Source organism: Takifugu rubripes, chromosome 11 (genome assembly GCF_901000725.2).
Source record: "Takifugu rubripes chromosome 11, fTakRub1.2, whole genome shotgun sequence".
NCBI classification, from domain to species: Eukaryota; Metazoa; Chordata; class Actinopteri; order Tetraodontiformes; family Tetraodontidae; genus Takifugu; species Takifugu rubripes.
Window position 1 is genome coordinate 6,331,017 of NC_042295.1, and position 72,089 is coordinate 6,403,105.

General features: G+C 44.2%; 1 protein-coding gene and 1 long non-coding RNA gene across 5 annotated transcripts; one reads left to right on the forward strand and one right to left on the reverse strand.

Moving 5' to 3' along the window:
• Positions 1 to 3,958: 3,958 nt before the first annotated feature.
• pdgfd (platelet derived growth factor d) lies at positions 3,959 to 28,020 on the reverse strand. Of its 4 annotated transcripts, none has more exons than XM_029844411.1 (7): positions 27,663 to 28,020; positions 16,833 to 17,022; positions 15,952 to 16,129; positions 9,576 to 9,611; positions 8,849 to 9,059; positions 6,279 to 6,496; positions 3,959 to 5,411 (listed from the first exon to the last, which is right to left on the reverse strand). In XM_029844411.1, exons 1-7 carry the CDS (start codon positions 27,781 to 27,783, stop codon positions 5,277 to 5,279), a joined length of 1,089 nt encoding a protein of 362 aa, XP_029700271.1. In that variant the 5' UTR covers positions 27,784 to 28,020; the 3' UTR covers positions 3,959 to 5,276. The 4 variants fall into 4 exon arrangements, with proteins under 4 accessions (XP_029700271.1, XP_011606582.1, XP_029700273.1 ...); XM_011608280.2 differs by having other exon boundaries at positions 16,833 to 17,043; XM_029844413.1 differs by lacking the exon at positions 27,663 to 28,020 and adding an exon at positions 18,569 to 18,615.
• Positions 28,021 to 42,780: 14,760 nt separating this feature from the next.
• Positions 42,781 to 45,364, forward strand: LOC115251443 (uncharacterized). Its single transcript, XR_003890001.1, has 2 exons — positions 42,781 to 42,836; positions 44,938 to 45,364. It is a non-coding gene; the product is annotated as an uncharacterized lncRNA (long non-coding RNA).
• The last annotated feature ends 26,725 nt before the right edge of the window (positions 45,365 to 72,089 follow it).

The following is a 72,089-nucleotide window of genomic DNA, read 5'->3' on the forward strand; positions in this document are numbered from 1 at the left end:
CTCCACTTGGGGCAGGATCTCCTCCTTGACCTGGAGAAGGCACCCCACCTCTTTCCGGTTGAGAACCATGGCCTCGGATTTGGAGGTGCTGATTTTCATCCCAGCCACTTCAAATGCGGCGGCGAACCGATCCAGTGATAGTTGGAGGTCACGGGCCGATGATGCCAACAGGACCACATCATCTGCAAAAAGCAGAGACCCAATCCTGAGGTCACCAAACCGGACCCCCTCAACACCATGACTGCACCTAGAAATTCTGTCCATAAAAATTATGAACAGAATCGGTGACAAAGGGCAGCCCTGGCGGAGACCAACCCTCACCGGAAACGAGTTCAACTTACTGCCAGCAATGCGGACCAAACTCTGTCACCGATCATACAGGGAGCGGATGGCCCGTATCAACACCCCATACTCTCGGGAGAACCCCCACAGGATCCCCCGAGGGACACGGTCGAATGCCTTCTCCAAGTCCACAAAACACATGTGGACTGGTTGGGCAAACTCCCATGCACCCTCGAAGACCCTGCTGAGGGTGCAGAGCTGGTCCACTGTTCCATGCCCAGGACGAAAACCACATTGCTCCTCCTGAATCCGAGGTTCGACTATCCGACGGACCGTCCTCTCCAGTACCCCTGAATAGACCTTACCAGGGAGGCTGAGGAGTGTGATCCCCCTATAGTTGGAACACACCCTCCAGTACCCCTTCTTAAAAAGAGGGACTACCACCCCGGTCTGCGAAACCAGCGGCACCGCCCCCGATGTCCACGCGATGTTGCAGAGCCGAGTCAACCACGACAGCCCTACAACATCCAGAGCCTTAAGGAACTCTGGGTGGATCTCATCCACCCCCGGGGCTTTGCCACCAAGGAGTTTTTTGACTACCTCAGCAACTTCAGCCCCGGAGATATGAGAGCCTATCCCCAGGTCCCCAGGCCCTACTTCCTCACTGGAAGGCGTGTTGGTGGGATTGAGGAGGTCCTCGAAGTATTCCTTCCACCGATCCACAACATCCCGAGTTGAGGTCAGCAGCACACCATCACCACTATACACAGCCTGATGGTGGTCCAGAACCTTTTCAAGTCCGTCCGAAAGTCGTTCTCCATGGCCTCACCGAACTCTTCCCATGCCCGGGTTTTTGCCTCGGCAACAGCCGTAGCTGCACTCCGCTTGGCCTGCCGGTACCTATCTGCTGCCTCAGGAGTCCCACAGGCCAGTACGGCCTGATACGACTCCTTCTTCAGCCTGACGGCATCCCTCACCACTGGTGTCCACCAGCAGGTTCGGGCATTGCCGCCACGACAGGCACCAACCACCTTGCGGCCACAGCACCAGTCAGCCGCCTCAACAATGGAGGCACAGAACATGGTCCACTCGGACTCAATGTCCCCCACCTCCCCCTCGACATGGTCAAAGCTCTCCTGGAGGTGTGAGTTGAAGCTCCTTCTGACAGGAGACTCTGCCAGGCGTTCCCAGCAGACCCTCACAATACGTTTTTGTTTTAATGGAACAATTGTTTCAATTTAAAAAGCAGCTGATTTTCTTTTAGCAGATTAAAACACAACAATAGACCAGAGGAGAATAGTGGTGGTCCTGCAGAAACTCCAGGTCATGGATGTTCAGGCACCATTATCTGAGATGAATGTCCCACACAAGTTCATGAGCATCAAAAGGTTCCCATTTAGTCTGAACAGCAGCTCTGAAGTCTGACTGAACTCTTTTGGTTCATGTACATTAATAATTATTCAGATGCCATAAAATGTCCTTCGTTACAAGAAAAATGGGAGATGAGCAGGCCAAAAGCTAACCCTAACCCTGGGAAGATGTTAGCAGGGGTTGCTAACTACCCTCTGCTGTCTGAATGACACTAGATTTGGCTGAAGGCTGATGAACTTGCCTGGAGCAAGCTGGAGACTCTTGTGTAGTTTGTAGAAGCTGGAGGCCAATTAATGAGTAAAGGTTGATAGAGCTTGGACACCGTCCATCTGGGAAATGTCTAGTGTCCTATTGTCCCTGCCAGAAACAACTATAATGAAATCTAATAAATCTCTCTAGCAGACTGTTTAACTCTGCACACTACACTATACCTCTAGAAACCACAGTATACATCTACAACCTACATGGGGGCATGGGTCACTGAAAATATCTGTTCATTTGCCTTTTTGTTTTTGTTTTATCTGTAATGCTTCCTGTTTTATTGTGAAAGTGTTTCTCACTGGTTTCAGGCCATTTCGCTTCCTGCGGTTTTCTCCCCAGTCAACAGTCGTATTGTGAAGCAAGTTTGAAGTCTGTTTGAAGTTTTATGGATTTGTAGTTTTGTGGCCTTGTGGTTTTGTGCATTTATATTTTTGTGGCGATGTAGTTTTATGGCTTTGTAACAGGCGGTCCTCAGGTGGAAAATGAGGCAGCCTAAGAAACATCCTAATGAGCAAGAGATTTGGTCAAGAAAATAATCCAACCTCCATTAAAAAGACCAACTCTATAGCAGCCCACATTCTCAACTGGCACTTAAAGACGATCATTTATTTAAAGACACTTTAGATCTGTGAATGTTGTTTTTATTGGACTATTTTAGATGTAGTTGGCCCTTTTTCTCCACATGCCTGCAGATTTCTCACATATGGACTCTCCATTATTCAGAGGTAACATTTAATATTCATACCTACTGGAAAGCTACTGTATAATGTAGTTTGGATGAGAGCTGGGGAGGACAGATGGGAGCAGAGGTCATGAAAGATGTATGTGTGTTCCTGTGTATGTGCCGTAGGATGAGTCTCTGTGTCAGTTGATCCATCAAATTAGGAGTTAAAGCTGCCTGCTGCCAACCAACAAACAGGTGGATTCAATAAATAAAATCTGCCAGAAATGTAAAAAAGAAGGGAGCTCATTCCTGTCTGCTCAGTGGGGATCTAAGCGTTCTCTCTCTCTCTCTCTAGCCCCCCAAGTGTCTACATGATGTAGCTGCAAAGTTTTCAATAGATACGAGATGCAGCTACAAGAGGCGATACGGAGATATTTGAATCTGAGATCAAGAAATTTTCCTCTCATCACAAACTGTGGAAAAGGTTTTGTCAGCTAACAGTGATAATAATCACAATGATTGGCTTAGAAAGAACTGACAAATATATTATGTTACACTTCTCAGTAGTTTTTTAATACTGCTGCTTCTGCAGCTACTACTAATACTAGTAGTGGTGTTACTAGTATTAGTAGAGGCACTAGAGTTACTAGTACTACTGATATTAATACGATTAACATATGCTTTCTTAATTTTAGAGTCTACCCACTTTTGCCAGTTATTTGGCCCTACCAGAACTCTGCATTGTGTTCTCAACTACACCGTAAAACAAGCGCTTCAGCGTAAACTCACTGATAGTGATAAAGGTCTGCTGCAGTGACAGAGCTGGTAAGCAAACAGATGCATCACTCCAACTAAGATTGAGCCATTTCAGCAATATTTTCTGAACTTTCCTGTTACATTAGTCTTCTGTTACCATGGTGACAGCAGTCTACTTATTGTTGAATAACATCTATTTCACCACTATTACAGTTTCAGCTGTCAAAAGGAAAGTACTTACTTTTTTAGTAAATCTCCATTTACTGAACTGAACTATTTATGACAGGATGTTAAGCTGGACCATACCTTCAGAACACACACAACACACACCACTAGTGGTGGTTTTTCCACTGTGAGGACTGAGTCTGTTCTGGGAAGCTTGTGTGGTACCATGTCCTAGACTCTGATAGCTGCTACCTGCTGACGTTCCTCATGATTTATATCTCCTGATGTGGTTGCTGCTGGCACCTTTATGCATTCACAGCCTCACCACACAGAGTCTGTTTAATATTAACCTATGTGTTAATGACATCATATCTCCTGTTGGGAGGACATTTGGTTCTAACACATCTGTTTTAGTTCATTCAAGTTTTAAGTCACCTTCTGGTTTATTAGCTTCGACTGAATTGAAACAACTGAGCTGTGCTGATGTTCTCAACCACAGAGGACTGACACTATGTCTGACACTATGTGTGCCTCAGTTACCTCAGTCTGGGCTCTCCTTTTAGTGCTGTATGATCTATTTTCTATAGAGAATGTAAAGTGAAAAGGAGAAAAATGGAAAAAACACACAATGATCTGGATAATAAAGGAGATGCACATATATGCAGTATATATGAAGAGATAAAGATACAGTTTTAATTGTCTTTCTTAAATAAGCAAAGATGAGGCGTTAGCAGAGACAGTAGTCTTCCCTGTCAGAACATATGGAAATGCTTTGGTACTGAAGCTACAACACTGCTGGGGTCAGCATCAGGGGCCAATGTTCAAAGTCTATAAAAATGACTAATTGTCTGATTCTTCATTTCAGAAACAAATGAATTTCCAGAAATGACATTTCCAAGTACAGAAAATCAATACAATGCAAGAGTGAGATGTAACAGGATGTAACAGCTTTGCTTCTGAGCGTAGTGCAAACACAACATCAATATAACCGTCTCCCATTTTTGTAAAAGATCAAATCACAAATGTGGAATATCGTGTATATGACTTTTTAATGCAAGTTTATCAGCTGAGAACCCCCTACATCCATCTTCCTGACTGGTTCTCTTGTCATTCAAGATCACAATGGTTTTTCCATGTTAGCAGCATTCCCATAACATTCCAAAGTACAGAATTCCACTCTGATGGAATGTAAAGACTGTAAAGCTGCACAGATGCAGACAGCTGTGTTTTTAGAGCTAATGATGCAGAACAGAAGATGTGTGCATTGGGATGATGAACAGAAGAGTGATAAAGGAACGAAAACAACGTGGGTGTGCATGTGTGTGTGGATGAATGTGTTTTTATCATTTATATCTGGAGCATTTTACTGATAATAATAAGATAATAGCAATTTTAGCCTCATAAATAAAAAGCTCAACAACTGCCAATCTGTCAGTTTTCACAGGTGATCATAAATTGAAACACATTCACAATAAATATGACTTTATGAAGCAACATGAATCTGTCATTCATCAAACTCTTTTAATGTAAGTGTGCCTGGGTTGTGTTTCTCTTTGGGTGTCGTTCAACCAGTGTTATATTCCAGAAGTGAATCTGTCACATCAGTGCAGGAAAATATTTGGATATACTCTGGGGACATACTCTGCCAAATGAAACAAAATACATGATGTTATGTAGAACCTGAGCTGCTGTGTGTCAGCGCAGGAATGGTTTCTGCAGAAGGTTTAGGAGACAGAGTCTATTCAAACAGTTCCACACATGCAACAGCATGGCAGCTTCAGCGGGGGGGCTGGGAGGCACACTCACATTCACACCTGTCGTGATGTGTGAGGAAGATCTCAGCTATGACCCAGCGCACGGGCGTCCTCTGATGACGCTGATACAGGTTGGTCTCTGGGGTATATTTCAGCACCTAAGGTGGAGGACAGGGAGGACAGGGACAATAGGTACGACAGGGAGGACAGATGTACCAGGGAGGACAAGTACGACAGTTACAACAGGGAGGACAGGAAGAAAACATCATGAAGATTAATCATTACAGGTGCTTAGAGATTAAAGGCTGCTGCTGGAGTCTGGATATGGTGGCCTGGTTCCACACAAGGGGTGTGTTCCAACTACACACTTCTCACCCTCCTTAGAACGGTCCAGGCCCAGGTAGGCGAAAGAAGAGTCAGACTGAATAACAGTTCAGACAATGCAAACACAGGTTGTGAAATGGGTTTCCTCTATAGGGTGGCTAGGCTCAGGCTTTGGGAGCGCCTTCACCTTGATAGGAGCCAGGTGAGGTACTTCAGGCATGTGATTCAGATGCCTCCAGAAATCCTGGGAAGGTGTTTTGGACATGTCCATTGGGAGGAGACACACTAGAGAGGTCAAGTCTGTCAGCTAGCCTAGGAAAGCCCTGGGATTCCCCCAGTGAAACTGGTGGGAATGGCTGAGGCTGCTGTCCCCAACCCTGACCCGACCATAAGCAGCTGGAAGAGTGTCAACTACATTTTACATCCCATAATTCCTTTATTGTATATATTTCACCTTTTAAAAATGAACTAAAGACAAATACAAGTAAATAAATGATCAAAATCTTTAATAATCATCCCTGAAAAATTTGAGCCTGTTGCTTTTAGTCAGAACAAGTTCTTGGTGGTTTGCCATATCCTATAACATAATGAATACTTTCAATACTTGTATTAATGAATCAATATTTTTGTCAAGGATTGCGTCATGCCATTGTGGATAACATGCTCTTCCTGGCACTTACAGACCTCACATTCAGACCTACTTCATGTAGTTTGAGTGTTGTCTTGGCAGCCCGACAGTTGCAACCATTGTTCCAGTTGTCAGTCCCACAGCCACAGTTGCCACCACATCGTTGAACAAGCAAACAGCGGGGAAAGAATATGGCGTTAGTGGTCCTTAGCTCTTCACGCAGGTTTACGGAGTAGTTACGAGGAGTGCAGCTGTACTGCTTGACATCATCATAGTGACGGTTAAGATCAACTGGAACAAGAGGGAGAGAAACAGGTATGAGATATAAACCATAATGTTCTTCCCCAAGGTGAAATGTAATTTTTGAATTGTTCCTTTTAAAGGACATTTACCTTTTCCTTGGATTTCATATATAGTCAGATGCATCTTATCTCCATTAAAACTGTCCTTTTTGTTATAGGGAAACTAGGAGTGCGTTATTTCAATTTATCATGTACTAAGATTATGTTCTTTTTGAAGGGCATATGGCTCTTTAAGTTGGCTGCAGAAGGAAAACTTTGGATGAGGCTAAATCTGACTCGATAGACCTGGATTGGCCTGATTGATCACAGTATACTGTATAGCACTTTCATCCGATTTGTTTTGTCATGAGGAGCATTTCATTACATTTCAAGGAAAAAACTTTCACTATGTGAACATCTGCTCTTCAAAAGAAGGAAGATCGCCTCTAAAAGAAAAAAGGCAAGTCTAAGAAGATCAAATAGAAGAAAAAGAGAATTGTCTTAGATTGATATGTGATTGTAAAGCTTTGTTGATAATACAGAGATTATGCACAAAGTTCATTTCATTCATATCTATTAGTCTATCCAAGACAAAGCTGCCCACTGTGTTTGAGAACAGAGAAAACAGTGGAATTAATGCAATCCTGACATTAGTGATAATCAAAACACTCAAATAAAGATATCTGCAGTGACAGGACATGTTAGGGTTTTTCTTCAAGATGTTTCACCTCCTCTACAGAAGGCTCCTTCAGTTCTAACCTTGCTGAAGGCAGAGCTTGAAAATATAGCCCTTGTGTAACTTTAACATGCTAATGATCTGGGCGGAGTGTCGTTAAGCATTTTCATTGCTAACTTTGTTATCTACTCTTAAAAATAAACATTCCATGTTTGAGGGTTATTGGGATCTAACTTCTAACTAAATAATCCTTAGCTGGTCACACAAGGTCATCAGCTCTTATTGTTACTACTACCAGCTCTCACTGTTTTGAGTGAGATGTTTCACATCTGCATTTGATCGTAGGGAGGTCAGCTTTAGCATTGCTGTCATGTCAGTCTTTATCCACTACATCAAACAAGATGTTTTATATGTCAGACAGACAAAATGAACCCCTTGCTGGGTGATTCTGCCCTGGTCAGCACAAGCTTGTGCACCCCCCCCCCCCTCCTACTATCATTACTATCACCTCATAACAACTGCACCATCTGCAGTGAAACGATGTGAATGCAGCAGTGTTGTGAGAGGACATGAGCATTATTAAGCTCATGGATCGGGGGTACCACAGGGTACAGTTCTCTCTCCCTTCCTCTTCACTCTCTACACATCTGACTTCAGCTACAACTCAGACAGCTGCCACCTCCAGAAGTTCTCCGATGATACAGCCATCGTAGGACGTGTGTCTGAGGTCCTTTGGAGTGGCAGGACACAGCTTAGGACTTTTTATGACTGTGGTGGAATCAGTGATCTTTTACGCTGTGGTCTGCTGGAGCTGTGGAAGCTCAGAAAGGGACAGGAAGAGACTCAACAAACTGGTCAGAAGGGCTGGCTCACTCCTGGACTGCTCTCTGGACTCCATTGAGGAGGTGGGTGAGAGGAGGATGTTAGCCAAGTTGACATCAATTATGGACACCCCCTCTCACCCCTGCACGAGATTGTGGGGGCCTTAAGCAGCTCCTTCATCAGCAGACTGTTACACCCACGGTGTAAAAAGGAACGGTACTGCGGGTCATTCTTCCCAACTGCTGCCAGATTGCACAACATTCATAACTCTTAATGTATAATATTCTTAATAGTATAATATTCCCTTCTGTATATAATTTCCCCTCTGTATATAATTTATAATGTACATAGTAAGGTACCGTACATAACATAATAGTTTTTCTTTTAGTGTTGTACACCACTGGCTACTTTTGTAACATGCAAATTTCTCTGATGTGGGATCAATAAAGTTTTACCTTATCTTATCTTAGGTTCGCCTGACAAAAGTTTGTACATATAGTGAAGGGTAGAATGTGTGACTGAAGAACATTGACCAAGTGGGAGAGGTTGCTCTCTGCTGCTATAGGTCACTTTACCGTAATTTGTAATCATTTGTTTTGGAAAATGACACCATTAAAATGTGGTTTTGTGATATTAGTCCTACTAAAATCCCACCTTGCAGCTTTTTACACAGCTGATGTCATCATTTTGTAGAAGTTTTGGTCTAAAACATTTTAAGTATGTGCGTCCATGTAGCAATTGTCATGTATTGATCATTTACAGGTAAAAACCTGCTGGACCAACGCATCCTCATCACTAATATTATTTTATCTTGATGACTCTACTGCATAGTTGAGGAGCACATATGCTTTGTAAAAGCTCTACCTTTGGTATATCTTCCTGCCAGATGATAGGCCATGGATCTATAATGTAAGTGCTTTTGAGTGTAGATGCTGTCCAGGTCATGCTTCCAGGTATTTGGGTTTAGGTATCTGAAGAGCTGCTCCACACTTTCAAAAGCAGCAATGGTACGATCCAACTCCTCCAGCGACAACGGAACCTCTGTGTCTGGAAAGTACATCTGTCCACCATCATCCTGGAGGGATAATATTATTGATTCTGAAGTGAGACCAGACAGGAATCACCGATAGTCAAGGCACTCTGCCAAAAGTGGCTTTAATCCCTTAATAGTTGATTACGTTGATATACGTAAACATAAAAAATGGTATTCACATGTATGTCAGAGGTACACAAGTCAAAGTGCAGACGGTCTATAACTCTGAGGGGTTATGTTGTTTTATTAATGTATCAAAAAGAAAATAATTCATAATTTTGATCTTTAACCAACAGCAAACATTTCACATTAACAGCAATAACAAGTCGTCCTCACGAGTCTCTCAATGATCAATATTTGAACAGGATTTAGTGTGATATTTGAATAATTTCTCTCTGGTCCATAACAAGATCGTTATGGTACCTTAGCTACGCTCATTCATAGCATTCATAAAACTCATTCATAGCACTCTCTGATACTACGTATTATTATCACAATTCGTGCTGTTGTTTTTAACACACGAGTGCGTGTTTGTGAGTGTGTGTGCACAGGACTTACCTCCATGGCCAAGGGGGACTGCAAAGGGTCATCATACTACAAGAATGGGGCAATAATTATCAATCATCAGTAGTTAATCATCTTATTTTTGTAACTTATTGTTAAGTTATTGAAGTACCCACAGACAACAAAAATGCACATTCTACCCCTTTTCGAAGGGGTTTCCTCTTCCTACACACATTTTCCTGACTTGTGGTACACATGACACATCATTATTTAAAGGATTTTCATTAACTAACCTGGCATGTGGTTTTCAGATGTCTGCTGTAATACAGATTAACAACCAAACCTTCCTGTAAACCAGAGTATTTACAGATTATATGGTACATTACCAAATTACCAGAGACATCAGTGTTGGCCTGACATGAGTGTGGTCAGCAGGTCTGTGGGGTCTGTTATCACTCCAAGACTGTATGCAGGCCCCCAGAGACAAGCTTGTAGTTTTGTTTTTTTAAATTAGTTTATAATTTCAACAAAAGTGAAAATAGATCAGAGGGACACTTAGTTTTGGTTTACTGCTCAAGCAAAGCTATAGTTTACTAGTAAAATTAATTATAGCTGAAGAGTAAAGGGTGTATAGTGTTCCTGAGATACCACGCAGGTAGTGAACCAGACAAATTCAACATAACCAACTGAGTTAAAAAAAAAAAAAAGATACACAGGAAAATGAAACAGTCAAAGTGTAGGGGGGTTCCTACTCAAATTTGCCTCTTTGTGGGTTCTTTTCATTGAGATTTTCTTGGTGGTGGAATTTGTTTCTTTGTTTCTTCAACATCCAACATCCAGTCTTCAACATCCAGTATTTAGGTACCAGCTTCCACTGCATGGCACTGGCCTCTAGTTGTGACACTAATGTTTAAAGAAAAAAACCCAAATAGCTTGGTGCTACTTTCTTCAGACTCTTTAAGGATCATAATTAATCAGTTCTGTGAACAAACAGTTCCAGTAAGCTATCAGATTCAAAAAAAGGAGAAAAAAAACCCAGATTTTTTTAAATAGTCATTTTTGCCTAGAAAAAGAAAAGCCAAAGACAACTGGGGAAAAGATGGAGTTAAAAGCACTAACTACTGGTGTAAACTACTGACACCAAATATTGACTGTTTTCCGGTGGTATTTGCAGTTAGGTTTTGACACCAATTCTTATTTACAGTATCAATCCAGTAGTCGGTCTAGGTCCATTACAGTCTAGGTCCAGTCGTGGCCTAGGTCCAGTAGTGGTCTAGATCTCTTAGCGGTCTAGGTCCCATGGCGGTCTAGGTCCAGTAGCAGTCTAGGTCCCATAGCGGTCTAGTTCCTACTCCTCCTACCCATCTTAACTATCATATTCCTCGTGTTACTGGTCGAGGAGGGGGAGTGGCAGCAATCTATCACTCCAAGTTATTAATTAATCCTAGACCAAAATATGGCTCCAGTTCATTTGAAAGCCTGACTCTTGGCATCACCCATCTGAACTGGAGGACAGAAAAGCCACTTCTGTTTGTAGTTGTATATCGGCCCCCTGCTGGGCCACATTCAGAGTTCCTGTCTGAGTTCTCTGATTTCTTATCTGACCTGGTCCTTAAAACGGACAAAGTCATTATCATTGGAGACTTTAATATCCATGTAGACGTTGTAAATGTCAGCTTTAGAAATGGCTTCATCTCATTACTTGAGTCAGTTGGTTTCCTCCAGCAGATAAACCAACGAACTCATAACTATAACCACACCCTAGATCTAGTTCTGATTTATGGTGTTGAGGCAGAACATGTGTCAGTGTTCCCTCAGAACCCACTCCTGTCAAACCATTCTTTGATCACTTTCACATTTATGATTAAGGATTCTTCTATGCTCAGAGCACAGTCTTACTATAGCAGATGTCTTTCAGATAATGCTGTAGCTAAATTTAAGGAAGTGATCCCTGTGCTAATCCCAGGACCACTGTGTGTTACCCCAGGGATTAATAATTATAATCTTAGCCCTGCAGAGGTTGACTCTATTGCTGAAGGTGCAGCAACCTCACTAAGAATCACGCTTGATTCTGTTGCCCCCCTGAAAAAGAAAATAGTAAATCAGAGGAGGTGTGCCCCCTGGTATAATTCACATATCAGGACCCTCAAGCAGAAAGTGCGAAGACTGGAAAGGAAGTGGCATTCTTGTAAAATAGACAGCTATCATCTAGCCTGGAAAGACTGTCTATTAGTTTATAAAAAGGCCCTCTGTAAGGCTAGAACAGCTTATTTTTCTTCTTTAATTGAGGAAAATAAGAGCAACCCCAGGTTTCTTTTCAGCACTGTGGCCAAATTAACCAAGAGTCACAGTGTTTTAGATCCACGTATCCCTTCTTCCCTTAGTGGTGAAGACTTCATGAGCTTCTTCACTGATAAAGTTCTAGCTGTCAGAGAGAAAGCTAACCAGGCCATCCCTACAACTGGACCATCACCAGATGTACTGACTGTGGGAACATACAGGTTATCCAACGAGCCCTTAAACTCCTTCACCCCTATATATTTTTCTGAGGCGTCTTCGCTAATTCAGAAATCCAAGACCACCACGTGTCTTTTAGATCCCATCCCAACACACCTGTTGAAGGATGTTTTACCATTGATAGGCAGTTCTATCCTGGACCAGATCAATGGTTCTTTAGTGTCAGGTTATGTACCCCGGTCCTACAAGGTGGCAGTGATTAAGCCGTTGCTTAAAAAACCATCACTGGATCCTGATGTCTTAGCAAATTATAGGCCAATATCCAACCTTCCTTTTATCTCTAAAGTTCTAGAGAAGGTGGTGGTGACTCAGTTACTGGAGCACCTGCAGAGGAACAGCCTGTTTGAGATGTTTCAGTCAGGCTTTAGAGCTCACCACAGCACAGAAACAGCACTTCTTAAAGTCACTAATGATCTTCTCATAGCTTCCGATCATGGACTGGTCTCTATGCTGGTTCTGCTGGACCTCAGTGCTGCTTTTGATACAGTTGATCACAGCATCCTGTTACATAGACTGGAACATGTGATTGGGATTAAAGGGACAGCACTAGACTGGTTTAGATCATATTTATCTGATAGATACCAGTTTGCTTATGTCCATGGTGTTCCCTCCTCATACAGTAGGGTTAGCCATGGAGTTCCTCAAGGTTCTGTACTCAGACCAATCCTCTTCACATTGTACATGCTTCCCTTAGGGAACATTATTCGGCAGCATGGGATAAATTTTCATTGTTATGCTGATGACACTCAGCTCTATTTATCCATGAAACCCGAGGAGACAGAGAAGTTAGTGAAGCTCCAGACCTGTCTTAAAGACATAAAGTCCTGGATGTCTTCAAATTTCCTCCTCCTTAACCGAGGAAAAACTGAGGTCATGGTGTTTGGTCCTGAACCTCTCAGGGATAGATTAGATCACATAATCACTCTAGATGGTATCTCATTAACATCTAGTCTCTCTGTGAGGAATCTAGGAGTAACTTTTGATCAAAATCTCTCCTTCAACTCACACATTAAATTAGTCTCCATCGCTACTTTTAAGATCAGACTTAAAACCTACCTCTTTGAAAAAGCTTATTGTTGTTAATTCTGTAGTCCCAGTTACTATCATAGATAGACAAATTATCATACTTAGGGGGTCGTCTAATCATTAGGTCACATCTTAGCTGTGCTGCTATAGGCCAAGGCTGCCGGGGTCCGGAAACATGATCACCTGACAGGCCTCTGTCACCCCACTGGATCATGGTTTCCTCTCCTCTCCTTTCCTCCTCCTCATCAAGCAGACTAGTTATGATGATTCCTGTGTAGTTTTTCTGCTTCTCCCCCCCCTCCCCTCTCTATTTATTTACAGGTATCGCCACCTTCAGAGCTGCATGATGACCTCCGGCCCCGCTGACCTATTGTATAGTGTATTTTTGTGTGTGTTTCTGTGCTCTGTGCCTCTCCTCTCCTCTCCTCTCCTCTCCCACTCCTTCTCCTCCCCTCTCCTCTCTCTTTACCCAGCCGGCCATCAGCAGGAGCCCCTACATGAGCCTGGTCCTGCTCAAGGTTTCTTCCTGTTAAAGGGGAGTTTTTCCTTGCCACTGTTGCTTGTCTGGGGTTAGGCCCTGGGATTCTGGAAGCGCCTTGAAACAATTTTGATTGTATAAGACGCTATATACATAAAGATTGATTTGATTTGATTTGATTTGATTCCAGTAGCAGTCGAAGTCCAGTTGTGGCCTGGGTCCAGTAGCAGTCTACGCCCTATAGCAGTCTAGGTCCAGTTGCGGCATTGGCCCAGTAGCATTAGAGGTTCCATAGTGGTCAAGGTCCAGTAGCAGTCTAAGACCAGTTGTGGCCTAGCAGTCAAGCAGAAGGAAGACCGGGGCTATGGTCTTTTTTAATATGGAGGTTAAAAAAGGCCATATTATACCACTGCCAAATGGTCCAGCTGACAACTGTATGGAGGATGGTGAAGACAACAAGAGCAGTTCCCCGCAGATTTTCTCTCCACACGACCACCTATCTTACTTACAGCCACAGGAAATTCAGCTAGTAAATCAAATAGAGTCTTGTAAGAGAGTAGCCTTTGCTTGTGCTTTTAATCTGTTGGATATCAACCATATAAAGCCAAAATATGTCTGGTTTGGCATTTCAGATAAAGCTAAATTTTCTCTATACTATAGTTGACTATAGTTTAATGACATTGGTGGAAGCATCCTTATTGCCTGATTTTATTTGAGGATCTTTCTCTTAAGCTAATAAATTTCTTTCTTTTCTCTCACTAGTTATTTTAGAATTTTATGTCTAGCTAATTCATGTAGTGTAGCCCAAGTTTAGTTTTGTCTATTGTAAAAAAAAATCCTTTTCAGTGTTTTGTCCTTACTTTCATGTTTTTCCCTCCCTCCCTCTGTCCGTCCACCTGTATCTAAAAGCTGAGGTCTTCTGATCACAGTGCCTGCACTTCCATGTGTTTGCTTAGACTTCAGGATATCGAGACAGTTAATTAATTTGTTAATTAAATTAGATTGATGGCCTGTGCAAACTGCCTAGCAGATATTACTTCATATTGTACTTCCTGTTAAAGGGGAGTTTTTCCTTGCCACTGTTGCTTGTCTGGGGTTAGGCCCTGGGATTCTGGAAAGCACCTTGAAACAATTTTGATTGTAAAAGACGCTATATAAATAAAGATTGATTTGATTTGATTTGAGAAGCAACGGAGGAGGTTAATGTCAGGGAAGGGGTGAGGGGTTGGGTCTGCAGATGCTATATAAATAAAGATTGATTGATTGAACAGGTGAATAGTGTACTACACCTCCAGTCTGGAGGAAGTGGGTAGCTGAAAGGAATTATGCTAAATTCTTTAAGTCTTCATTTCTTTCTCGGCATTTATCATTTTATAATTACAGTACTCAGCAACTGTTAGGAAAAAATCAAAGGAGTTGGGTATTTACACAGCTTTGAAATTTGCATTTGTTCAGTTGTGCTTCCCTCATGATAACAGTTAACAAACCATGGCCCTTGGAGACTAATTAAAGTCGGATATCTTGGCGAACATTAACTAAGTGATCAAATCTTCGGGGGTTTTCATTATTTTACACGGTGGTCCCTTTCCTATTTCACAATTGTGATGTGTTTTTGCTGTGGGAATTCCTGAGGGCAGGAACTTACTGGGAAATGTTTCACTTATGTGGCCTCCTTGATGGTTGTGTCTCCAGTGTGGGGTAGGATCCAAATTAGCCTGAAGTAAATATTTGATAAAATGCAACATGACTGTTAAGACTAGCATAGCAAAACATCAGAGCCGCATCCAATGTGGGCGTATGTATGAAAATGGTCAAGTTCTGATTTGAAAAAAATCTGGAGCATTGCGACTATAAAGCTGGGCCTAGTGTAGAGTCAAACTGTCTCCATCTAGTCTGGGCTGAGTTACTAAGTTGATAACAGGGTGGTCTACTATTTTTTAAAATACTCAGGAGGAGTCCAGTTGCATTTTCTCAAGCCCATAATTTAGTGTTTTCAGAAGAGTTGTAATAATGACAAAAATGTCTATGAAAAGTAAAAGGACATCTGTATAATCTGCCTCATCAGTACTGTCCTTGCTTCCATTTGTTTCAAAAGTTGTAATGAATGGAGGAGTACAAGATTAAAATCTTAAAGGAGAACTCATTCCTAACTATTCTTTCTTTTTAATCCTTTATTACACAGGGGTCTCCACAATATACCTCTATTGTCAATATAATTTTGTTTTGTCACAATTGCAAAAGAAGTTCTTGCATCGTTGGTTAAACTTTGGCCTCATTCTAAGTCAAAGAACACTTCCCTCTCCTCGCTCTCTGAAAGGGGTTGGAGATTGTTCAGGCCTTTCGGTGCTGTGCTTCAAAACTTGATGCCCCCTAAAAAGAGTAAATATCATAATAAAGTGTGTGGCTCACCAGCATTGAGAAGTAGATTTTGAATCCTGGCTTTTCAACAAAGTAATCATCTGAATTGAAGGTGACTCTGAGCATGTTGGCTTTGGAGTTGAGACTAGGTGGTGCTTTCTGGCCACACCAACGACCCCAAATTATAGTGCTGGTTTCTGATAGGTCCTCCACTTCAACAAAATCATACCTAGAGCAAGACAGACACAGAGGTAGGTAAATTGTGAATTAGGACTTAGGACTGCTGAATACAACAACTATTGTAAATCTTCACTGCCAGATTATTTCAACTATTTATAGGCTGGTAGTCACTGGGTTATGATCTGGCAACTGCAGCCCATTTAACTCAGGACTCACAGAAAAACAAAAGCCAAGCTGACGAGTCTGATTTATAGATGTGTACACAGATGCAGCTTGCATCCACCCATAGTGGAGAAATGGCCATCAAGAGGGCCAAGTGAGAGGAATGGTTCCTATAAAGTTCCTGTCCCCAGTATTTCCCACAAAGTCCCACAGAGGACACGCATCTATTGTCCCAGCTCTGAGTGCATCACCAGGTCCTCAGCTGGAGCCTGAGTCTGCTTCTCTTATGAACTTGCTAATTTCCCTGGTGGACACCCCCTAAAGGGATCAATAAAGTACTCTTGAACAATGTCCTCCCTCGTTTCTGTTCAAAATACATCACCCCCTAGTGGTTCAAGGGCTAGAGCCCCATGCCACAAATATCCTATCGTATTGAAACCCTGGAGAGATTCCATCTGGGGCAACTGAGGTCCATGTTCCAGTCATTCATAGGCCCTTTCAAGTTTACCATGCTCTGTAAAAATACCCCTGCGGTAGATCAACCCATAATATCTATTCTTCAGCCACATCTCAGAGTACCTTTACTTTACCTGCACACTCCATTGTCAGCTTCTTCCAAGCCAAACTGCCCATCAAACTCCAGGTGTATGCGTGTACCAGGTGGTGACAGTAGTTTCCAAGACAGCAGCAGATTGCGAGGGTATGCATTGGGATAGCGGGGGCTATGGATGACTCCACCTGCTGCTGTTACTGTGATGTTATCCTCTTTCTGGTACATGTCTGTGATGAGGCGATTTCTCTCTGTTAGTGGTTGCAACTAATCAATTAGTTAGTCCACTTTACATAAACATAGGCAACACAGCTTTTACAATCAGAAAAACTATGAATCCAACAATATGATCTGAGTGCATTCACATCAGATAAATCATAGACATACAGACATACATACATATGAAAATGTTCCATTTCCATGTCATTCTCTCAAACTGACCCTTCAGTCTCACAAAGGCTCAGTCAGCAGGATGTATTTAGAGGTTGTTTTTTCCCCCCGTGTTTCTTTTCTTGTCAGAAATCAAATACGTCCCTTTAATTTGATTATCAGATTATTTTCTGGTAACAGAGAATTAATATTTCAGTAAGAATGGAAGCCATTTCATCAACCTTGCTTTCACACTGAAAAAGTCTGATAAGGAAAGCCTCTGTTGAGCAAATCAGTTCAAATAAGAATATTTAAAAACACTATTATAGGAAACACAATGTGTTTTATATTATCTTCATACCAGTTAATGTTAAATAATTGTTATTGCACCCTACTTTATTCTTAAACCAGCTATTCTTTAGATGATAATGGCAGTATTTCTAAGTTGCTCAGAATGGATGGACTTGAATTCCACAGCAGACCACAGAGTCTTTATCAAAAACTAAAGCAGAACAGTGATCTGTGGTTTCATGATTACATGCCAGCAAATTGTGGACACCGAACCTGGAACTGAAGCTTACCCAAATCTTTAGTGGCGGTGTATGTATGTATGTATGTATGTATGTATGTATGTATGTATGTATGTATGTATGTATGTATGTATGTATGTATGTATGTATGTATGTATGTATGTATGTATGTATGTATGTATGTGTGTGTGTGTGTGTGTGTGTGTATGTGTGTGTAGAGAGAGGTTTAGTCAAAGCAGCTGGCTTTTATTAAAATATTATAATGAAAACTGTTTTAATAAAGCAGATGCTGGAGTGAAGAGGTGAGCTAGGTTAAAGAAGAGTAGTTCACAAAGGTTACTTAGAATGGAAGCTCACCTATATGTGCAGGTGAGGAGGATCAGCGCTCTTTATATTAACAATAGTTTGGACGGACTGTCTAATTCAGTTTTTCTTCACCGTTGAATCTTTTGAAGTTTAAATTTTTGAGCATTTTGCATTTATTTAATGAGCACAAGGGTGTTTAAAGCGCAGCTGAGTTATTAATTTTGAAGCATTGACAAATATTATGGTACAAGCAGTATTTAGAGTAATAAGACACTTTGGAATGTTGAAAATTGGAAGCTCTCTTTACATCACCAGACTGTGTCTTGTTTTTCTGTCTGGTGAGTTTGCCAATTAGATAAAGAGATTTTCTTGGACAGAAGGTGTCACACTCTGCTCCAGCCCATGGACTCAGTACTTTACCACACCCTCTGATCACCACACCCACTCTCAGTCACTGATCACACACCTGCTCTCACTCATCAATCAGCTCACCTACCAGTATATATTCTCCAGCCTCACACTCACTCAGTGCCAGATTGTTCACTGCAATGCAAGACTTTCCAGCATTTACCTGCCTGTCTTCCAGGTATCGACCCTGCCTGTGTATGACCTGCCTGTTCTGCCTGACCCCCGGTAAAATCCCTCTGTCGTCTGTTTTGACCACGAGCTCAGCCAGTCTCCCTCTGGACTGTTTGCCTGATTCTGCCTGCCTCCCGGTTACTGAACTTTTGCCTGCCTCGACCAAGTCCACTGCCCCACCCGTGAACTGTTTTTGTGTGCCAGATTGCAGTTAATAAACCTATTAACTCCTCATCAGTTCATTGCCTGTTTTGTACTGCACTTGGGTCCATACCATACCCGTCACAGAAGGTTTAAGAATCCAGTCAGCATATTCATATCATTTATGAAACTTGTGTACCTTTTTTAAATATTAACTATTAATTTCATCTGCAGATTTGTATTTTTACATTCCATTTGACAGTTGTGTCTGTCAATCTGTCTCAGGTAACCCTATTGAGACTTGGATCAAGTCAGACTTGTCCAATGTACAGTGGAATCCTGACTAATGTGCATTTCATGTCTCTCTAGCACTTCAGGATGGAAGTGAGGCAAAACTATGTGTGTTAAGGTTTAGAATCAAATTCATTCATCTGGTCTAACCACCCTGAACATATTCAAAATGGTTAGAAGAGCATATCAGAAGTCACCAAAGAGTCAACAGTTTTCTAACAGGTCCTCATAAATGACAGTGTCCTTCAAACATTCCTGGATTTGTCTATATCCAAGGCCCATAAACTGCAGCTCTGCAGCCCTTTACATTGGTGAGTGTATATGGGACAACTCTTTCCTAAATGTTGCAGAAAACCAGATGACACAAGTGGCAACATTGGAAAGACACAAGTAAATAAGTGTGTGCAAGTGTGTTCTTGCTACATGAGAAGCAAAATCTTAATCCCTAAGTGAGGGAATTTTTGGGAGGTGAAGACATTTTGACAACTTCAAAGGATTGTTTAAGGGGTAAGACATGGTTTTTAGCTTGAGACTTAGGGTTAGTTTCTATAGGGTTGTTAGGAGCTAGGGAATGCCTTAGGTCTATGACAGTACTCACAAAGATGAACAATTTACAAGGTACAAGGATGTGTGTGTGTGTGTATGTGCGCTTACTGGCGCTGTGGGCATGACTAAAAAAAGGATACTTTTTAAAACAGATTTGTCATGAGCGTGGCAAAAATTGAGCTAGTACAGGCTTATTACAGCGCGCGCACACACAGACACACATATGCACAAGCATATGCACATATCTTGAAGGTGAACACTGCATCTGGTGGGGGATGTCAGCGTTGGTCAGCATCTGCTTCTGACCTGCATTTCTCTCTCCCCCTCTCTCTTTATCTCTCCCTCTCTTCTCATCCCTCCATCCTGCAGCATCTTCTCTACCGGTTTTTTATTCTCTTTTGAACTACAGCACACCCAGCCATTTGTCTCTGAAATACTAACCCTTGGCTAAAGACAAATTTACTTTTTAACTCAGTCCCACACATATTGATATAATGTGGGCCTGACTATAGAATGCATACATTTTTCATGCTTAAAATGCAAAGACATTTGTCCTTCCACCGTAATATTCATGTGTTCTAAATGACAGGAGTAATTGCTTTTACGCCTAAAGTTAAGTCAAAAGCAAACATAAATGCACAGACAGCATATACATGATGAATAAGCATCCTAATTACTCCTGTCCTTTCAGCAGGTCTGTCACAGACTTGGTTTGTTCTACATAGAAAATACTATCACGCTCATAAGTGTAAGCACCCTAAAGTCTTACACCCAAGATTAAAAAACATGGGATTTACAGCTGATATCTGATCGCAGTATGATGCGGAATACTGCTTGTCTCACGTCCATCCCATTACTGCGCCGTCCTCCTCGGCAATGACATATTCATATCTGAGCTTGCAGATATGATAAAGATGCAGAAGAATGCAGAAGAACTGTGAATTGCTGTGTCAGCTTTGACGACAAGTCAATTGAGTCACGGTTGCTCCTGCAGCCACAATACACGAATGCAGAGACAGCACATATGCACTTGGGAGACTGTACTAAAATATACATATTCCTTCATATTCTATGACTGAAACGTGAAAACCTGAGCACAAATTATAAAAATGAATTCAGAAGAAAGACAGTGATGTTTACCTTGAGTGCTTGGGACTGACTTCCATTAAAAAAAATGAATTTATTCAACAGGCACTACACTGGTTTCCAAATCTGCTCAAATCAGACCCAACCATCTGGACATACACTTTGGACTCCACACAAATCAGAGTAAAAAAATCAGCTCAAGAATTACTTCTGCTAATGTCCCACAGCTGTCACACCAATGTGCTGAGCAGTTATTTGGAGTAGCAGGAATCTGTGGTCTGTTCCACTACTAAGGCATCACTCCCGTACAGTTTGAAAAAACTCACCATGTCGCTCTAGCAGCATCTTGTCTCTTTTGTTAAAGTGGCAAAGGCTCTGCCCTCGGAGACCTTAAAGGATAATAAGATTGACCTGATCCTTGAAATGCTTCTCCTGTTATGGTAGAATATATTGAGGAAATGTGTATTCAAACTTTCGGTTTCTAGTGACCCTGAGGTCTAAATATTGATGTTATATTCAATAAGGTGGGGAAATAGCAGATCTTGGTATAGCTTATAAAAATAATAACAGTAAGATGATAAAGAAGCTGGGTTGACATTGGCTAGTTTAAAGGCAAGGATAAGTCGTGTTGACACATATGGGTTTGAGAGGATAAAGGCGCTGCTGTGAAAGCTGCTACAGCGATATCTGCCCGAGTATTATCTGCAGCTAACTCAGGCTTTACTATATTTACGGTATTTGTGTCATCCATGATGTAGAGTCTTGTGAGACAGCCACGTTTGACACTGGCTCCCTGTCTTCCAAATGTCTCCTCGGATGTAGTTGACATTATTCCCATGACATGCTTCTACATATCATAATCTGTGATAATGTGTGTGTGTGTGTGTGTATGTGTTAGGGTGGAGGGGGGTGATTCTAAGGACTGTTGAGAGAGGAAGAGGGCTCCTGCTGACGGCTACTGCAGCCTAAACAACAGAGCAGAGGAGGATATAAATTAGCCCAACAGTCGCTCACATACAGATGCTCCATTGTTGATCATCCGTGACTAACTTAAAATAATGTAATATTTGTAAGATAGGTCAGTGAAGGTCAAACTTAATTCATTTTTTAAAAGGTTCATATTGCAGACAAATTCAAATAAATATGTGCTGTAAAGTAAAGTAGTTTAAGTGAAAGGATATTTTCTTTGCCCCCCTCTGCACACAGCAGCTGTTGGATCAGTGCCGCCGGCCTGATCCCAAAGGGCTGTGTTGGTTCCTCTGAGTGTTGCTCAGCAGATGCTGATGTTTTGACAGCGATTCCTGCGCTGACTTTGCCAGACATTAGCAGTTTCCTGTGTGTGTGTGTGTGTGTGTGTGTGTGTGTGTGTGTGTGTGTGTGTGTGTGTGTGTGTGTGTGTGTACGCATGCATGTGCCAGGAAACGTGTCTGTGTGTGGTCGGAGCTCCTGTTTAAGCTCATGTCACTACGCCTCTGACCTTCTGGCTACTGGGATCATTTCTTCAGCTGCCTTCAGCTGCAAGCTCCACAATAGCACAGAAACCGTCCCTCTGTCTCTCCTCATGTTTGGTCTTTTAACTTTTCCTTCTGCTTGTCTTCCTCTCCTACCCCACTAATAGGGATTTCCTCTTTGTTTCCTATTTTTATCCCACTTTATCTGTGTTTGCAATGTGTCCCTATATTCCCAACTGCTCAGATACCAAGTTAAGTCAGCAAATGATGGCATAAAGGAGGGGGGCAATCAATGATGACAAGGAGAGACAGAGGGAACTGCTGAGGTACACAAATGGATGAATCTATGAGAGGGAGGGAATTATGGGCAAAACTGCTGACAGTTGGTGAGGAAAAGATAAGCGTCTGGCGGGGGGGAGGGATTCTTTCCTGTCAGACAAAGATTCAGCTCTCATGGTGCACTGAAGGATTTCTCCCAAAGATGTTACTTTCATCCCCCTATCAGGGATAATTCTTGATGAGAATTGACTTTATCTTGTTGTTATGTGTTTTGGCATATGTTCCTGTCTTCTCTTAGAAGTTAGGCATGGTAGATTCATTAGCAAATGTAATCAAGATCAGAGACATGTCTTTCACAGGATTGTTTGTTGTTCCATTGTAATCTCAGGAGCCAGTCAGGCAGGGGGTGTTAAACACCCATTATAAACGGGACATCAGGGTGGGGTTGATGATCTTATTTACATGATGAATGGGAACTTTGATCTGGCCACCTGGGAAGATAATGGGATGGGACTGGAAGAAGAGGACGAGGTCATCCCAGCAGAGGAACTGGATTGGATTGTATGAACATTGAGAATTTGCATGTGTGTTTCTATAAAACACTGGGCCAAGGGATAGTTAGGTTGTCAGACTTCATGCCCTGGCAATGGACTCTGTTATTGTAGGGTTATGAACTGGCCCGGAGCTCTGTAATATTTGTACCTCGAATTGGTTCTATTGTTAAATACATTTTGAAATTGGTATTTTTCTTCTTTAAGTCTTCATTCAAAGAACACGCGGATTAGCAGCTACACACGAGAGGTATTGCGATCCAACATTCTCCTGGGCTGAATGCAACTACAGCTCCATCTACTGCTGGTGACATTTGTCAGTTTCTTACCTCTAAGCAGCCCCAGTGGCAGAAACTGCCTGACGGGACAGCAGTCCTTTTACGCCAGTGTCTTTTTGGCTATCTTGTACTGAACGTTCAATACGTGTCATTTCTGGAGGAAAGCGATACTATCTACAGTTTGGAACCAGGCCGCAAACCAGAACCTAAGTAACAAATCAATGTTTCCCTCATCTCATATTCTCAGATAAAATGTTCTTTTCTCAGCATTACAACTTTAAACGTTGTGTTTAACAAATTTCATCTATTTCAATATCTTGAAATAACAGAAGGTTTTGCTTTAAAGCAACTAGAGACATGTTTGATTGTAACACAAGCTAGATAAAGTTGAGTAGAACTGAATGGTGTGAAATTATCATGTCTGATGATTGCCTGCTGGCTCATTCCACATGAATGTCCATGGTTATGTTAGTGATGTGTGGATCGGCCAAATGGGTCCTTCTCTGGATCAATCGCGGTCAAGTCCTCTTTACCACTTGCATTCCAAGATTTGAATAGTTGTGCCAGACTTTTATCTTTGATATGCTTTCCCCTGTGAGCCTGATCACTCCCCGAGGTCCTCCAGCAGGACCCTCCTTAGGTGTCCTAATAGTTGCCTGGTGATGATAGGAGACAGGGGCTGTTTCCGAAACCACCCCCTATACCCTACATAGTGCACTCAATAGTGTGGACGCCATTTTGAAATAGTGTCCGAAATGTTAGTGAGCATCGCTGTACCCTATGTAGTGCACTCAATGTATCCCACAATGCACTGCGAAAAGTAGTGTACAACAGATGTACCCTAACTCAGAAAATATATCCCATCAGCCTTTATGGTATCACGTGACAATCTATCAATGGCGGGTAAACAAGGAGAGATGACTTACAAATGTATGTATTGTCCGCTGTTTGTTTCACATTTGATACTAAAGCCTCAAATTCTTTCACTTTAGCCGTAAATGACGCCGTTGTCTGAATACTAACTTTAAATTGAGTGTGCTACGTAGGTCACTCAATCCATGTCCCCCATGTAGTGAGTAGTGAATAGGGAACGAGTGTGTGGTTTCGGAAACAGCCAGGGCCTTTGCTTTTTGGCCCCTAGACTGTGGAACTTCCTGCCTGGAAACCTCAGGAAAAAACTCACTTTTCTCATCTCACATTTATCACATTCCCTGATGTCTTTTATTGTTGGTTGCATTTTATTCTTCTTGCATTTTATTGCCTTGTTTTGTTTTTATTTTTAATAGAAATGGGCGAGTCCCCATATCAGGTATTACACACACGCACGCACGCACGCACGCACGCACGCACGCACGCACGCACGCACGCACGCACGCACGCACGCACGCATGCACACGCTCCTGTTCAGACAAACATGGCTACTCCTGGTTTGGGAATTCTACCAAGTGAACAAAGACAACCGGACCATTGTAGAAAGCAAACTTTTCAGTTTAACTCATCTTTATTTATACAACACCTGTTACAATCAAAAATTGTCTGTAGGACTTTACATGAAACAAGTGCCCGACTCCCAAACAAGCAACATACAGCAAAAGGAAAGTTGCAAGAGGTACTTTGTTTTGGGCTTTCTGATTATATGTGCCATTTCTGCTGATATGTGCCATTTTATGCAATTTGTATGATCAGACATAATGTCATAATTCACCCATCCAATCAATGACATGATTGTCGCACTGAAACTTTCTGTAGATGCTATTGCATCCAAAACAGACAGTTTGTGTTTATCTGTCCAATTTACTCCAACAAAGTTTTACTGCACTGACATGTTGGTTTGCTCGTGACGATGTTGCTAACTAACATTAAAGTTTCAAAAAACTTCATTGTCGATCACATAGTGACAGGGTGAAAACATAAATTCTATAAAGACATAACTCCCCAAACACACACAAACAAACACACACGCATACACACATTTAAACCACTGAGACTATTTAAAACACTTCTTTGTTACTGCATCATTCTTTACAGACGATTCAGCACTCTTATCTGGTTGCTAAAGAAGTTAAAATCCTAGCACAATCACTGAAGTACTGTGGCCTGTGGCTGGACTAGTCAATTCATAACAGATGTTCCCTGATCTCAATGGGTCTAATTCATGAAACGTTAGTAAATTTGCAAACAGATTTACACATAAAAGTGTACTCCACTAAAAAACTACTCTGGATTCAGGAACAGGTGAAACTGTGAGGGGTAAAGTCAGATCTGATCGTAAACACTAGTGTAGATCATGAATGCCAAATGACCGTAAATTGACAGCGCGCACCTGGTAATGAGCTATTTGCATAAATCCCGACCCATGAATTGGCAATGACCACCATAAAAGGAGGTGTTTATTGATGCATACAGGTTACCAGTCAATCATGGCACAAGCAAAATGAGAAAGAGAACAAAAGTTTTCAAACTTTCTGAAGAAGAGATAGAGATTAATTTGAGTGAAGTTGAATTTAAAAAAACCCCACACATTTTACTGTCAGCAATTAGCAGTGGTGTGACAAGGACAGGCAAATCAAAAAACAAGGAGGTAAGAGATGCAGTTAATGTCGTCTCTGCCATCCCCAGAACCATGCCTGGGGTCAAAAGAAAATCGTTTGATATAAAAAACAAAAAAACATATTTGTGCACACAGAAAAAATATATCTGACACAGAAGGAGGAGGCTCACTGTCCAAATTGTCAAATACAGAAATAGCAGGAATTATTGAGGAGACCGTTTTGTCAGTAATCATCCCTGACGGAGACAGCGACCCCATATGGTACGGTAATAAATGTTGTGTCACAATAGTCGACATTCTGATAAATCACAGATACCTTACTGATTAATTTGGTCTAGGTTGTACAGTCCCAAACAATTTGGGCAATTTTCTCACCAGATTGAAGTAGAAATGTGAAACCAGCAATGTTATACAGTAGTGTGCATAATTGATATAGCCTAATATAGGCTATCCGTGATAGCTGTCGGAATGTAGAGCTATATAATAATAATAAAAGGGTGTTCTTGCAAATGCTGTATGCAAGATCACCCTTTTATTATATTATTATATTTGTCTTATCTAAGTGATCTTGGGGAATCTGTTGGTTTTTTGTTTTGTTTTGAAGCAATCATTACTGGAGCAGAAGATCAAGATGCTTCATTTCCACTTCTATGGACATGTGTGAGCCTCCCACACTAGAAAACCATATTTGTCTGTGGTCTGCATGATAATAGAGAAGAGTTCATGCCTTTTCTCCTTCTTTTAATGTTCTGAGCATTGCTTAGATAGTGAGGTAAAATACTCTCTTCAACTTCTACTCTGCTCTCTTCATTAAAACTGTCTTTTTGGCTTGATATTACCTCACTATCTGTTCTTCTGATACATTTCTTGCTTGGCATATCACTATCTGCACACCCTTTTCCCTTATGTCCTGCCAGCTGCTTCATAAATGTCCACTTCCTTCAACCTGACCAATTCTCTGAAGTCCACCACCTCACTTGTTTCCTCTCTGTGATTATCTTCTTACAAACTGTCTGGAGAGCCACCACCCCTTTTAGCTCGGAGGGAAGGCAATAACCCTAACCCCGCCTAATCCTGACCCTAGCAGGGCAGGAAGGGATAAACCCTAACCCTCCCAACCCTGACCATAGCAGGGCAGGAAGGGACTAACCCTAACCTCCTTAACCCTGACCCTAGCTGGGCAGGAAGGGATCAACCTTTGGTTACTTTTCATCTGTGTGAGTGAGTGAGTGAGTGAGTGAGTGAGTGAGTGAGTGAGTGAGTGAGTGAGTGAGTGAGTGAGTGAGTGAGTGAGTGAGTGAGTGAGTGAGTGAGTGAGTGAGTGAGTGAGTGAGTGAGTGAGTGAGTGAGTGAGTGAGTGAGTGAGTGAGAATCGCTTCTTCAATTAGTCAATAAATGGCATCAGAGTTCCCTAATCATAGTCTGAGGGAACAAGATAATACATGTGAAACGTTTTTCACGAGAGAAATGTTGCTCTGATCCAGCTTACATCTAGCTGTAAACATTATCAAAGCTTTTTATGCTGCCATGTTACCGGAACCTTATGCCACTGAGAAATATGCTACTTAATGGAGTCCTGGTATTTTTATATATTACCACCCAAGCAGGCAACAAACAGGCCTCCCACATCCAGGTAGGAGTCTAATTCAGTGATCGTTTATGTTTCATTGCTAAGGGACATAACAAGGGAAATAACAGCAAAACACCTCTCAAAGTTAAGACATCAAAGTGACTTTTTAAACTTCCTCCTGAGCTGATTATTCAGACTCAGAAAGGACAATTATAAACTGAACGTTTTAGTCAGATCAGGTCATTATTCCCGTCATCTAAAACGTAAATGCATCCTAATTGTCACATTAAGGAACATTCAGAGTGCAACAAGCGTCAGCGGGGATCACCGTCAGGATCTTACCGTCTCTTCTGATAGTTCCTCTTATTACTTTGGCGTTCGAGACTTGTGCGCCCCCGACTCCCGTCCAAAAAGTCTCCAACACCAGTACCACACACATGTGGAAGACCAGGGGGCCGCTCATAGTGATGACAAACGTCCGCCCCACTTGACTCACAGTTAAAACGATGTCGCCAGTCCGAACTGACTCAGGGGAGTCTTTTGCCTCCGCCTTTCCAAGCCAAGAGACTTTGGTGTCGCTCCAGAGGCAAAGGTGACGCTGATATAGTTGTGTTCACGGTCAGACATGAGCTCACAGGCGCCCAGCTTCTGGTCTTCTGCCCGCTCACAGAGAAATATTTGGCATACCGCACTTTCTATCTGTTGGCGTCTGAACAGTACGCGTCCAAGATGTGCGTGCGTCTGAGTCATTTCTTTAAATCTAAATTAAACCAATCCTCTGATAACAAATGAAACTCCATGCAGATGCACCATAAGCAATGATTGAATATTTAATAGTCTTTTCAGCATTGTGAGACAGCAAAAGATATGGGAAGAAAAACTTTTAGACTTTTAAATGATTGTAAAGGTTAGAAATGTCACAAACTCCACCTCAGTTCAAACTGTTTAAAGTTGGAAAAATATCCTCTTCCTTGGAAAAGTTTATGACAATAACATTTATTCTTGATTGGTAGTTTATCCTCTCTAATCCTTATTGATCATCTGGTCAGTGGTGATTACTAGCAACTAAAATGGGGAATGTTTCTAAAACCCAAGTTATTCCTACTTTATAGATAACATTGTACATGAAATGATCACTATTAAAAGGTGATTTTACACACACATATTTGCTACATAGATGTTCTATGTAGCAAATAGCATGTTAGCAGTAATAAAGGGACAAATGTTACCAATTGTCTATGTATATAATGTATATGGGTCGGATAAAGGATGATGAATGAATAAACCAGTGTAAATGACTTTCAGGAATTAAGCTAATGCCTCCATTCAAGCACCAACATTATTTAACTGGAGGATGTGAACTGGGAGACATAGAGCATGTTGCTGACTGATGAACTCTCAGCCCACCTTAGTCTCATTAACTAAAGACCTCAGATTCCGGAATCCATTTTGTCCCTGCAGGGAAAAGCACCATTTGACACTCATCCCTTCACATTCAAGTTTCAACCTGGACTTGATAAAATGATGAAAAGAAAATGAGATTAAATGCAGAGGAATTTTTTTTTAATATTAAAAAGAGAATGGGACTTATAATATGCCCTCTGATCCAAGCAAAGTGTGAAGAAAATGTGATAAAACCTTGGTGCGGTACTAAAACAGGGTCCAACTTCTCCTCTCTGAGACATAGAGTATTAAAACCAAGAGGGAAAATGTGGCTGATTTTTTCCCTCTGATTTTTACTCTTTAATCTATTTTTGCTTCTGTTTACTCTGTTTCTTCTTTGACTCCCTTTTCATTTTTCAGTCTCTGGATTTATTGCCAGATGCAGGACTCTAACTTGGTGGGATGAGATGGACCCAGGAGTTCTTTTTGGGTTTCCTGTTAAAATCTCTCTCCCTCTCTCTGATCTGCTTCTCATCCTCACACCTCAGGTCATCCATGTCACCTCCCATCTGCTCGACTGTCTACCAGGCTGGTCATGAGCCTTCAGTAAGAGTTGAAATGAGAACCAGCTCAAGTGAAACCATTTCTGATTGTTGTGATTGGATAGAAAAGCATCAGTGTGGAACATTTTAAGGTGTGGATGGGACAGCTGAAGGTCCCAGCGGGTGCAGCTCCTGTCATCAGAACACATCACCTGGTTGCTCCTGGACTTTTACTGCCACACTTTAGACCACCACAGAGTAAAATGCTGAATGCTGAATCCAACTATCCTGTCCGGTGTCAACAGTCGGTGGTGAATCAGTGGACTCTCTGACTCCATGTTAACAACTGAGCATCACTCTTGATTGACTGCTGGCATTGACCAAGATCCTGCCTTCATTGATCAATGAACTCCTCAAGCTGAAATCATTGGATTCAACCTGCTCACATAATCCAGCGGCGTTGCACAGGTGACTAGATGTCTTTATACCATACACAATAGTCTAGAAGTGTTTTGCTGCTGTTTCTCTTTAAAAATTTCTAAAAACGAGGGTGAATAATCAAAGCAGGAAATGCTTCATTATCCGTTACGGAGCACATGTGCCCTTATTCTGTGTAGAGGTCACTAATGCCTCTGAAGTCTCAGGAAGATAAACACACAGCAGACAGGGCACCTGTATAAGATCGATAAGAGATTACTGACAGAATGGGCCCAAACCTACAAGGCATATTACTGCATGTTGATTATGTTCATATTTTAAAGGCCGCCTCACCACCCTCATTAGATTCATGTCAGTATTTAGCATCATTTCCATCCACCCAGCAGTGGAAACGGATATTTGAACATGTACAGATAAATATGTTGACTGTCCATGTTTGCCCTATACTTTAAACAAGCCAAAACCATTTACTTAAATGAAGTAATTCATGTGTTATAGAAATGAAACAAAGTGTTGGCGAGGAAGAAAGGGATCAGTTTTCTCCCCGTGCTGTTACCTTCAGAGGAATGAGATGGAAGTTTTACTTGCTGCAAGGGCAACCCACACATCTGCAGTGTGAGCTACATAGTGTAAGCCTTGACAAGGTTTATTTTTATATTAGCACACGAACATGTAAGATTACAATAAGCGTAAGCGTTACATGATAAAGCGTACGCGTCACATGATAAAACAAAACATGATATATACAAAAGGAACATATAAGAAAATGGGGGATGGAGTGTCACAGGATGGTCAGGTTGTCCCCTGCTATCCCGAGGTATCCCCAGTTAAAGCAGGTCACAGGGTTCTGCACAGGAGTGATAATAAGCGGTTACAGCATTGCTATATGAACAGTTTGAACCTAACACAAAGTGAACTTTTGTTTCCAGAAAGGGGACTTTTATTCAAGTTTCCATCTGTTCTATTATTAATAATTAATATGGACAGTTCACATGAATCAGTGATTAAACTCTTGTGTACCAACTTCAATTGATCAAAGTGCTGTTTTAGTCTGTTGATTCCCCCCCCCACCCCCCAGTCAAATCAAATCAAATCACTCTTTATTTATATAGCGTCTTTTACAATCAAAATTGAATCCCAGGGCCTAACCCCCAACAAGCAACAGTGGCAAGGAAAAACTCCCCTTTAACAGGAAGAAACCTTGAGCAGGACCAGGCTCATGTAGGGGGACCCTCCTGCTGATGGCCGGCTGGGTAGAGAGAGAGGAGAGGGGGGAGGACAGGTAGATGATAGAATGGAGGGGAGAGGAGAGGAGAGGAGAGGAGAGGAGAGGAGAGGAGAGGAGAGGAGAGGAGAGGCACAGAGCACAGAAACACATACAAAAATACACTATTTATGCAAGCCGCTGGCCGGGTGGGTCAGCGGGGCCGGAGGTCATCACGCAGCTCCGAAGGCGGTGATACCTGTAAATGAATACAGAATGGGGGGAGAAGCAGAAAAACTACACAAGAATCAGCATAACTAGTCTACTTGATGAGGAAGAGGAGAGGAGAGGAGAGGAGAGGAGAGGAGAGGAGAGGAGAGGAGAGGAGAGGAGAGGAGAGGAGAGGAGAGGAGAGGAGAGGAAACCATGACCCAGTGGGGTGACAGAGGCCTGTCAGGTGATCATGTTTCTGGACCCCGGCAGCCTTGGCCTATAACAGCATAGCTAAGATGTTAACCTAATGATTAGACGACCCCCTAAGTATGATAGTTTGTCTGTCTATGACAGTAACTGCAGAATTAGTAACAATAAGCTTTTTCAAAGAGGTAGGTTTTAAGCCTAATGTTAAAAGTAGAGATGGAGTCAGCCTCCCGTACCTGGACAGGGAGCTGGTTCCATAGCGGTGGGCCTGGTAGCTAAATGCTCGGCCCCCCATTCTACTCCTAGAAACTCTGGGAACCACAAGTAAACTGGCATTCTGAGAGCGGAGCAGTCTATTGGGCTTGTAAGGTAGGATGGAGCTAGGCCTCTGAGGACCTTGTAGGTCAAAAGAAGGGTTTTAAAAAATATTCTAAATTTAACAGGCAGCCAATGAAGAGACCCCAGTACAGGAGTTACAGTAGTATGAGAAAGTTTGGGCACCCCCTCTGAGGTTGTGTAATAATGGACTCTGACTTCACACAAAATTATCTTGGTGGCATGTCCTTCATTTGCCCATAAGAGCCAAGTGTTAGCTTGATTTCCAAACACAGATTTTAAGTATTCATAGTATGCAATTGTATGAAATTAAATCAAATGTAAAAAATAGGCTGTGCCAAAATGTGGGCACCCTTGTCATTTTGTTGCTTTGATGGCCTGTAACTAATCATCACAAGATAACTGGACACACAAAGTTGGTTTGGTGAGCTCGTTAAACCTTGAACCTAATTGACAGGTGCATAAAATAATGACAAAAGGTTTTTAAGGTGGCCAAATGCCAGTTCTCATTCTGTTTGACGCTTCTGTGAAGAGCTGCAACACGGGAGCCTCAAAACAACTTTCTGGTGACCTCAAAACCAAGATTATCCAGCATTATGGTTTAGGGGAAGGTTACAAAAAGCTGTCCAAAAGATTTCAGCTGTCAGTTTTCACCGTCAGGAACATTGTGAGGAAATGGAAGGCCACGGGCACAGTTCTTGTTAAGCCCAGAAGTGGTAGGCCAAGAAAAATTGCAGAGAGGCAAAGACGAAGGATGGTCAGAATGGTTAAAAACAACCCACAGACCACCTCCAAAGACTTGCAAAGATATCTTGCTGCAGAAGGTGTCGCTGTGCATCGGTCAACAATACAGCACAATTTGCACAAGGAAAGGCTGTACGAAAGAGTGATGGGGAAGAAGCCTTTTCTTCACAGTCGCCACAAACTGAGTCACCTGAGGTATGCGAAAGAACATTTGGACAAGCCAGTATCATTTTGGAATAAGATACTGTGGACTGATGAAACAAAAATTGGATTGTTTGGTCACAACAAGAGGCGATATGCATGGCGGCAAAAGAACACAGAATTCAAAGAAAAACACCCGCTTCCCACAGTAAAATTCGGTGGAGGATCCATCATGCTGTGGGGCTGTGTGGCCAGTGCTGGTACTGGGAATCTTGTTAAAATTGAGGGTCGCATGGATTCCATTCAGTGTCCAGCAGAACCAGCATAGAGACCAGTCCATGATCTGAAGCTATAAGAAAATCATTAGTAACTTTAAGAAGTGCTGTTTCTGTACTGTGATGAGCTCTAAAGCCTGACTGAAACATCTCAAACAGGCTGTTTCTCTGCAGGTGCTCCACCACCTTCCGTCACCACCACCTTCTCAAGAATTTTAGAGATAAAAGGAAGGTTGGATATCGGCCTGTAATTTGCTAAGACATCAGGATCCAGTGATGGTTTTTTAAGCAACGGCTTAATCACTGCCACCTTGTAGGACCGGAGTACATAACCTGTCGCTAAAGAACAATTGATCTGGTCCAGGATAGAGCTGCCTATCAATGGTAAAACATCCTTCAACAGGTGTGTTGGGATGGGATCTAAGAGACACGTGGTGGACTTGGATTTCTGAATTAGCGATGACGCCTCAGAAAAATATAGAGGAGTGAAGGAGCTCGTTGGAGAACCTGTATGTTCCCACAGTCAGCACATCTGGTGATGGTCCAGTTGTTGGGATGGCCTGGTTAGCTTTTTCTCTGATAGCTAGAACTTTATCAGTGAAGAAGCTCATGAAGTCTTAGTCTTAGTCACCACTAAGGGAAGAAGGGATACGTAGATCTAAAACACTGTGACTCTTGGTTAACTTGGCCACAGTGCTGAAAAGAAGAGAAATAAGATGTTCTAGCCTTACGGAGGGCCTTTTTGTAAACTAATAGACAGTTTCAGGCTACATGATAGCTGCGCTTTCTGCTTGAGGGTCCTGATATGTGAATTATACCAGGGGGCACACCTTCTCTGATTTACTATTTTCTTTTTCAGGGGCGCAACAGAATCAAGTGGAGGAGAGCCTCACTATATTGGGGACATCTGCTATAGTAAGACTGTGCTCTGAGGATAGAAGAATCCTTAATCATAAATGTAAAAGTGATCAAAGAATTATCTGACAGGCGTGGGTTCTGAGGGAACACTGACACATGTTCTACCTCAACACCATAAATCAGAACTAGATCTACAGTAAGGTGTGGTTGAAGCTATGAGTTGGTTGGTTTATCTGCTGGAGGAAACCAACTGACTCAAGTAATGAAATGAAGCCACTTCTAAAGCTGTCATTTACAACGTCTACATGGATATTAAAGTCTCCAATGATAATGACTTTGTCCGTTCTCAGTGCTTAATGTTTCATGTTCTCAAATGTTTAGAAGGTATATATGTATGTTCTATAAAATCACAGCTTTTGTGTCTGTGTGTGTGTATGTGTGTGTGTGTGTGTGTGTGTGTCACACCAGTAGAAATTTGTCCTTTTACTCAGTCCGCAGGGACACACACAAATGAACACACACACCACCATCTTTTGCCCTCCCTCCCTCATGAATCAGAGAGTATGAACCCATACATTCTTGCGTTTATCAGCAGCTCTCAGGGCACCTCACACTTGACTCTCTGGCTTTTTCTTGATTTTGTCCATTGTGTCTTTTTTGTTTTCCATATTTCAGGGCATCTAGCAGAGATTAGCAACATAAAATCATGTTTAATAAATAATAGTCTCCAAGGAAAAACTGAATCACAAAAAAAGTTTTAACATTTTTTGCATTTTTAGGCCACCTATATCTAAAGACACCATCTAACATTTACATAATATCAATACACTTATTGCCTTAAAAGTATTAAAAGAACAAAATCAAAAGAAATGGAAATGGAAACTTTTCATTTGTGTAAAGACAACGGAAAGGGAACCATGTTCAGGTTGGATAGTCTAGTGTTGGTCATATAAAACAGATGCTGTCAAAATAAAGTTGAATTTAATCCCTATGTAGGGAAACAGAAGGAGAGTAAAGGCCAGTGTAACAAAGGGGCACTCTGAGTAGGCTGACAAAAATACAAAATGACCAGGAAAAAGTGCTTGAATGTTCATGGTGAAGAGAAAAAAATAAAAACAGCTGCAGAGGCAGCAAACTGGATCTCAGGGAGAAAAGAAAGAAAGTGATGAGTTCAACGACCCTCAGCAGGAGGATGCGTAGCTCTGCTGCTTGCTCAGACCTTAAAATGGAATCATCTGGAGGAAATCCAGTCCTTTATAGGGATCTGGTCAGGCTGCTTTCAGCAGTCACCTGCCCAGGTAAGATAACCCTAACCCAGAGAACAAAAGAGAACAAGGACATGGCACTGGACCCGCAGGAGATCCAGCATGTTAAAGGAATATAAAAGGATTAATAGATTTCTACATTCAGAACCTGCTATTTTAAATAACATTTCATCTTAACATATTGTATCATCAGATGATTTTTTTAGTACCATAATAAAAAGCCAACAATGGCATGTTCTAGCAAAGGGAATTATCTTTACAATTCAGCATTTCTGCCGAGAATTAGTGAGAAGGTTACATTGAAAACAGGCTGCTTTTTCTTTGGCACCCGACGAGCACGGACCGTTAATATAGTGAAGCTCTGCTGGTGTGTTTAAAAATAAACACACAGTCAGTGTGTGTGTGTGTGTGTGTGTGTGTGTGTGTGGGGGGGGGGTGTATTACAAGAGGTGGAATGAATAAACATGACTTGGTTTCTTAGCCAGCAGGCAGCTACTGAGGTTAGCAGCATTAACAGCTGCTCTTTGCGAGCAGCCAAACTCGCAAAATTGGTCCTGAAAATTGCAGACATGCTTTTATTCTGCACAGGTGAAGGACGTGAGGCAGCAGCTGAGGGGTGTGTGCAGGGGACATAGGCCAGGGCGCGGAGGCTAGATTATGCATGTTGAAATTCAGCATCATTTGAGTAAAGACCAGCTCAAAACACATTTCTGTTAAATCAGAGCTACCTGATGGTGCAAATGCTTTATTTACAAGTTCAGATGACTCATAACCCTCTTTAGTAGTGTTGTCTGGATTTCACACCCCATCCATCTCCAAGGAAAAATTAAATTCACCCCCCTTTCCCAAATCCTTTTACTTACTTCCCAACTAATTAAGCCGTCCCACAGTGCAAGTTAGTCAAGTGTTCATTTAAATAGAAACATACACAGCATATGTTAGCCTCCTAGCTGTTAGCATCTAGTGGCTCCTGGAAGGATGCTGATACTGTGTGTGCATGTGTTTGTTCATGAAGCATAGCATCTGAAATTCATATAAGAGCAGCAGTAGACAAGCCTTGTTTGTTATAGCTTTGTGCATACTCATGGAGAGCCAGATCATTATCCCAGCAGCAATGGTTCAGTTCACATTGGAGTAATTCTTTTCTTTACATCTCCTCACTAGCTTGAAGTCTCTATGTGTGATTGTACATCTGCTACATATAGAAATCTATACACATTTTATTTAATATTGCTTGGCAGTATGTTGGCTTATAGCTTATCTTTGTTGCCAAACAAATGTACTACACACGTGCGCGCGCACACACAAACGCACACCACCCATGCACGCATGCATAGGCATGCACACACACACACACACACACTTCAAATACAACAAGCCTGTCTCTTTCCATGTTGTCTGTGAATGCCAGTTTCAAAATGTCAACAATTCCTCAGGAAGATTTTCATTATCTTGGAATATGAAATCAGACATTTTTTTACAGTGTCAGACAGAGATCTTAGCTAATATTCACATTCTGAAGCTGATAGGAGCGTTTTTATAAAAAAAAAAAAAAAAAAAGGACAGCCTAAACCAAATGTTTCGGTCTGACCTTGAGGAGTCCCCCATTGGTCGCTTGAGGTACATGATCATTTCACAACACTTTTCTAGTCATTTTTGAAGACCACATTCACCCTTTTTATATTCAAACTCACACCACTGGTGCCATGAGAGATATAATAAATCATGCACTTATAAACACTGAGGATGTATATTCAGGAGTTGGTGGGAGTTGGGGTTGACTGGAACTGAACCAACAGCCCTGTTACCTGAGCTACAGTTAGAGAGGGTGGGGTTTCAATGGCTTTTAATGTTGTGAGCCTGATGTCCAAGATTGAAATCAGGTCTGGCAACAGGAATATGCAGACCAGTAAACATCAGCAACGCTTTTGTCACCCAGGAGACAGTGCAGGCATTGTCATAGACAGGACGGAAACCAGGACTAACTGCTACATTATATGGTTGGGTTACCTGCTGGTGGAAATCTGTTCAATTCTTAAGGATGTGTTCACTGCACCACTGCCAAGCTGGTCATGCTGGAGATCCACAGCAAATGTGGAGGAGCTGGAATAGATGAGACTGCTGTGGGTGCTCAGATGCTGCTTCAGGCGACCACAATGTGGCAGACAAGAATCATAGGCAAATAGGCAAAGAGGGAACGAGGGACATGCTTTACAGAAACCACCTGCAAAATCATTCCTAAAGGAGGGTTTGTCATGATAAGTGCCTTCAATAACAGAAGGTAAAAGTATTAGTGCCTTCTAACAGCTTAGGAAGTCTTTCCTATATCTAGTTATTAACTCTGACAACTGTTTGACAACGTTTCTTCTTTTTACTCAGAGGGCTTTTTGTAATTTGAAGCATTTAAAAGTCATTAAGATCTTTGTAATTTTGTAATATCACAAACTTACCTTTAAGAATGAATAAATTGAATCCAAAATATTTAAATACAGCATTCCAGGAAAGGGCTCGATAAATGGCTACAAGAAGTGTTTCTCTGATGCTGTTTCAGCAGGCCTGGGGGGTTAGGCTGTCCTAACATCAGCCCCAGTTAAATTGAACATTTTTGTAAATAAAACAAGGATTTTTTTTTTTTTTGTTCTTGACCTACAACTGAATTACTCTCTCTTTTCCATAAATAAATAAAATTCATTTGGGAATTTATTTTTGAAAAAAAAAACAAAAAAACCTGAATATTTAATGTGCTGTACTTTCCTCTACATTATGAGCAGGACGTGGACATTCGAAGCGTTCCTGCAGCAAGTCAACAATGACAATATACACAACTTATCTGGCAGCCTTTCCAACAGAAAGACATTGGGCCCGATTCACCAATATGTTCTTACGAATCTTCTTAGATTCTTTCTTAAGTTGTCCTTAAGAAGTTTTTTAAGAAAACCCTACGTCGGATTCATCAACGCGTTCGTAAGCCCCAGAATTGTTCGCAGCTGTGTTCTTAGATTGATGAATGCCATCTGTTCGTAAGTTGAAAGCGCGTGCCAGGTGAGTCTAATTAACATACGATTAGCATAAGTCACCGCCCACTAATGCCCATAAAAGGAACTGCAGCAGGACCCTGTAGACGGAGCAAAAAGCAGCGAAATGCCCAAAGCGAAATGCCCAAAGCTTGCCTCTCCACGCCTGATTTCTGACGCCGTGTTGAACAATCAAGAAAGGATGGCTAACACGCTTGATAAAATTGCCTCAGCCCGGATGACTATAGCCAACACGCTTAAAGAAATCAACGAGAATGTAAAAAAAGAAGAATGTAAAAAAAAAATAAACGTGTAAAAGCTGTGCTAGGATTGTGACAATAATGCATTTTATTCACAAACGGGCAATTAATCGCGCTCGAACGTGAACCGCGTGCCTGCAGTCTGGCCCCATCATTGCGTCAGGACGCACATCCTCACGGGGTTGTGGCTCTGTGTCCAAACACATCCAGCGCCCCTTTAACATGCCGATGGTGCGTTCAATGGTGGAGCGACTGCGCGCATGCATCTGATTGAATAAAACTCCTGTGGAGTCTGAGGGTTGGTCAGTGGTGTCAACAACCAGGGCATATCCTCGATCCCCTAATAAAATAAATCAAGATAAAATCAAATAAAAAGACAGTTTTGGCATGGTTTCCAATTTGGTTGATTAATGTTAAGTCATTGGCACATTTACGTAATTTTAAAATTCTCCGTAAATCACCAAAAATAGGAAATAAACAAATAAATAAATAAATATGACAGAATTATCATTGTAATATTGAATTTTATTGAACTGCACAAGAGAAGAAAACACAACCATGCCAACATGTCGGCACTGAAATGTGCGCAAGAGTACTCCTGGGTGTTCGTAGGATTTGTTCTTACCTACGAATAAATCCAGGATAAGAAGAAATTGGTGAATGCCACAATCTTCGTCAACTGTTCGTAAGTGGGACTTAAGAACAAATTTGTTCGTAAGAACGCTTCGTGAATCTGGCCCATTGTTCAGATGTTCCTAATCAACTGTCTCCTCATTCAAAGGCCAGAGAACAGTGCTGCTGCTCGCTACCAGGAGAAAAGGTTGACACGGAGGTGATTAGAGGACAGTTGATTCATGGGGTTTGCAGAGAGATGGTAGATGAATGACAGCGTCACAGCAGGAGGATGAACTTGTCCCACCAAACCAGTTGTAAGAACAAACTAGATGAGCAACCTTTGCTGCTCTTTAGTGCCTCCTAGCGGAAGATGAGGGAGACAACAGCTTTTATGAATGTTGAACATTAATAACCAAGGCTGGAGGATCTTGTAACTGATGGAAAGGAACAACCAAGTTCCCACCGGGACTCTGCTTTGCTGCTGTTCTGTTTTGGCCAGAAAATGAGCTGAGAGGAAGGCCATAGAATCCTTGTGAGGGTTTTTTGCAGAATGTCAGGGGGAGACAACTGAGGCTCATCATGAAAATAAAGAAAGACATTTATAATCTGGCTTATTGTTTCTGGTGAGAAACATTTTTTTTAATGATTGAAATAATTTTGATAAATTTTACAGTTAAAACACCTGACTTGTTCATTAAATAGAGTGGAGAGAGAAGCAGCACTGACTCGTTCAGCCTCACCTCAGAATGACTCTCAAACTGGGTTGTGGTTGGTTTTCAACCTGTTTTTGCACAGCGCTCTATACTTTTATTGGTCCTGACACACCCTTTACCTTTCTAAAGAGGGCTCAATGGAAAAAGACCATATCATGGTAGGTTTTTCCTGAGATTTACCCACTATAGACTGGGTCTTTAGTCATTAAGGGAAAACAGGCTCAGAATTATCTAAAAAAGAAAGTCCCATGCTTGGATTAACAGAACTTTTTTTTTCTGTAGGGTGCATTTTCCCCCAGATTTAACCAGTTCAGATTGTACCCTGGTGTCCAGGGAGCCAGAGACATGTCCTCTGTGTTGGGTTCTGGGAGGTTGGTTACGGTTTTCTTCCTGCAGGGGGTATGATGGAGCTTCTCCCCTGCCGCAGCTGGAGCCGCAGGCAGACACACCTGTGGCCTATCAGTAATCTAGTCCCCTATTTAAAGCCTGTACTCCTGGTTGCCAGTGTTGGAGTGTTTGGTCCCTTACACGAAACCCTGACTCTTTGTGATTTTGCCTTTTGTGATTTTGCTTTTTGTGATTTTGCCTACTGTGATTGGACTATCCTGGTGAGTTTCCCCCCGTGGACCCCCGCTGGATTCTTCTGAGGTCTCGATGCCTCTTGTGGATCGTTTGTTTGCCTGTTGCCTCAGAGTTTTTTGGACACCACCCTCCACTGTGTGCTGCCTGCTTTTGGGTCCTGGTACAACTGCTCCTAACACTCTGTTGTTACTTATATTTTCACAGCTTTTAATTTCATGGTCCTAAATATTCCAAATATTAAATGAATAAATGAAGTTCCTCCTTTCCAAATATTATTTCCCTTCGGTTTATTTTATTTTTAATGGATTTTATTAAGCAGGGGTCTTAAACAGGGAAAGACCTCTCCTTTCCTTTCCTCATCTCCTCTCCTCTCCTACCTATTCTCTCCTCTACCTGTCCTCCCCACTCTCCTCTCTCTACCCAGCCGGCCATCAGCAGGAGGGTCCCCCTACATAAGCCTGGTCCTGCTCAAGGTTTCTTCCTGTCAAAGGGGAGTTTTTCCTTGCCACTGTTGCTTGTCTGGGGTTAGGCCCTGAGATTCTGGAAAGTGCCTTGAAACAATTTGATTGTAAAAGACGCTATATATTCAATTCAATTCAATCTTTATTTATATGGCACTTTTCATACGCTAGGTAGCACAAAGTGCCTCACAAAGGATAAAAACAGCAAAGAGAACAAGAGAATCAAGAAAAGGACACACACACACACACATGCATACAACACACTTAAACACACACCCACACACATAAACAAGCTGAGGCAAGCTGAGACATGGCTGGGCACCGAGACCTGAGGCGAAGGAGACGCCACCTTTGGAGGCCCACCAGGCCGAGGGAGGTTATGGTCCGTGACCACAGGTGGTACCGCCACAAAGACCACCCCGACCCGGACAGACCGGAGGCTCCACACCAAAGCACAGAGCCCCCTAACCACCAAGGCCAGAGTCGACAATGGGACAGCACCCCCAGCGGTAGACCGGAAACATCTCCCAGCCTGGCAGGCCCCCATGAGGAAACACCATGAGGAAACACTGGAGCTAAAAACTGAAGGACTGAAACAGTAAATGGGATAAAAACTGAGGAACTAAGAATTGAAGGAGTAAAACAGTACTAAGACTAAAACAGACTGAAACAGTAAATGCGATAAAAGGTGTAAAGACTAAAAACTGAGAATAAGAATTGAGGGAGTAAAACAGTACTAAGACTAAAACAGACTAAAACAGTAAATGGGTTAAAAGGTGTAAAGACTAAAAACTGAGAAACTAAGAACTGAGGGAGTAAAACAATAAAAAGATATAAAGATTGATTTGATTTGATTTGAAGATTTGACACCTACAAGGTCCTTCCGCTGATCCACATGGCTGCAGCTTAGTACATGTGCTCTCTCTATCCACCTACAGGCAGTCCCCACCTTGTGTGCACTAACCTGTTTGAAGTTATTCACATGTAGCTCTGGGACATTAAATTTGAAAAATGAATGAAAAAAAAAGAAGAAAAAAATCTTCTTTTTCTTCTCCTCATCACTGCTGGGAGCATTATGCACTGTACATGACAACAGTCACCAGCCATTATCCTGGTCCTGTCCTGCACCCATGCACCATCTTCTCTTCCATCATTCATCAATCCATCCATCCACACACAGCTGCTGGCAGCATCCTGCCAGTCAGGGTCGGTGAGTAGATGACTGTGTCAGTACACAGTCATCTACTCACCGACCCTCATGCCATCTAGCTTGATCTTCTTAAACAGTCCCTCCAGGGACACACATTAAAATAGTCTCTATAAGTGCCTCGCAAGGATCAGGAAATTATTGATGCAGCATGATGTGTAAATGTTAGTAAATGCATTTGTTACTTCCAGGCTGGACTATTGTAATTCTTTATTATTAGGATGTCCTAACATTTTTTGTTGAGAAAACTCCAGGTGATCCAAAATGCTGCAGCTCGAGGCTGCTGTGGAACCTGTACAGGTACGGGAGGCTGACTCCATCCCTACTTTTAAGATTGTAATTAAACAGTAATTCTGTAGTTCCAGTTCTAGTTACCGTATGTTCACGACTATAAGGCGCACCTAAAACACTGAGATTTTCTCAAAAATCGGCAGTGCGCCTTTGGTGGGTGCACTATGGTAAACGCTCCGCCAATCGATTAGCGGCACACCTCCGCGTAAGGATCCCCTAAAATGGCACCGGTCAAGTGAGACGCGTATGAATGAGGCTTACTTTAAACTGCAGGCCATCGAATATGCGGCTGAAAATGGCAATCGAGCAATCTTGGTGTTTTCGCTTTATGAGGAGGCGGCATCTCTCCATACGCGCGAGGACAACTGTTGTGCAGCGGCTGCCCGTGGACTACCAGGAGAGGGTGGCCATCTTCCGCACCTACTGCCGCAACAAGATAACCACGCCCAGCCACATCACCAACATGGATGAGATCCCTCTGACTTTTAACATCCCTTTGACCTACAAAGTGGAGAAAAAGGGACCAGCATGGTGGCGATATGCACAACGGGGCACGAGAAGTTGTTGTTCACTGTGGCCCTCGGCTGCCACGGAAACAGACAGAGCGCTGGATGACGGAAGGCGAACACTCCTTCACAAAGACTATGAGGCAGCGGCGGGCAGGTTATGCCACCATATGTGGGTGGATTGTAGATGCATGGGCTATGATACCGCCTTCATGTATTGTAGGAGCTTTCACAAAATCAATGCTGAACTGGAACCGGTCGGTGAGTCCGATTCAGATTGAATTGAATTGAATCAGGTTTATTGCCACAACACTAGAATAAGATAAATAAAATAAAATAAGACATATATACAGTATATACATAAATGGTAAGAAATAGTGCAGGTCAATGCAGGAGTAATGTGATGTTCATGGGTCCGACTGGCTGCTGTACATGGTGCTTAAGTGATAAGTCACTTGGTGTTCAGCAGCCTGATGGCAGAGGGGAAGAAGCTGTGATGATTAAGAAGAGGAATTCAGGATGTTGGACATTGAAATAGTGCAGCTGTTTAATTCAGATACAGAAGATGAAAACTTTGATGGTTTTGTGGCGGAAGAATGAGTATTTTGTTCAATAAATGTGTCGATACTCACTGTTTTACTTCCGTTGTCATTTTTTAATGTATGTTTCAGCATGCGCCTAATAGTACGGTGCACCTTATGTATGTTTTAAATACAGAAATAGCACCCATAACTGAGACTGCGCCTTGCCACTACAGTGTTCCTTGCCACTGTTGTTTGTTGGGGGTCAGGTCCTGGGATTCTGTGAAGCACCTCGAAATAACTTTGATTGTTACAGATGCTATTGTCACAGCCCCTTTTCCCCAGTTCCCTCCTGTCCCAGTACTTTTCCACTGCCCTGCTCACACCACACCCTCTGATCACACACCTGATCTCAGTCACTGATCACACACCTGCTCTCAGTCACTGATCACACACCTGCCCTCACTCATCAATCAGCTCACCTACCAGTATATATTCTCCAGCCTCACACTCACTCAGTGCCAGATTGTTCTTCTGCTTTCATGTGAGACTTTCCAGCGTTGTTTCCCTGCCGGATTACCCGTTACCGATCCTGCCTGTCTTCGTTCTGCCTGCCTTGCCTGTTCCCCGGACAACCTACCTGCTTTCTGCCCCTGACTACGACTTCTACCTCAGCGTCTCTGGTTCCTGTCTGCTCACCTGGTTTTGACTTCTCCGCCCGGCCCGGACTTCGCTGCTGCTCGTCCCACTCCCCGAGCCTGCAACCCATAGACTTTGTGTGGGCCCAGAGCCTGAAGAACGGACTATTTCCTGTGTTTCCTTGTCTGCCTGAGTTCCTGTTTGCCCGTGTGTTAATAAAAGGCATTACTACGGTCCAGCTTTCCAGAGTGCTGCATTTGGGTCCAAACTGCACCCGTCACAGCTATAGAAATAAAGTTTGATTGATTGAAGGTGTAGGTGGGTCAAGGGAACAGCTCTGCCTGATCATCACTTGGTGTCATTTCTGCTTGTATTTGAGATCTTCAAGTTCTCGTTTATGTCGGATTTGCCAATCAGTCAATGGAAAGTCAGGTGACTGTAACCTGCGGGCAGATGGGGATTTTGATTGGGTAGGGTGACCCCCCCCCCCCCCCCCCCCCTCATCAAAACAAACCAAATCAATCTTTATTTATATAGCGTCTTTTACAATCAAAAATTGTTTCAAGGCGCTTTCCAGAATCCCAGGGCCTAACCCCCAGACAAGTAACAGTGGCAAGGTTAGAAACCTCCAGGACGCAGGGCAGACCATGGGGTACCTCCAAGGGCATGTCATGTTTGCCAAACAGTCAATGGGAGCTAAGGTGGCCATGACCTGCTGAGGCCACAATACTGGCGTGGCACCACGTTTAGGATCCGGTTTGCAGACGCCGTGATCAATCAGAATGGAGCCCCAAGTGAAAAGTTCGCTCAGAGGTGTGGATCTTCCAGACAAACCCTTTTCATTTTGTCAGTTTTGTAGGTGTTTTGTCAGCCTCCCTGTCCCAGCCTCATTGTTGCCATTCTTCTCCTCATGTATTTAAATCTGCTTCTTTCTTCCTGCCAGCTGGTCTTTTGTGAAAGATTCTAGCTTCACCCCTTGAGTTTTGTTCTTTGTATTTGATATATGGCATTTGTTTGTCTGATTGGACTGGATGATTTAGTTAAATAAAACAATAAACCTATCCTGTTATTTGTTTTGTATCCCACACTGGAGTCCAGCCAAGTGTGACAGTTGTTTCTGAGAAATGTTCTTTTGATACGTGCTTTGTTCCTTGTTTCAACTGTTTCTCGTCTGATCTTCTTAACCGCTTTATCCCTTTCAGGGTCACAGGGAGGGTACACACTGGGCGAAGGCAGGTCCACCGCTGAATGACTCTCCATCTTAAACTGTTTGTGTGGAGAAAAGCCTCTCTTTCTTCAAATACTACAACTTTGATGGATTGTACGTACGATTGATTCAAAATCTCTGTCAATGTATTTTAACAAATTTGTGATTCATCCAGCTTTGATAGACCAGTATTTCTTAAACTCTGTGCCTTTGTTGGCACCATGAGCAGGAAAACAACTGGTTTAGCTTAGCTGCTCATGCTTTCATTGACTATATGTCAGTCACTCAGTCAGGATTTGCTGGGGTTTTTTTTCTAAATTTGTCAAACAACAAAAACAAAGACAATTTTTAAAAAATGAATCAAAGTTCTAATAAAACTGCAGCTTTCATGATGTTAATTTGAAGAAGCATTGTCTCAAGGAGCATGTGTGTCGAGTTTATTTGTAGTGTTTAAGCAAAAATAAATAAAAATGCACAAATTGTGCAAAGAAAAATCAGAAGAAACGCGGAACATGAACGTTCTCCAAGAGAGCCTCTACAGACAAAGCTGAAGAACTTCTTAGCTTTAAAATTCACGTTCATGCATATGAGGAAAAATGTGTTGTGAAGAGTGCTGACCCAAAACAGAGCTGACATGAGTGCTGGCCCAGTAGAGAGCATATGTCAAAGCACATATCATCTCCCATGAACTCGGGCCTTTGAGGTTCCCTCTGTGATGCTCTCTGAAATTTGCCTTGCGGCTGTTCTACTGAACAGCTGCTCTCTTCTCAAAGGCTCCATCTCATCAACCGCTGCCATAACTCAAGAAAGATATTTTGAAGTGTTTTTCTTGTCTGTCTCTCCGTCCGTCCTATTCATCCATTGTACACATGTACTTTGCAGTACGGCCTTTGGCTGGAAAAGGATTCCAAGGTCTCCACCCATGATTCGGAAGCCCTTCAGTCTACTACACACTCATTATTTTGATTTTCTTATATATGCTCACATTTAGCATATGACTTCCCTGGACTAAAATGCTTCATCCTATATATTTGGACAAGCTGTTGCTTATGACCATGATTGTTGGTGGCTCCAGATTTGTGCAAATTCTTCCTTCATATGAAGGATACGATAAAAGGCACATTTTTAAAGCTACCAATATGGTTTAAGCTTTATGCTGATATGGCCCTAAAATCATTTTTTGCTAACAAATTGCAAAAACAGTATTAGCAATACTCTAGATTTTGGATTTTCATGCTTTCTGAAAAAAATCTAACGTCTATCTAAAGAAGGTCTTCCATGTCTTTGTAGGCTAAGTCTACATTTTACGCTTGGCTGTTAGCATCTGTGGTCACTTCCTGTAATCTTTCTTCTTTCTTCTGTAGAGATTCTGCTGCACACCCAACTCCTCAAGGCATCTACCTGGCTTGTCTGGGAGAAAAGAGAGAACAATGAGACATTTTCCTTTCTCTCCTGAGTGAACAGCTTATTAAACATTGAATGAGTTCATGGAGCGATTAAAGAAGCTGGAAAGCTGGTCGCTGCAAATGCATGTAATAACATGCTCTTTTGAAACAGAATAGCTCAATTTTCCTGTCTCTGCCTTCATTTTTCATCATAGTACACTGTCTTCTCATCTGCCCCCTTAAATCTATTTTACCTGTCCATCTTCCTCCCTAATCACTCTTTGTATTCCTGAAAAACTCCCCACAGCCTTCCCCTAGATAGACTTTAGATTTTTAATGAGTCTATATTTAGCTTTGCAGGAAAGGAGGAATATTTCATTCAAACCTCAGCTGCATTTTTCCTGTCACCTTGGTCATCCTCCATCTGCCACATTAGATTTCCTATCTCTGCCTTGTAGCACTCTTGCACTCTGACTATTTTTACTGCTACGAGATACATTATGACATATTAAATGCATTAGCAGAGGGACTTTCCTTTTAGAAAACTCTCAACCTGCTTAAAACCACCCTTGAAAAGCTCAAAGTGACCTCATTTCATGACAGGAATAACCAATGCGGATCATTTTTATTCTTTTAATCAAACCACAATGTCAAAATCATCGTGGGGGCACTAACAAATTTGATTTGGTCATTTTCTGGCAAACTAATAAGACTGTCATTGACAACAAGCACAATTGTGGAGGATGTCATCGTGATACTGGACATATCAAATCAATCTTTATTTATATAGCGTCTTATACAATCAAAATTTCCAGGATCCCAGGGCCTGACCCCAGACAAGCAACAGTGGCAAGGAAAAAGTCCCCTTTAACAGGAAGAAACCTTGAGCAGGACCAGGCTCATGTAGGGGGACCCTCCTGCTGATGGCTGGCTGGGTAAAGAGAGAGGAGAAGGGGGAGGACAGGTAGAGGATAGAATAGATAGGAGAGGAGAGGAGAGGAGAGGAGAGGGGTAGAGGAGAGGAGAAGTAGAGTGAAGGGGAGGTAGAGGAGAGGAGAAGGAGGAGGAGGGGAAAGAAGAGAGGAAGGGAGAGGAGAGGGAGAGGAGAGGAGAGGGGTAGAGGAGAGGAGAAGTAGAGTGAAGGGGAGGTAGAGGAGAGCAGAAGGAGGAGGAGGGGAAAGAAGAGAGGAAGGGAGAGGAGAAGGAGAGGAGAGGAGAGGCACAGAGCACAGAAACACACACAAAAAATGTGATACAATCACTTCAGCGGGGCCGGAGGTCATTATGCAGCTCCGAGGGCGGTGATACCTGTAAATAAATAGGGGGGGGGGGGAGCAGAAAAACTACACAAGAACTAGTCTGCTTGATGAGGAGAGGAAAGGAGAGGAGAGGAAACCATGACCCAGTGGAGTGACAGAGGCCTGTCAGGTGATCATGTTTCTGGACCCCGGCAGCCTTGGCCTATAACAGCATAACTAAGATGTGACCTAATGATTAGATGACCCCCTAAGTATGATAATTTGTCTGTCTATGATAGTCACTGGAACTACTGAATTAGTAACAATAAGCTTTTTCAAAGAGGTAGGTTTTGAGTCTGATCTTAAAAGTAGCGATGGAGTCAGCCTCCCGTACCTGGACAGGGAGCTGGTTCCATAGCAGGGGGGCCTGGTAGCTAAATGCTCGGCCCCCCATTCTACTCCTAGAAACTCTGGGAACCACAAGTAGACCAGCATTCTGAGAGCGGAGCGGTCTATTGGGCTGATAAGGTATCACTAGCTCCTCCAGGTAGGATGGAGCTAGGCCTCTGAGGACCTTGTAGGTCAAAAGAAGGGTTTTAAAAATTATTCTAAATTTAACGGGCAGCCAATGAAGCGACGCCAGTACAGGAGTTATGTGATCTCTTTTGTCAATACCTGTCAGAACTCTGGCTGGAGCATTTTGGATCAACTGGAGGCTTCTTAAAGAGTTGTTTGGACACCCTGATAATAAAGAGTTACAGTAGTCCAGCCTGGAAGTAACAAATGCATGGACTAACTTCAGCATCATGCCGCGTCAGCAGCTTCCTGATCTTTGTGATGTTCCTCAAGTGAAAAAAGGCACTTCTAGAGACTAATTTAATGTGTGAGTTGAAGGAGAGATTTTGATCAAAAGTTACTCCTAGATGCCTCACAGAGAGACTAGATGTTAATGAGATACCATCTAGAGTGATCATGTGATCTAATCTATCCCTGAGAGGTTCAGGACCAAACACCATGACCTCCGTATTTCCTGGGTTAAAGAGGAGGAAATTTGAAGACATCCAGGACTTTATGTCTTTAAGACAGGTCTGGAGCTTCACTAACTTCTCTGTCTCCTCGGGTTTCATGGATAAATAGAGCTGAGTGTCATCAGCATATCAATGAAAATGTATCCCATGCTGCCGAATAATGTTCCCTAAGGGAAGCATGTACAATGTGAAGAGGATTGGTCCGAGTACAGAACCTTGAGGAAATCCATGGCTAACCCTACTGTATGAGGAGGGAACACCATGGACATAAGCAAACTGGTATCTATCAGATAAATATGATCTAAACCAGTCTAGTGCTGTCCCTTTAATCCCAATCACATGTTCCAGTCTATGTAACAGGATGCTGTGATCAACTGTATCAAAAGCAGCACTGAGGTCCAGCAGAACCAGCATAGAGACCAGTCCATGATCAGAAGATCATTAGTGACTTTAAGAAGTGCTGTTTCTGTGCTGTGGTGAGCTCTAAAGCCTGACTGAAACATCTCAAACAGGCTGTTCCTCTCCAGGTGCTCCAGTAACTGAGTCACCACCACCTTCTCTAGAATTTAGAGATAAAAGGAAGGTTGGATATTGGCCTATAATTTGCTAAGACATCAGGATCCAGTGATGGTTTTTTAAGCAACGGTTTAATCACCGCCACCTTCTAGGACCGGGGTACATAACCTGACACTAAAGAACCATTGATCTGGTCCAGGATAGAACTGCCTATCAGTGGTAGAACATCCTTCAACAGGTGTGTTGGGATGGGATCTAAAAGACACGTGGTGGTCTTGGATTTCTGAATTAGCGATGACGCCTCAGAAAAATATATAGGGCTGAAGGAGTTTAAGGGCTCGTTGGAGAACCTGTATGTTCCCAGTCAGCACATCTGGTGATGGTCCAGTTGTAGGGATAGCCTGGTTAGCTTTCTCTCTGATAGCTAGAACTTTATCAGTGAAGAAGCTCATGAAGTCTTCACCACTAAGGGAAGAAGGGATACGTGGATCTAAAACACTGTGACTCTTAGTTAATTTGGCCACAGTGCTGAAAAGAAACCTGGGGTTGCTCTTATTTTCCTCAATCAAAGAAGAAAAATAAGCTGTTCTAGCCTTGCGAAGGGCCTTTTTGTAACCTAATAGACAGTCTTTCCAGGCTACATGATAGCTGTCTATTTTACAAGAATGCCACTTCCTTTCCAGTCTTCGCACTTTCTGCTTGAGGGTCCTGATATGTGAATTATACCAGGGGGCACACCTCCTCTGATTTACGATTTTCTTTTTCAGGGGGGCAACAGAATCAAGTGTGATTCTCAGTGAGGTTGCTGCACCTTCAGCAACAGAGTCAACCTCAGCAGGGCTAAGATTATAGTGATTGATCCCTGGGGAAACGCACAGTGGTCCTGGGATTAGCATATGGATCACTTCCTTAAACTTAGCTACAGCATTATCTGAAAGACATCTGCTATAGTAAGACTTTGTTCTGAGCATAGAAGAATCCTTAATCATAAATGTAAAAGTGATCAAAGAATGGTCTGACAGGACTGGGTTCTGAGGGAACACTGACACATGTTCTGCCTCAACACCATAAATCAGAACTAGATCTAGGGTGTGGTTGAAGTTATGAGTTGGTTGGTTTATCTGCTGGAGGAAACCAACTGACTCAAGTAATGAAATGATGCCATTTCTAAAGTCATTTATAACGTCCACATGGATATTAAAGTCTCCAATGATAATGACTTTTTCCGTTCTAAGGACCAAGTCAGATACGAAATCAGAGAACTCAGACAGGAACTCTGAATGTGGCCCAGCAGGGGGCCGATATACAACTACAAACAGAAGTGGCTTTTCTGTCCTCCAGTTCAGATGAGTGATGCCAAGAGTCAGGCTTTCAAATGAACTGAAGCCATGTTTTGGTCTGGGATTAATTAATAACTTGGAGTGATAGATTCCTGCCACTCCCCCTCCTCGACCAGTAACAAGTGGAATATGATAATTAAGATGGGTAGGAGGAGTAGATTCATTTAAGCTCACATACTCCTCCTCCTGAAGCCAGGTCTCAGTAAGACAAAATAAATCAATGTGATGATCCGCTATCAGGTCGTGTACTAACAGGGATTTACACAAAAGAGATCTAATATTTAACAGTCCACACTTAATTGTGATATTAGTTTCTCCAACTTGTGCTTCAGTATTAATTTTAATAAGATTTTGGTGATTGACCACTCCCCTGCTCTGTACTTGGTGAACTTTTAACCGTGGAACAGAGACTACCTCTATAGTGTTAAATATGTTATTGTTGGTGGATGAGGGTTCTAAGGAAGCAGCAGAGAGGTGTGTAAGACTACAACTCTGCATCCTGGTCTGGACCCTGGATTGTCAGGTCACTTTGGGTCTAATAAAATTAGCCAGATTACTAGAAATGAGAGAAGCACCATCTCTTGTGGGATGGACACCGTCTCTCCTAATCAGACCAGGTTTAGGACAGGTTTAGGATAGTGCTCTCTTCTCATTTCCCTTGTGGAGTTTTGATGTTCCTCTCATTCCTGTGGGGTTTTTGGGGGGGAATTCTGTTTCCTCCCACAATCAGAAACCTGCACGTTAGGTTTAATGAAGCGTCTCATTTTCTGTGTGGTCTAAACGTGTGAGTGATTAGTTAGTGTTTCTAGTAATGGACATGACCTATCCAGGGTACCTTACTGGGTCTTACCTGGTGACCATTGGGATAGACTCACTCTGTGTCACAGTCTTCAGGGAATCATTCCACTCACCTGTCCTGAATCAGTAATCAACCTGGCATTTAAGCTCCTGCCTCCTGTTCCCTCTCTGCCAGATTGTCCTTTGGATTCATGAGAGTCATTCCAGCGTTCTTCTACGGACTGATCACCCGGTACCGACCCTGCCTGTTTTTGACCATCCCACCTCACCTCTGTCCTGGTAAAAGACCTCCGCCTTCTGTCTGTAACCCCGGGTTCGTGGAGATCTCCTCTGGGTTCTGTTTGCTCGTGGCCGACCAGTCCTCCGCTGCTCTCTTTGCTCCGCCAGCGCACCAGAATCTTCTTCCCGAGCATGCTGCATTTGGGTCCGACTGCTCTGCCCGTTTCAGTACAATCTGGCCATTTATAATGGATCCAGTGCACGCTTCATCGCCAGAGGCTCGTCTGGAACACCTAGAGAAGATGATGCGGGAACACAAGGCTCGTTTCACAAGGACTGCCGCGGAGATCCAACAGGCTACAAGTCTGCTTGATGAGGACGAGGAAAGGAGAGGAAAGGAGAGGAGAGGGAACCATGACCCAGTGGGGTGACAGAGGCCTGTCAGGTGATCATGTTTCCGGACCCCGGCAGCCTTGGCCTATAGCAGCACAGCTAAGATGTGACCTAATGATTAGACGACCCCCTAAGTATGATAATTTGTCTATCTATGATAGTAACTGGAACTACATAATTAGTAACAATAAGCTTTTTCAAAGAGCTGGGTTTTAAGTCTAATCTTGAAAGTAGAGATGGAGTCAGCCTCCCGTACCTGGACAGGGAGCTGGTTCCATAGCAGGGGGGCCTTGTAGCTAAATGCTCGGTCCCCCATTCTACTCCTAGAGACTCTGGGATAGTAGACAAGTAGACCAGCGTTCTGAGGGCGGAGCGGTCTATTGGGCTGGTAAGGTGTCACTAGCTCCTCCAGTTAGGATGGAGCTAGGCCTCTGAGGACCTTGTAGGTCAAAAGAAGGGTTTTAAAAATGATTCTAAATTTAACGGGCAGCCAATGAAGCCACGCCATTACAGGATTTATGTGATCTCTTTTGTCAATTCCATAGCAGGGGGGCCTCTGATAATAAAGAATTACAATAGTCCAGCCTGGAAGTAACAAATGTATGGACTAACTTTTCAGCATCATGCCGTGTCAGTAGTTTTCTGATCTTTGCGATGTTTCTCAGGTGGAAAAAGGCACTTCTAGAGACTAATTTAATGAATGAGTTGAAGGAGAGATTTTGATCAAAAGTTACTCCAAAATTCTTCACAGAGAGACTAGATGCCAGGGAGATACCATCTAGAGCGATCATGTGATCTAATCTATCCCTGAGAGGCTCAGGACCAAACACCATGACCTCAGTTTTTCCTGAATTAAGGAGGAGGAAATTTGTAGATATCAAAGACTTTATATATTTAAGACAGGTCTGAAGCTTCACTAACTGCTCTGTCTCCTCCTGGATAAATATAGTGAGTGTCATCAGCATAACAATGAAAATTGATTCCATGCTGCTGAATAATGTTTCCTAAGGGAAGCATGTACAAGGTGAAAAGGATTGGTCCAAGTACAGAACCTTGTGGAACTCCATGGCTAACCCTACTGAACGCCGTGGACATGAGCAAACTGGTATCTATCTGATAAATATGATCTAAACCAGTCTAGTCCTCTCCTTTTAATCCAAATTATATGTACCAATCCATGTAACAGGATGCTGTGATCAACTGTATCCAGCAGAACCAGCATAGAAACCAGTTCATGATCTGAAGCTATAAGAAAATCATTAGTAACTTTAATAAGTGCTGTTTTTGTGCTATGGTGAGCTCTAAAGCCTGACTGAAACATCTCAAACAGGCTGTTTCTCTGCAGGTGCTCCAGTAACTGAGTGACCACCACCTTCTCAAGAATTTTAGAGATAAGGAAGGTTGGATATAAGCCTATAATTTGCTAATATGTCAAGATCCAGTGATGGTTTTTAAGCAACGGCTTAATCACTGCCACCTTTTAGGACTGGGGTACATAACCTGTCACTAAAGAACAATTGATCTGGTCCAGGATATAACTGCCTATCATTGGTAAAACATCCTTCAACAGGTGTGTTGGGATGGGATATAATTATTCTGAAGACGCCTCAGAAAAATTTATAGGGCTGAAGGAGTTTAAGGGTTTGTTGGAGACCCTGTACGTTCCCACAGTCAGCACCCCTGGTGACTATGCCAGACCCGGAGAGACAATTGGTCGTGGAAGTAGATGCCTCCAACATGGGAGTGGGGGCCGTGCTCTCCCAGTGATCGACTGAGCACCAGAAGCTACATCCCTGCATCTTCTTCTCCCGGAGACTCTTGGCTGCAGAGAGGAACTATGACATTGGCAACCGTGAGCTTCTGGCTATCAAGTTGGCATTGGAGGAGTGGCGACACTAGTTGGAGGGGACCAAGCAGCCATTCCTGGTGTGGACAGACCACAAGAACCTGGAATACATCTTTATGGCCAAGAGGTTCAACTCTCGACAGGCCCGGTGGTCCCTTTTCCTCACCAGTTTCAATTTCACCCTTGCCTACTGGCTAGGGTCCCGTAGTGTCAAGCCTTACACATTATCCCGCCAGTTCCAGAGGGATGAGGATATGGCCTTCCGTCCGGACACCATCCTCCCCACATCTCATCTCGTCGCTCCTCTAACGTGGGAGATTGAGTCAAGGCCACACAGGAGGGTTAGCCGGGGCCCAGCGCATGTCCGGAGAAGCGGCTCTTCATTCCCCCTCCCTGCGGTTGGACATTCTCCAGTGGGCCCACAATTCCTGCCTCACCTGCCATCCTGGTGTGCAGAGGACCATTGACATACTGCGTCAGAGATTTTGGTGGGGTTCCTTGGACGAAGACACCCGGAGCTTCGTCAAGGCTTGCCCTGTCTGCAGCTGCCACAAGGCCTCCCACAATGCTCCTTCAGGTTTCCTGCATCCCCTGGCAGTGCCCCATCATCCCTGTTCTCGCATCTCTCTGGACTTTGTCACTTGCCTACCGCTGTCCCAGGACCGTCATCCTGACAGAGGTGGACACTACTGAAGCTGGGACCATTCACAACTTAGATCAGATCATTTTGACTTCTGTGGTTGCGTGAGTATTGCGTCACTTCCTGTCTCCTCTATCGTTCGTTGGTTGCATTGTGCACAGGGTGCCGTATTCACTTAATATTGAACACTTGGTGTGTTGTATTCACTTAATATTGAACACTTGGTGTGTTGTATTCACTTTACTTAAAATTTTGAACACTTGGGACATTCTAGTCACCTGATATCAACAGTGAGAAACAACCCATATTAAACAAATACAGGGCTTCGCCGATCACTAGCGTTAGCATGGCCTCACCGTCTGTTTCACCCGGTGTCTTTGTCTGTTCAGCGTGCGGAATGTTTAGTTACTCCTCTGCCTCCCTTAGTGAAGGGAATAGGTGCAGAAAGTGTAGTTTATTTATGGCTATGGAGGCGAGACTTAGCGAGCTTGAGACGTGGTTCCGCAGTTTGGAGTTAGCTGGAGTTGCGTCAAGTAGCCAGGGTAAGCTAGCTGCTGCGGAGCCGCCTAGCGTAGCTACAGCTAGCGGTCCCCCGGCAGCAGCCGAGCAGCCGGCTAGCCAGGGCGGCTGGGTGACGGTTCGTAGGAAGCGTAGCCCAAAACAAAGGCCCACGGTGCACCACCAACCGCTTCCCATGGCTAACCGCTTTTCCCCACTCGGCGACACACCCGCTGAGAAACCGACCCTGGTAATTGGCGACTCTGTTTTGCGCCACGTGAAGACGACTCCAGCGACCATAGTTAGGTGCATTCCGGGGGCCAGAGCAGGCGACATAGAAGCAAATTTATGGCTGCTGGCGAGACGTAATCGTGAATTTGGTAAAGTTATTATTCACGTCGGAGCCAACGACACCCGGCTTCGTCAGTCGGAGGTAACTAAAATTAACTTGGAGTCGGTGTGTAACTACGCAAAAATGATGTCGGACTCCGTAGCATTCTCTGGTCCCCTTCCCAATCTGGCCAGCGATGAGATGTTTAGCCGCATGTCATCGCTTCGTCGCTGGCTGTCACGGTGGTGCCCCGAAAACCAGGTGGCCTTTATAGACAATTGGAGCACCTTTTGGGGAAAACCTGGTCTGATTAGGAGAGACGGTGTCCATCCCACAAGAGATGGTGCTTCTCTCATTTCTAGTAATCTGGCTAATTTTATTAGACCCAAAGTGACCTGACAATCCAGGGTCCAGACCAGGATGCAGAGTTGTAGTCTTACACACCTCTCTGCTGCTTCCTTAGAACCCTCATCCACCAACAATAACATATTTAACACTATAGAGGTAGTCTCAGTTCCACGGTTAAAAGTTCACCAAGCACAGAGCAGGGGAGCGGTCAATCACCAAAATCTTATTAAAATTAATACTGAAGCACAAGTTGGAGAAACTAATATCACAATTAAGTGTGGACTGTTAAATATTAGATCTCTTTTGTGTAAATCCCTGTTAGTACACGACCTGATAGCGGATCATCACATTGATTTATTTTGTCTTACTGAGACCTGGCTTCAGGAGGAGGAGTATGTGAGCTTAAATGAATCTACTCCTACCCATCTTAATTATCATATTCCACTTGTTACTGGTCGAGGAGGGGGAGTGGCAGCAATCTATCACTCCAAGTTATTAATTAATCCCAGACCAAAACATGGCTTCAGTTCATTTGAAAGCCTGACTCTTGGCATCACTCATCTGAACTGGAGGACAGAAAAGCCACTTCTGTTTGTAGTTGTATATCGGCCCCCTGCTGGGCCACATTCAGAGTTCCTGTCTGAGTTCTCTGATTTCGTATCTGACTTGGTCCTTAGAACGGAAAAAGTCATTATCATTGGAGACTTTAATATCCATGTGGATGTTATAAATGACTTTAGAAATGGCATCATTTCATTACTTGAGTCAGTTGGTTTCCTCCAGCAGATAAACCAACCAACTCATAACTTCAACCACACCCTAGATCTAGTTCTGACTTATGGTGTTGAGGTAGAACATGTGTCAGTGTTCCCTCAGAACCCAGTCCTGTCAGACCATTCTTTGATCACTTTTACATTTATGATTAAGGATTCTTCTATGCTCAGAACAAAGTCTTACTATAGCAGATGTCTTTCAGATAATGCTGTAGCTAAGTTTAAGGAAGTGATCCCTGTGCTGATCCCAGGACCACCGTGTGTTTCCCCAGGGATCAGTCATTATAATCTTAGCCCTGCTGAGGTTGACTCTATTGCTGAAGGTGCAGCAACCTCACTGAGAATCACGCTTGATTCTGTTGCCCCCCTGAAAAAGAAAATCGTAAATCAGAGGAGGTGTGCCCCCTGGTATAATTCACATATCAGGACCCTCAAGCAGAAAGTGCGAAGACTGGAAAGGAAGTGGCATTCTTGTAAAATAGACAGCTACCATGTAGCCTGGAAAGACTGTCTATTAGTTTACAAAAAGGCCCTTCGCAAGGCTAGAACAGCTTATTTTTCTTTGATTGAGGAAAATAAGAACAACCCCAGGTTTCTTTTCAGCACTGTGGCCAAATTAACCAAGAGTCACAGTGTTTTAGATCCACGTATCCCTTCTTCCCTGAGTGGTGAAGACTTCATGAGCTTCTTCACTGATAAAGTTCTAGCTATCAGAGAGAAAGCTAACCAGGCCATCCCAACAACTGGACCATCACCAGATGTGCCGACTGTGGGAACATACAGGGTATCCAACGAGCCCTCAAGCTATATTTTTCTGAGGCGTCATCGCTAATTCAGAAATCCAAGACCACCACGTGTCTTTTAGATCCCATCCCAACACACCTGTTGAAGGATGTTTTACCATTGATAGGCAGTTCTATCCTGGACCAGATCAATGGTTCTTTAGTGTCAGGTTATGTACCCCGGTCCTACAAGGTGGCAGTGATTAAGCCGTTGCTTAAAAAACCATCACTGGATCCTGATGTCTTAGCAAATTATAGGCCAATATCCAACCTTCCTTTTATCTCTAAAGTTCTAGAGGAGGTGGTGGTGACTCAGTTACTGGAGCACCTGCAGAGGAACAGCCTGTTTGAGATGTTTCAGTCAGGCTTTAGAGCTCACCACAGCACAGAAACAGCACTTCTTAAAGTCACTAATGATCTTCTCATAGCTTCCGATCATGGACTGGTCTCTATGCTGGACCTCAGTGCTGCTTTTGATACAGTTGATCACAGCATCCTGTTACAGAGACTGGAACATGTGATTGGGATTAAAGGGACAGCACTAGACTGGTTTAGATCATACTTATCTGATAGATACCAGTTTGCCCATGTCCATGGTGTTCCCTCCTCATACAGTAGGGTTAGCCATGGGGTTCCTCAAGGTTCTGTACTCGGACCAATCCTCTTCACATTGTACATGCTTCCCTTAGGGAACATTATTCGGCAGCATGGGATAAATTTTCATTGTTATGCTGATGACACTCAGCTCTATTTATCCATGAAACCTGAGGAGACAGAGAAGTTAGTGAAGCTCCAGACCTGTCTTAAAGACATAAAGTCCTGGATGTCTTCAAATTTCCTACTCCTTAACCCAGGAAAAACTGAGGTCATGGTGTTTGGTCCTGAACCTCTCAGGGATAGATTAGATCACATGATCACTCTAGATGGTATCTCATTAACATCTAGTCTCTCTGTGAGGAATCTAGGAGTAACTCATGATCAAAATCTCTCCTTCAACTCACACATTAAATTAGTCTCTAGAAGTGCCTTTTTTCAATTGAGGAACATCACAAAGATCAGGAAACTGCTGACGCGGCATGATGCTGAAAAGTTAGTCCATGCATTTGTTACTTCCAGGCTGGACTACTGTAACTCTTTATTATCAGGGTGTCCAAACAACTCTTTAAGAAGCCTCCAGTTGATCCAAAATGCTGCAGCCAGAGTTCTGACAGGTATTGACAAAAGAGATCACATTACTCCTGTACTGGCGTCGCTTCATTGGCTGCCCGTTAAATTTAGAATAATTTTTAAAACCCTTCTTTTGACCTACAAGGTCCTCAGAGGCCTAGCTCCATCCTACCTGGAGGAGCTAGTGATACCTTATCAGCCCAATAGACCGCTCCGCTCTCAGAATGCTGGTCTACTTGTGCTTTCCAGGAGTAGAATGGGGGGCCGAGCATTTAGCTACCAGGCCCCCCTGCTATGGAACCAGCTCCCTGTCCAGGTACGGGAGGCTGACTCCATCGCTACTTTTAAGATCAGACTCAAAACCTACCTCTTTGAAAAAGCTTATTGTTACTAATTCAGTAGTTCCAGTTACTATCATAGACAGACAAATGATCATACTTAGGGGGTCGTCTAATCGTTAGGTCACATCTTAGTTATGCTGTTATAGGCCAAGGCTGCCGGAGTCCGGAAACATGATCACCTGACAGGCCTCTGTCACTCCACTGGGTCATGGTTTCCTCTCCTCTCCTCTCCTCTCCTCTCCCCCTCCTTCTCCTTCTCCTCTCCTCTACCTCCCCTTCACTCTACTTCTCCTCTCCTCTACCCCTCTCCTCTCCTACCTATCCTATCCTCTACCTGTCCTCCCCCTTCTCCTCTCTCTTTACCCAGCTGGCCATCAGCAGGAGGGTCCCCCTACATGAGCCTGGTCCTGCTCAAGGTTTCTTCCTGTTAAAGGGGAGTTTTTCCTTGCCACTGTTGCTTGTCTGGGGTCAGGCCCTGGGATTCTTGAAAGCGCCTTGAAACAATTTTGATTGTATAAGACGCTATATAAATAAAGATTGATTGATTGATTGACAGGTTCAGCAAGATTTCCGTCTGCATGGGCTTCCAGTGGATGTAGTGTCAGACCAAGGTCCCCAGTTCACGTCATTTTTTGGAGGGAGTTCTGTACTCTGGTGGGAGCCTCTGCCAGTCTGTCATCAAGTTTTCACCCCCAGTCAAATGGGCAGACAGAGAGGATTAACCAGGAGTTGGAAACAGTGCTGCGCTGCATGGCCTCTCAACACCCATCCTCCTGGTCTCAACAGCTCCTGTGGGTAGAATACACCCACAATTCACTAACCTGCTCTGCCACCGGACTACCCCCCTTTCAATGTGCCTATGGTTTCCAGCCCTCCCTGTTTCCTGATCTGGAAGAAGAGGTCTCTTGCCCATCAGCCCAAGCATTTATCCACCGGTGTTGGCAGACATGGACCCGGGCCAGAGCTGCCCTGCTCCGGTCCTCCGATCGGTACTCGGAGGCGGCCAATCACCATCACTCCCAAGCTCCCAGTTACCGGGTGGGCCAAAAGGTGTGGCTGTCCACCCGAGATTTACCCCTAAGGACCGAGGCAAAGAAGCTGGCGCCTCGGTTTGTGGGCCTGTTTGAAATCCTGAAGATTTTTAATCCCGTGGCAGTCAGGCTCAAGCTTCCAAGATCCATGCGCATCCACCCTACGCTCCATGTTTCCAGGATTAAACCGGTCTGCGAGAGTCCTCTTTGTCCTCCCACAACCCCTCCACCACCACCCTCATTGATGGAGGTAGCACATACTCCGGCTAACGCCTTCTGCGCTCTCGACACCGAGGGAGGGGTATCCAGTACCTGGTCGACTGGGAGGGGTACAGTCCCGAGGACAGATTGTGGGTTCCCGCTCGTCACATCCTGGACAGCAGCCTCACCAGGGACCATCTAAGCCTCTCATCCCAGGCAACTGGAAATCCGGCAGGGGCTCTTCTAGGGAAATGGCTAGCTCCACCAGGAGGGCGGGCTCGGAGTCTCCTGAGTACTAGCCCTCCCCCAGACCCCCACCACCGTCCCAGTTCAGTGCAGAGTTTTTGGGACGTCAGGAGCCGTCCCTTGGGGGGGGGGTTCTGTCACAGTCTGTCTTCAGGGAATCATTCCACTCACCTGTCCTGAATCAGTAATCAACCTGGCATTTAAGCTCCTGCCTCCCGTTCCCTCTCTGCCAGATTGTCCTCTGCATTCATGCGAGTCATTCCAGCGTTCTACGGACCGATCGCCTGGTACCGACCCTGACTGTTTTTTTGACCATCCTGTCCTGGTAAAAGACCTTCTGTCTCTGACCCCGAGTTTGTGGAGATCTCCTCTGGGTTCTGTTTGCTCATGGCCGGCCAGTCTTCTGCTGCTCGGTTCGCTCTGCCGGCGCACCAAGATCTTCTTCCAGAGCGTGCTGCGTTTGGGTCTGACTGCTCTGCCCATTTCACTCTGTTTTGGAAAAGTGGTGGTCAACAAAAAAATCTCTGGATGCTATTAAATGAAATGGCACCATCTTCACACGACAGCAGCTTTGCCTCAGGTGGTAAAGTTGTCACACTAACTGATAGGAAGGTTGTTGGGTGATCCCAGAACCCCACAATCTTTAAGTGTCCTTGGTCACTATAGTGAGCCCTTAATTGTTCCCAAGATGCCTCTCCAGCATATGAATGGTCATAACTGTCATGGCTACAGACACAGGTGGCATTTTTATGATAAATAAATGCTTTAAAAAGATAATGAGGGCTCAGTAAAAGACTATAGACACACAGTCTTTGAGAATAGAAAAAACATTGTGAGCTACAAATATCATAAAACACACACATAATCACTTGCTAATGGAGAGGAGAGGAGAGGAGAGGAGAGGAGAGGGGACGGACGGACGGAGTGAGTGAGTGAGTTCTTGTTCTTAACAGTGTACTTGTACCCTTCATAAGTGAAAGTCCCTAGTCCCAGGTTTTGGCTGGACCAGGTAATGATTTCATCCTCATCCTTAGCCTCATCAGATGCTGCTTTACACTCAACACTCAGACTAACCTACAGACCAGGGCTGTCCATACAGTCATTCTATAGGGAGGAGGTTTGGGAGATCCATCCCTGGTCTCTCCCAAACCTCCCCAGACATTAAACACAACCTATTTATGTGACATTGTGCTGTTGTGCATGTATGTGCTCAGAGAGCTGAATATCCTGCATGCATGCATACATAATAAGAGTGTGCATATAGCATCCAATCTCACCATCACTCTGCAATCCCAGACCCCCTCAGGGCGATCATCTTAAAGAGGGGGAGAGTGACATAAAAGATGTTGGAAAAGGGATGGTGCAGATGGAAAAGTCAGATGGTCACTGATGGAAAAAGGAAGGAGGCATCAAAAACACAAGTCTCTGAACACAATTACAACACTTAAGGATAAGGATAATGTTGTGTTTTGTGGAATTCATCTATTTCTATTTCATCTTTAATTTTCCTTAATTATTTCTTTAATTCTTCTCTTTAATTTTTCTTTAATTATTTCTCTCTTAGGGATAAAATGGTTTCATTGACTAAAAGGCCGATACGTCCTTGGTAGGTAGGCTAGTTTAATGAGCACTGTCACTTTAAGTAGTGTCTGCACTTTGTGACCATGTGACCCTTCTGACTGGTTGAAAAGGAAGCGGGAGATTTCAGTTGTATTGGTTACCTGTCCACATTCTTACCTGGTGTCCGGCTGCTTGGTTTATTACCTGCTCACCGCACTTTGGAAATAAAAATAACAAAAGTGGAAAAATTGAAAAGAGTAATATCCTTATAGTTTGGACACCAAGTTACCCTTTCCGTGGGGAAAACGGCACAGTAATAAACCAACGGCATAATCTGTGAAAACTGAAGAATCAGTCTGCCATCACCCAAATCAACTGTGATCAGTGAAGGAGCATCAAAGAGAGAGAAATAAGCCCAGTAACACAACTGAGTAACTCTCTGAGCAACAGCACCTTGGTCACTGTGGGAAGGAAGATGGACGCGGCAGATTTAGAAGCCTTGAAACTGAAGCACAACAGCACAAGCCTTTTTCAGCAAAAGAATCAACAAGCCGACCCTAACTGTGAATCTCCTTGAGAAAAGAGCACTTATCGACGAGATCAGAGCACTTAGCATGGACTTTGGGAGGGTGCATGATACCGGTCTCGATTATGTGGATGCTCTTGAGGAAATGGGGGAAGAGGAAGATAAAGTTGCCCGTGCGATGGACAAAACAGCCAAATGTCTTGCTAAGAACACACAAACGCTTCAGGTCGCTAAAGAGACCTTATGGACCAAGTTTGCCTGTGATGACTTGAACATGTATTCCAATGGTGCAGAAGAAAAAGTGGCTGAAGTGGAGAGTGATGACATGAAAGATTTGTCAGAAAAGGACTTTGAACTCTTGAGAGAGAATCTAGCCAAAAGAGTTGGCATGTTCGAGCAAAAGGTGCATGAATGGGAGAGTCTCATCTCTGGAATCAAAATGTCCGTGTATAAGCAGAGGCTATATGAGCTTGAAAACAGAGTGCATGATTGGGTGCAAAAGTGGAGAATAACTATGAGGGTCAATGGGCGAGAAGAGGCTGACGAAGCACTTGCTGGTAAGGAGAGCAGAACGCCTAGCATGGAGCCCACTGAAGCTACTGAAGCTGCCACACAGCCCCAACTCTCTGGTTTAGCAGCTGACCCTAGAGCTGCTGCAGTACCATCACAAGGTATGTATCCTGGAGCATATGACTTTAAGCCACAGATCAGTCTGGAAAGGACACGTCTGCCCATGTTCTCTGGAGACATGACCGACTACTACCGATGGAAAGCTGAGTGGGAAGAGCTTGAACAGCTGGGCAACCCCCAGAGATTTGCTGGTGTTAGACGGTTCCACCTACTGGCCAGTCTCAGTGACAAAGTGAAAAAAGACTTGACTCTCTCCAGCTGCCTGGCTGTAGAAGAAATATTTAGGATGCTCGGGAACCACTTTGGGAACAAGGCAAAAATTGTCCTCAAGATATCTGAAGAGGTTCATGGCCTACCTCCTGTCAGAGGAAGAAACCCCTGAAAGGCAATTGAGTTGATCCAGGCTGTGGGGCGAGCTCTTAGCAACCTTGTGATCCTTGGAGAAGAGGAAGTGATAAACAACAGATGGGTGGCACAATCCCTTGAATGTAAGCTCCCGACTTTTCTGAAAGAGAAATGGTTTGCGCACAAGACTGAGCCTGGGAACAGCTTTGACCCACGGAACCACTGCCTGGAAGAAGGGAGTTCCTCAGCAAAAGTCATGTCAGAGAAGCCCGGAGAAGGAGTCAAGAAGGCATTCTCTAAAGCCACCTCGGGCCAAAGAGAGGCTCAGTCAAAGTCATGGCTGGACTCATGCACCGCCTGACTCATGCAGGGAGATGGATCTCCAGACGAGAAAAGCACATCTGAAGAGCCATGGGGGGTGCCATCGGTGTCTGTGCTTCCACTCAAAGGATGGCCGCTGCAACCCAAAGTTCCTCTGCACTAAGACTGACTGTCGAAAGTTAGAGCCTCACCACTACCTGCTCTGCCCCAAGAATGCTGAGAAAGCTACTGGCAGCAGAGACCTGGCAAAGAAAAGGGTGGATGCTAAAGGCTTTGGACTTACCAGTAGACAAGAAGAGCTCCTTGCAAAAGTCACTCCAGAATTGAGGGCTGAGTTCAGAGAAGCCTTTTTCAATAAAGCCACCACCACTATTTGCAGCTCTGCATATAGGCCAAAAGAGTATCTGGTGGTCATCATGTCGCTAGAAGTAACAACTAACTCAGGCCAACTGATCGGCACACTCATTGATCTTGCGTCCGACACCAACTATATAACAAATAATGCTGCCCAGCGCCTTGGCCTACGTGGTGAAAGCATCAAGCTAATTGTGCATGGCATAGGTGGGATGAAAAAGACAGTTCCTACCAAGAGGAACTCCCTGCGAGTAAGAATAAAAACCACCAAGGGCATCATTAAAGAACACAAATTACTCTGCTATGGCCTTGAGAGTATCGCAGAAGTAAGTCAGCCTGTCACTCCCCAGCAACTGACAAAAATCTTTACTTATGTTCCAGCAGAAGAGCTGGTCTGTCCTGAAACAATTGATCTTCTTATAAGCCACAGGGAAGGTCGCCTGGTTCCACAACCGTTCAAGATGGAAGGGGATTTAGTTCTCTGGGACGGCCGACTGGGCAAAACTGTTGGCGGCACCCACCCTGATCTCTTCGAAGAGGTTGATCTGACCCTGCACCTGTCCGAAACCCACTTCGCCAAGTCCATGAGAACCTGCTCACAGGTGTACAGAGAGGTCCGTGATTACTTTCAAGACCTGGATGAGGACCCTACAAGAATGGAAAATGTGATCCTGAGTAACATCATGGTCACGAACAAAGACATTTTTGAGTGGTTCAAGTGGGACAGCATTGGTGCATCTTGTGACCCAAGATGCGGCAGCTGCAAATGCGGCAAGTGTCCTCTTGGGGGCAAAGAGATGACGCTTGGAGAAGAAAGGGAATTGGAGAAGAAACCCCTTTTGGGGTTTGCGTGTCCCAATGATCCTAGGAGATCCTAGGAGCTCCGTTGTCTGGGGCTATATGCCCCTGGTAGGGCCACCCATGGCAAACAGGTCCTAGGTGAGGGACCAGACAAAGCGTAGCCCAGGACCCCCTAATGATGCTGAACAACATTGGTGCCAAGTTTCCCTTGCCCGGATGCGGGTCACCGGGGCCCCCTCCTGGAGCCAGGCCTGGGGGTGGGGCACGTTGGCGAGCGCCTGGTGGCTGGACCTCTGCCCATGGAGTCTGGCCGGGCGCAGCCCGAAGAGGCAACATGGGACCCCCTTCCCGTGGGCTCACCACCTGCAGGAGGGGCCAAGGGTGTCGGGTGCATTGTGTTTTGGGTAGCAGCCGGAGGCAGGGACCTTGGCGGTCTGATTCCCGGCTGCACAAACGGGCTCTAGGGACATGGAATGTCACCTCTCTGGTGGGAAAGGAGCCTGAGTTGGTGCGCGAGGTTGAGAAGTTCCGACTAGATATAGTTGGCCTCACCTCGACGCACGGCAAGGGCTCTGGAACCAGTCTTCTTGAGAGGGGTTGGACTCTCTACCACTCTGAAGTTGCCGATGGTGAGAGGCGACGAGCAGGGGTGGCAATTCTGGTTGCTCCCCAGCTCAGTGCCTGTGTATTGGAGTTTACCCCGGTGGATGAGAGGGTAGCCTCCCTTCGCCTTCGGGTGGGGGGACGGATCCTGACTGTTGTTTGTGCCTATGGTCCAAACAGCAGTTCAGCGTATCCACCCTTTTTGGAGTCCTTAGAGGGAGTGCTGGAGAGTGCCCCTTCTGGGGGCTCCCTCGTCCTCCTGGGTGACTTCAATGCTCACGTTGGCAATGACAGTGTGACCTGGAGAGGTGTGATTGGGAAGAACGGCCCCCCTGATCTGAACCCGAGTGGTGTTTTGTTATTGGACTTCTGTGCTCGTCTCAGATTGTCCATAACGAACACCTTGTTCAGACATAAAGGCGTCCACATGTGCACTTGGCACCAGGACGCCTTAAGCCGCAGATCGATGATCGACTTTGTGGTTGTGTCATCGGATTTGCGGCCGCATGTTCTGGACACTCGGGTGAAGAGAGGGGCGGAGCTGTCAACTGATCACCACCTGGTGGTGAGTTGGCTCCGATGGTGGGGAAGGATGCCGGACAGACCTGGCAGGCCCAAACGTGTTGTGAGGGTCTGCTGGGAACGCCTGGCAGAGTCCCCTGTCAGAAGGAGCTTCAACTCACGCCTCCGGGAGAGCTTTGACCATGTCCCGGGGGAGGCGGGGGACATTGAGTCCGAGTGGACCATGTTCCGTGCCTCCATTGTTCAGGCAGCTGACCGGTGCTGTGGCCGCAAGGTGGTTGGTGCCTGTCATGGCGGCAATGCCCGAACCCGCTGGTGGACACCAGCGGTGAGGGATGCCGTCAAGCTGAAGAAGGAGTCGTATCGGGCCTTACTGGCCTGTGGGACTCCTGAGGCAGCAGATGGGTACTGGCGTGCCAAGCGGAGTGCAGCTACGGCGGTTGCCGAGGCAAAGACTCGGGCATGGGAAGAGTTCGGTGAGGCCATGGAGAACGACTTTCGGACGGCCTCGAAAAGGTTCTGGACCACCATCCGGCGTCTGAGGAGGGGGAAGCAGTGCACTGTCAACACTGTGTATAGTGGTGATGGTGTGCTGCTGACCTCAACTCGGGATGTTGTGGATCGGTGGAAGGAATACTTCGAGGACCTCCTCAATCCCACCAACACGCCTTCCAGTGAGGAAGTAGGGCCTGGGGACCTGGGGACAGACTCTCGTATCTCCGGGGCTGAAGTTGCCGAGGTCGTCAAAAAACTCCTCAGTGGCAAGGCCACTGAGATCCGCCCAGAGTCCCTTAAGGCTCTGGATGTCGTAGGGCTGTCGTGGTTGACTCGACTCTGCAACATCGCGTGGACATCGGGGGCAGTGCCGCTGGATTGGCAGACCGGGGTGGTAGTCCCTCTTTTTAAGAAGGGGGACCGGAGGGTGTGTTCCAACTATAGGGGGATCACACTCCTCAGCCTCCCTGGTAAGGTCTATTCAGGGGTACTGGAGAGGAGGGTCCGCCGGATAGTCGAACCTCGGATTCAGGAGGAGCAATGTGGTTTTTGTCCTGGGCGTGGAACAGTGGACCAGCTCTACACCCTCCGCAGGGTCTTCGAGGGTGCATGGGAGTTTGCCCAACCAGTCCACATGTGTTTTGTGGACTTGGAGAAGGCATTCGACCGTGTCCCTCGGGGGGTCCTGTGGGGGGTCCTCCGAGAGTATGGGGTGTCGGGCCCGCTGATACGGGCTGTCCGCTCCCTGTACGATCGGTGCCAGAGTTTGGTCCGAATTGCTGGCATTAAGTCGAACTCGTTTCCGGTGAGGGTTGGCCTCCGCCAGGGCTGCCCTTTGTCACCAATTCTGTTCATAATTTTTATGGACAGAATTTCTAGGTGCAGTCATGGTGTTGAGGGGATCCGGTTTGGTGACCTCAGGATCGCGTCTCTGCTTTTTGCGGATGATGTGGTCCTGTTGGCTTCATCGGCCCGTGACCTCCAACTATCACTGGATCGGTTCGCCGCCGCATGTGAAGCGGCTGGGATGAGATCCTGCCCCAAGTGGAGGAGTTTAAGTACCTCGGGGTCTTGTTCACGAGTGAGGGAAGAATGGAGCGGGAGATCGGCAGGCGGATCGGTGCGGCGTCCACAGTAATGCGGACTCTGCACCGGTCCGTTGTGGTGAAGAGAGAGCTGAGCCGAAAGGCGAAGCTCTCGATTTACCGGTCGATCTTCGTTCCTACCCTCACCTATGGTCATGAGCTTTGGGTAATGACCGAAAGAACAAGATCACGGGTACAAGCGGCTGAAATGAGCTTCCTCCGTAGGGTGGCTGGGCTCTCCCTTAGAGATAGGGTGAGAAGCTCTGCCATCCGGGAGGAGCTCGGAGTAGAGTCGCTGCTCCTCCGCGTTGAGAGGAGCCAGATGGGGTGGCTTGGGCATCTAGTCAGGATGCCCCCTGGACGCCTCTCTGGTGAGGTGTTCAGGGCATGTCCCTCCGGTAGGAGACCCCCGGGGAGACCCAGGACACGTTGGAGAGACTATGTCTCTCGGCTGGCCTGGGGATCCCTCCGGATGAGCTGGAGGAGGTAGCTGGGGAGAGGGAAGTCTGGGCTTCTCTCCTTAGGTTGCTGCCCCCGCGACCCGACCCCGGATAAGCGGTAGAGAATGGATGGATGGATGGATGGAGAAGATAAAAGAATGTCTCTCTTATGTGTTAGCAGACAAACACAGTGACTCCCCGCATTGGGACGCATCTTACCCATGGATGGCCAACCCGGCAGTTCTGCCAGATAATCGCCAAGCAGTGGAAGCAACCGTCCGGAAAACAGAGGCTCGGCTGGCAAAGGAACCTGCATGGAAAGCGGCATACTGAGAGCAGATCCATGAGATGGTGTCAAGAGGAGCAGCCATTGAACTCACCAAACAGGAAATCCAGAACTGGAATGGACCAGTGTGGTACATCAGCCACCTGGTCGCTCCCAATCCACATTCTAGCTCCACGCCAGTGAGGATCGTTTGGAATAGCAGTCAGGAATTCAAAGGAATGAGCCTAAACAACCTCCTACACAAAGGCCCTGATGTCCTCAACCCAATCCGAGCTGTCCTCTTGGGGTTCCGTACTGGATTGTATGCTGCTCTTGGCGATGTCAAGAAAATGTATAATTCCGTATGGCTAAAGGATGAGGAAGTACATCTCCATCGCTTCCTGTGGAGGGATAACCCTGAAGAGGAAATCAAAGAGTTTGCTGTCATCAGAGTCAACATAGGCGACAAGCCAGCTGGATGTCTTGCTCAGGTTGCCCTGAGGGAGACTGCAAACGTACCTCAGTTTTCCTCCATGGTCGCGGAGCGTCGAATTGTGTCTGAGGACTGCTATGTGGACGATATTTTAACATCACACAATGACCTTCAGACACTAAGTGAGCTGACCAAAGGGGTGGAGAAAATCTTAACAGCTGGTGGCTTTGCCCTCAAGCCGTGGGTACTGACAGGCCAAAGTGGAAGGAGCAAAGAACCCACTAACCACTGTCATGTGGAGCCAATGCAACCCAAGACCTTCATCCTACCTAACCAGATGCACGATGACGAAAACAAGGCACTGGGGTTGGGATATGAACCTGAGTTAGACCAACTTCGCGTGCTAACATCAGTGAACTTTTCAAAAAGGCGGGGAAAAATGAGGACTGGGCTGGACTTGAAAGAGGAAGAGATAAGAGGCAGTACCCCCAACCCTCTGACCAGACACATACTGCTTAGTCAGATTGCAGGGTTTTATGACCCCATTGGCCTCGCTTCACCTGCCAAGCAAAGAGGAGTAATGCTTGTCCAAGAGTCTTTTCAAGAAGCTGGCAGAGACCATTCCTCAAAAGACACCTGGGACATTCCCCACTCGCCACATCTTAGAGAGGCTGCAATTGAACTCTTTGAGCAGTATGTGCGCCTTGGTCAAGTCCAATTTGACAGAAACCTCATACCCCCTGGAGCCATAGGCCAACCAATGGGAATAATGTCGTGAATTTTCTCCTGGTGGTAGCCGAGATGTGTTGATGAGGAAGGAATCTTCGCAGACACCGTCTTGGTTATCACAGGTGTTAATTGGAGAGAACAGTCAGGTATCAATCGGACGCTGCAGCATGCCCGAGGGAGGTTTCGCGGTCCCGTTGGTGAAGAACTCCGAGGTGTTTACATCGATAGCTCCTTCTTATACAGTCAAGTAAACACATTCTTTTCTGATGACCTCACAATACACAGTATAGCAAACCCAATGGTATAGCGTTCAGTTAGTACCAAAAATGGGAATAGTAAAAAGGCTTCATGCTACACATCCTCATATGGAGAACAACCAGACGGTAAAGAAAGTTCTGAATGACTGTGTCAACTGCAGGAAGAGAAAGACTGTGTTGTGCCAGCAAGTGATGAGTGATCTTCCTCCAGAACATACACAAAGAGCAAGCCATTCAAGTATACAACCCTTGACTTATTTGGCCCGTTTGAAGTGAAAGATGCCGTAAAGAGAAGGTCAAGCAAGAAAGTCTGGGGTATTGTTTATAGTTGTATGGCGTCAAGAGCTGTCCATGCTGACCTCACTGATGATCAGTCAGCAGAAAGTTTCCTCCAATCGTACTCCCGATTTACAGCCCTTAGAGGGCATCCAAGGAAGCTTTGGTCCGATAGAGGCACTAATTTTATTGGTGCCAAGCCAGCTTTGCAAGAGCTTCACAAACACCTGACTGTGTCCATGGAAGATCTAGCTGCAAAAAATGGGACTGAGTGGAAGTGGGAGTTTCACCCAGCGGATGCACCCCATAGAAATGGGGCCGCTGAGGCTGCTGTAAAGCTTTTGAAACGTGCACTCATGAGCCTTGGAGAGATCACTGAGTCTCTAACATGGATTGAACTCCAAACCCTTTTCTATCAAGCAGCCAACCTAACTAATGAACGCCCAATTGATGCCAGAGCTCAAGAGCAAGAAGATTCCATTGAATATTTAACACCAAACTCCCTTATCTTCGGAAGAGCATCCCTTGGTGGGGACACAAGTGGACTTGACCTGGAGACCCATTCCTGGCGTCGACTCCGTGCAATACAAATTGGAGTAGACAGGTTCTGGAACAAGTGGAGAGAACTGGCTGGCCCAAATCTTTTCGTCCGACACAAGTGGCACAGAACGGAAAGCAACGTCAAAGTTGACCTTGTCTGGATTGTTGACTCAAATGCTTTGAGGGGTCAGTGGCGTCTGGGCCGAATTGTGACTGTTCACCCTGACAAAAATGGGATTGTCAGGGATGCTGACATTGCAACATGTGCTGGCCTTCCTGTTTCCGTGACGCTGTAGTAAAAGGTAAAGGTTTCTAAAAAGCCTGTTTATGCATGTTCAGGCAGGGTCAAGGACATCTGATGATTGGTGTCCGTGATCAATGATTATCCAAACTAGAAGTGCCTAATCAATGTTTTTCTGTTCTTTCTGTGTGACTGTAATGTTTGCCATTTACGCTTATTGGCCAGAATATGATAAGACAGGGGGTTTCAGAGGCGTGGTACAAGGACAAGAGGTTGTCCATTGGTGCAAGAGATTGCCTGTTTTAAAAAAAATGTGTGAAGGTACACCTGGCCCCTGATAAGAATGAAAAAATATACATAACGGTGGAAAATGGGAAAAATTGCATAATGAGAAGGAGGAGCCCGGGGAGGAGTAAACCCAGGCTCCAAATTGTATAAGAGCTGGAGATTTCTTGCTAGTTTTCAGACTTAGCCCGGGCTACCTCTCATGCATGGTGAATTGTGAATCTTCAATAAACCATCATTGGAACCGTGAACCAGCTGACCCTGACTCATCATTCGACTTTGTTGCGGCAACTCTACATCAACTCATTGGCACTGGCATAGGCATTCTGACTTAAGAAAAGTGTAAGTTTATTAAAGCAATTAGACATAGAGTAAAAAGCCACAACAACGCATGGCCAAAAGAAAAGGGGTTTCTTGCTGCTCATGCCAATGACTGTTATAAGAAGAGACGTGAGGAGGCTGGTAGTCCTTCTCCCAGTGGAGGACCAGACTCATTTACCCTAGGCCGCTTGAGGGCCATCTGCTCCCGAGTTCCACATTCTGTGCACAGCCCCCAATCTCATCTCCTTGGGCCACTTATTGCAGAAACCCATCTCCAAATTGAAGGAAAAAAAAGAAAAAAAAAATTCTGTAAAGACTTGTGAAATGTATTTGTGAAGGGATATGAGTTGTGTAGTAAGTTCCTTCGATTAGTGCATCAGGAACTTAAGTGGGAGGTGTTGTGTTTTGTGGAATTCATCTATTTCTATTTCATCTTTAATTTTCCTTAATTATTTCTTTAATTCTTCTCTTTAATCATTTCTCTCTTAGGGATAAAATGGTTTCATTGACTAAAAGGCCGATATGTCCTTGGTAGGTAGGCTAGTTTAATGAGCACTGTCACTTTAAGTAGTGTCTGCACTTTGTGACCATGTGACCCTTCTGACTGGTTGAAAAGGAAGCGGGAGATTTCAGTTGTATTGGTTACCTGTCCACATTCTTACCTGGTGTCCGGCTGCTTGGTTTATTACCTGCTCACCGCACTTTGGAAATAAAAATAACAAAAGTGGAAAAATTGAAAAGAGTAATATCCTTATAGTTTGGACACCAAGTTACCCTTTCCGTGGGGACAACGGAACAGATAAAAACTGGATAAAAAACTTTATTGATCCTACATCGGGGAAATTACACGTTACAGCGGTAGCCCGTGGTGTACAATACAGAAAAATACTAAAAGAAAAATAAATAAAATAAAAAGACTCTTATATTATGTATGTTGCACACTTGGATACAATAATTGACGGTCCAGGCGTGCATGGGTGGGTTCTTTTTATAACTT

What these genes read in the sequence shown, in the direction of transcription:
- pdgfd (XM_011608280.2), bottom strand. Translation starts at nt 27,783, where the DNA reads ATGAGCGGCCCCCTGGTCTTCCACATGTGTGTGGTACTGGTGTTGGAG. An exon ending in AGGAACTATCAGAAGAGACG is followed by an intron (nt 17,044 to 27,662) that starts GTAAGATCCTGA and finishes AACCACTAACAG; the next exon opens with AGAGAAATCGCCTCATCACA. An exon ending in GCTGACAATGGAGTGTGCAG is followed by an intron (nt 16,130 to 16,832) that starts GTAAAGTAAAGG and finishes GTCTTGCTCTAG; the next exon opens with GTATGATTTTGTTGAAGTGG.